The sequence below is a fragment of the Coenobita brevimanus genome, chromosome 109, assembly GCF_032717465.1.
Source record: "Coenobita brevimanus isolate Jiangsu-jjx chromosome 109, ASM3271746v2, whole genome shotgun sequence".
NCBI classification, from domain to species: domain Eukaryota; kingdom Metazoa; phylum Arthropoda; class Malacostraca; order Decapoda; family Coenobitidae; genus Coenobita; species Coenobita brevimanus.
The window spans coordinates 31,967,506-32,039,594 of NC_137062.1; the positions used below are offsets into that span (position 1 = coordinate 31,967,506).

The 72,089-nt window shown below is 45.1% G+C and overlaps 1 protein-coding gene across 1 annotated transcript; it reads left to right on the forward strand.

The window, feature by feature from the left end:
• The first annotated feature begins 14,046 nt into the window (after nucleotides 1–14,046).
• Nucleotides 14,047–15,030, forward strand: LOC145417116 (uncharacterized). The gene has a single exon (XM_080285900.1). It carries the CDS (start codon nucleotides 14,047–14,049, stop codon nucleotides 15,028–15,030), a length of 984 nt encoding a protein of 327 aa, XP_080142026.1.
• The last annotated feature ends 57,059 nt before the right edge of the window (nucleotides 15,031–72,089 follow it).

Sequence of the window (72,089 nt, forward strand, 5' to 3'; positions counted from 1 at the left end):
CATGATATCAGGATTCTTCCCCAAACTATCACTCAGGCTCATACTGCATGGGAGAGCTTCACTTGCAGTCTCGGGTGGAACAGCTAAAGTGCAGACTGGATTATAACTTTAGCATGTTGATGTGACATAGTTGCTTGCTCTTTCTACGATCTGGTGTGGCGATGACATAGTTGACATCACTGAGTTTCTTCTCCACGAAATAAGGACCACTAAACTTGGCTTGAAGAGGTTGTCCATGAACCGGTAGCAGAATCAAAACCTGATCTCCTGGCTGAAAGTGGCGTAACCTGGACTTCTTATCATACCAAGTCTTCATCTTCTCCTTAGCAGCTCCTAAATTCTCTCTCGCCAGCTGTAAAGCAGTGGACAGCCGTTCTTTGAACTTCATCACATACTCCAGCAGGTTGACGTCATCTTCCTCCGACAGCCAGCATTCCTTGAGTAACTTAAGGGGTCCTCTTACTTCATGGCCAAACAGTAGTTCAAAAGGTGAGAAGCCCAGTGATTCATTTGGAGATTCTCTTGCGGCAAACACAGCGAATGGAAGACCTTTATCCCAGTCTTTCTGATGTTCCAAACAGTATTTCTTGAGCATCGATTTGAGTGTTTGATGATATCTCTCCAACGCTCCTTGGGTCTGGGGATGGTAAGCTGAAGACGTGATCTGGGTGATGCCCAACTCTTTCAGAGACTGCTTGAAAACATTTGACATGAAATTACTTCCCCGGTCTGACTGTACCTCCTTGGGCAGACCAAACTTTGTGAAGAACCCTAGCATTTCCTTAACCACGTTCTTTGCTGAGATATTTCTAAGTGGAATGGCTTCAGGATAACGAGTAGCCATATCAATCAGGGTCAACACATAAGAAAATCCTGAAGAAGTCTTAGGAAGAGGGCCCACAATATCCACCAACACACGGGTGAATGGCGCCTCAAAAGGAGGAATGGGAACTAGAGGTGCAACCTTTTCGGTCTGATTACACTTCCCCACAACTTGACAGGTGTGACAAGACTTACAATACCAGGAAACATCCCTGAAGATACCTGGCCAGTAGAAGTGTTTCAAAATGCGTGCCGTCTTCCTCACTCCAAGGTGTCCTGCCAAACTGGAATCATGAGCCACTCTAATGATATCCTGCCTACAAACACGAGGGATGACAACTTGATGTACAACCTCCCATTCAAAGTCGACTGATACTGTTGGGGGTCTCCACTTCCTCATAAGTACTCCTGACTTTATATAATAACAAGTAGAAGCACCAGCTGACTCTTCCTCACTGCAAGCAGAGTTAGCTAGACCTTTCAACTCAGGGTCAGCAACCTGCAACTCAACCAACTCTTGACGAGACAAATTATCAACACTACGGGGTACTGCCTCATCTGGTGAGTGGTCCAAATTAGCAAGCAAAGTGTCAGCTAGGATAACATCATCATCATCATTATCCTCTAAATCACCAGTAACTTTAGACTTAGCCCTAGTGACAGCACATGTAGGGAACACATCAGGGACATCACAATCCTGGGTCGCAGCCACTGGCTCACTAGACAATTGAGGAGCTGGACACACTTGACTTCCACCAATATCATTTCCAAGTAAGAAAGTTACACCTGACATTGGAAGTGTCTCAACCAACCCAACCATAACGGAACCATTAACAAAACCAGACTCGAAATTCACTCTGCACAGAGGGACAGAGAAGTAATTATTCCCTACACCTTGTAAGATTATAGTTTCATCAGAGGAATTAACATTAGAGCCTAGAACACTGGTCAGCATAAGGGATTGGCAAGCACCTGTATCACGATATATTTTAACTGATTTCCTGTCATTACTGTCCAGAGGACTGACAAAACCATCAGACAGGAAATTAACACATGAATTCTTGAGAGCGTCACCCACGTTACTGCTCAAAAGAGGAGCTCCATCATGAGAATTTAAGTTACCCCTCAAAGCAGGTTCAGTTAACTCAGTTAAAGAATTATGGGAACTCTCAAGGGTGGACACTAGACCAATTGACTGAATATTTAAAGACTCCTTTTTGTTCACATCACGCTGTCTCCTGAAACATCTCTCCGTAGTATGACCAAGCTTACTACAATAAGTACATTTACTTTTCTGAAATCTAGAGGTGAAGCTGGTATTTACTTCCTGAGAAACATCATCTTTATTCTCTTTCCTGTTACCTGTACCCTGAGTAGAGGCAACGTACTTACTCTCAGCTTTCCTTTTTTCTCTAGAATATCTCTTGTGAGTGAGAACATATTCATCAGCTAAAACTGCAGCATCAGACAAATTATCTATTCTTCTCTCATCAAGATATAGGCTTACATCTTTATAAATACACCTCTTGAAGTCCTCCAGCAAAATCATCTGCTTAAATTTACCAAAATCAGAATCCACATTCTTAGAATTTAACCACTGCTCTAACAGATCTTCTTTGATTTTTGCATACTCAACATGGGATTGCTTATCATGCTTATAAGTTGTCCTAAATTTTACTCTATAAGCTTCAGGAACAAGCTCATAGGCCTTAAGAATCAAGCTCTTAACTACATCATAATTATCAGATTGATCCTGAGGCAAAGATGCATAAGTTACTTGAGCTTTACCGGTGAGAACAGTTTGAAGGAGTACTGGCCAATACTTTTTGGGCCAATTAAAACCTGTAGCTACCCTCTCAAACAACTGAAAATACTTTGTTAAATCAGATTCATTAAAAGGAGGGACAAGTTTAACATTTTTAGCCACATCAAAATCATCAGAGCTAGATGATCCGGTTCCACATTGTTTCATGCGATACTCATGGTCTGCCTGAATCCTGGCAAGTTCAACTTGTGCCTGTATCTGTGCCTCCTGCATCCGAGCCTGAGATTCAGCCTCCTTAGCACGTGCTTGAAATTCAGCTTCCTTCACACGAGCCTCCTGCAGGGCTAGCTGTAACTTAGCTAATTCAATCTGCGTTTGCTCATTTGGAGGAGTTACATTAAACAAGCTTTTATTAATCATGCCAACAATTTGATCTTTAGAATGATGAGAGTGAACTGCAATTCCCAATTGTTGAGCAACAAGCTTAAGTTCATTCTTTGTTCTGTTTTCTACATCACACACTGTTTGTACATTTGACAAAAAATCTTTGGCTTCATCAAGTGTAGTAATAGTAGACATCATGAATAAGTAACAGTCACAAAATATCAAGCAATATCCTTATGATAATATCCTGAATATCCTGACATGAGGTCGCCAAATTTATGTTACGGAACAGCGAAAGATAATGTACACTTTAAGTGAGAATACTAAAAATCACTACTGTCCCGTAAAGTTCCAGGTTCAAAACAAGAGTTAGATAAAATTACAAGTTAAAGTTTAATGCACAAACTAACAACAAAACATTCAGGACTCATAAGGATAATGTAATGGCAAAAAACAGGTTAAATATATGGTTAACTGCAATAGCCTCTATTAACACGAAATTAGCAAGAGTAAATTTACCTAAGTCAGCCCTGATAAAATGAAAATACACTGGGTAATGCTCAGTTAATGTAAGATAAATTATCACAGATACAAAATATATTAAAAATGATGGCTGACAACAAGAACCCCTACATAAATTACAAAAACCCTACAAGGCCTAAGAATTAAACTTATGCTACACAGTACAAGAAAAAATGCAACAACAGTTATACTCAAATTACACACAGCTGCTAGATGGTTGGAGACTTCCTGAGCACTCACAGGGGAGGACAGAGATGTGAACAAAATGAGGAGTAGATCTAAGTGGCAATTAATATAGAGACTGAGCTCATTATATAGGGGCCGGCAGAGCTTGATACAACTTGTAAGAAGGACGCGCAAATGAAGCCATAGGGGACAAAGAGTTGACAATCCCGCTCTGAACAACAGAAAGAACGACTTACTCTACTATAACGGTAGAAGGGGGGAACTGAGGCAGAACACGCTCGTGATCAAACATGCAGCATACTGTGCGTTAAAATTACACAAAGGATGATGAAATCATAGGCTATGTAACAATATATATATATATATATATATATATATATATATCCAAAGAAAATCAATTGACTAATATCTGCCTATTACTTGTAAATTCTGTACGTGATAAGAAGCACTGCATGTCAAATTGCCAATTTATCTTCAGTCTACCATGCTTACGTAACTCATTTATATTTTCCTCAGAATGATCACTTATTCAAGAGCTACATTCCATCCAATTGGCTGATTTGGAAATAATTGCAAGGGATAAAGGTGATGTATGCATTACAAATTTAATAATCCTTACCTGTTCCAGTCATTGCTTCATTATACCTGGTGATTCTTGTTCTAGCCTCTGACTGAATGGTTTGCCTTCTTTTTTGGCACTCTTTCACCCCTCTCTGACACGAAGGGAAGGAGGCATTAACATCTACACCGCGGGCTTGTTTACCAATGACTTGCGTGTCCTGCGGGGTTATTTGGGCTCCGACAGACTCTCAAAAAATATTTGCCAAAAATCAGTTATTAGTCCTAGAATAATAAAATTACATATGCTTATGGCACATACCTTCAGCTTTCTCCTGGAATGATTGTTGAGCCTTCGTCCGTTACCGTAGGACTTGTGGAGACCTCTGAAGTAGGGTTACTAAGTCTCCACTTTACACTTCCCGACAACCCGTAATATGATTACCACAGCCAGATACAAACACTATAAACACTATTCTACAATTTTCAAGTAGTTTGGGATCCATACTCAAAAAAAAAAAAAAACACTGTGAAAGCAATGGAAATTACGAGCGCATCTGATCGTCGCACTTGCGCTAGTTCGCTATAGGCACTCTGTCATTTATTATTCATAAAACCCCTCACACTTTATATTTCTATTACTATATATATCTGGAGTCTTTCTCCATAAGTTTCCTTCAGTCATATTAGTTTATTGTCACTGAAGTCATTCAATTTTTCAGTCAGTAAAATACGTAGAGAGCCACGGATTCACTTTCACTGTTATAACATAAATTATTTGTACTCATATTCTTATATTACTAATTACTTACATTACTATTTACATTTTCTATTCTATTTTCAATATTTACCCTGCTATTTTACTTACACTATGTTATTCACTGTCACTTTCAGTAAGATAAAACTATAATACACTGTTCAATCATATGAACTGAACATCCATTGCTTTCACCTGCTATTTACACATTATTTACACATTATTTCCAAATAATTCTGCTTCCACACTTGCACTGTTAGAACTGCTTCTGGCTGTGGTAATCGAAGAAGCAGGTAACACAGAGGGGAACCTGGCACTCAGCGCACTGCCAAGAGGTGCGTTTATGCTCAGGTGTGCGGCGTGTGGTATGCGCACATACCTGACACCTGCAAATCGCAGCCTTCCTTTTCCCTGTGGCAGGCATTAGCTCAAGTCTGTGCCGATCCATATACGCCCTCTGCTCAAGTCGGTCGGGAAGTGTTACTGGATGGCGCCTTGGAGTTGCTGCTTGCACCCTACCATATCTTTCCAGCAGCTGCTGGACACAAGTCCTGGCGAACAACCTCAGGGAGAAGGACTTGGGTGGCTTGACCTTCATCTTGTACAGGATGAAGGCGTTCAGCATCGTCATATCTATGAGATGCAGAAAAACTTTCCTGTACCACCTAGTATTCTTCCTGAGGCAGTCGATCTCACCAATCATCATGTTGGACTTGTCCACCAGCCGCATGTTGATAGTATAGTCCAACACAGCATCAGGTTTCATCACAGGTTCGCCTGTCCTACGGTCGACCTTCCCACTGTCTCTCATCTCCCCCTTATGTACGGTGGTGAGCATGTGCACGACTCTCTTGTCATGCCACCGTATTGCCAGCATCTTCTCACACTTGCGTAGGTGCACGTCTCCTCGCTGCGAGGTTCCCGCCTCTGGGAATTTGGGGAAGTTGGCACGATTACTTTTCACAGTGCCGCAGGAGCCAATGCCGTGCTCAGAAAGGTATTTGGCAAGTTTCGGTGCTGTATAGTAGTTGTCTGTATACAGCACATGATTCCCACCAAAATACTTTTCTAGGAGCACTTTCACTACACAGCCTGAGAAGCCAAGGGGGTGTGTTTTATCGAGATCGACAGTGCTGGCTGAATATATGACGAAGTCAAGGATGTACCCCGGCTTACAGTCGCACAGTACAAAGAACTTAATTCCAAAGCGATGGCGTTTGCTTGGAATGTACTGAACAAACCGAAGACGTCCTCTGAACAAAACCAAGGATTCATCAATGACAACCTTCTGAAATAGGTGGAAGAATGACATGAACTTATCCTTCATTCTGCTCAGAATCTCCCGGATCTTCCAGAGTGGGTCGGTTTGGGAAGGTACATCGTTGTCGGCAAAGTGCAGGTTTCCCATGATGTTCCGGAAGTGATCTCTGGCCATGTACTTATTGAAGGTGGGTGAGGGTAGTAAGGGGTCCATGGACCAGTATTCTTCCAACTCATGCTTCTTGGAGTGTGGCATGAAAAGCATGAGGGCAAAGAACACATACAGCTCCTGCACTCCCAGCATGGACCACTGTTGCATCTTGGCTGCACCTGTACCACTTGCAGCACGTTGTGATTCATACCTATTGGTCTCATCACATATGTGCTGCATGACTTCGTCATCTACGAAGGCCAAAAGGTAGTCGACACACTCAGCATTTTCGTCCATAGTGAAGGCAGGCTGAACTCCTGAGGAGCTCTCATCGAAAACAAGATTTTCGGGGACAAAATCTGACCCTTCCGTCCACGCGAAGGCGTCCAGGATTCCCTGTCGTGGCGGTGTAGGGCGGGTGGTGGTGGTGGTGGTGGTGGAGGTTGGCTGTGAGGGAGGTTTATCTCTGTCAAGGTCACTCTCACTGACCCTAGGTTGCCGTACAGCACTAGCAGCCCTTACCCTACTAGCTACACTACTTTTCACTCTCCTAGATTTACCTCTACCTCTACGGCCTGCCTTCACTGTTAATGCTGGTGGTGACTCCGACGACGAAGACTCCGGAGATAACTCAGCCGACGATGATGACGAGATGAGTAAAGCGGGGCTTGGGGAACGGGGAGGTGAATGCACTCGTGACTCATGGTGGGCTGGGTCACGTGGGGCATTGTTCTGGGGCTAACACGCCGCCTTTTCACTCCCTTCCCAAATTCTTGTCCTTCCTGCACTAAAGGCTCCTTTCCCTTGGAGCTAGACACTGATTCACTTATTGAAGCACTCGATGTCGCTGTTTCTGGCGCGATAACCTCACCCGGCTCATCACACGATTCACCCGAATCGTCATAGTCACTGTCCATCATTATCATGGACAATTCTGCCAGTTCACGTGCCACTGCAGAGTCACTAAGGCCTTTCCTGCTTGCCTCACCACTTTTCTTTGGAGTAGAGGTCACGGGGCCCTTTGCAATGGGTGCAGAAGCAGCAGGAATGGCGGGGCGCGAGTGCGACATGTTTTCTCTACAGCAGAGGACAAGGAACTAAATGCCGCAGCTTATCTGAGAAGGGAAGGGTTGACAATGACACTTTAGGTTGACTGCTGCTAACTTACAGGCTAATTTTTTATAGGTAGAAAATCTCGGCAATAAATAAAGAAATAGGTAGTTCCAGGTGAATGTAAATGTCAGTTAGGATTCTCCCTTCCTTTCTGATATATATTCTTATTACAGACATCGATTACAAGGCATAAATCAAAGGGGAAATTACCGTGGTAATGTAGCGAATGAATGCACGTGAGGTTTTGTCAGGTGATAATTAGCCAATTTCTGGAGTATAACACTATCACTTACCTGTTTTTTTTTTTTTTTTGTATATATTATTTGGTATAAATATAGGGCATAGGGCTTATTTCAATGGATGAAATCTGTGGAAAAATCAGGGGGAAATTTCCGTAGCGCAGCGCGGCGTGGGAGGTGAGAGGAGAGGGTAATGGAGGGCAGGTAGGGAGGGGAGTCACGAAGGGGGTAAAATCGCTAAAATGTCAACAATGGATGGGAGTACAGATGAGATTTGGAGTGCTGACTAGTGTTGAACATTGGCAGTACTGATAGATGATACAAGCCACCACTTGAGAGCCCAGGATAATTCAAAATAACACAGAATCACAAAAGTGACGCCCCGCGGTATGATCCATTGTGGCCGAGCGTCACAAAAGTGACGCCCCGCAGTTAAGGGGTTAAGGTGGTCTGCTTTGGAGTTCCAAGCCTCTTGTTTGGCTTTGAACGTGCACCCCACATCAGAGAAGTCCCCCTTCAGCACGTGTATGTTCTCAAGATACAACTGTGCCAGCTTATATGTGGAATCAGGGGTCCAATTTTGCTTTCTGGAACGTTTGCTTGTTACACTGTTGGAGTTCTCCATGCTTGGATGGTGGTGGTGGTGTTTGTTTACAGTGGCGGTATGCATAAAACCTTCTAAACCTCCTAAGAGCTGGAAACAGGTCCTAACTTCGCTAAGAGAAGGTTCCAAGTCGTAAGAGCATATCATAAAATGTCCTACCGAGTTAAGAGTACTCATAAATCTGCAGAACAGTAGGAGTCCAACCTACCCACTCCTGACTTGTTTACAATCTACTCCTAGTGATCATGGCGGAACAACAACAAAGGCGCCAGCGCACTTTCAAGGAAAGAAAAAATCCACTTGAATTATTTGACGACCGTGAACTTATAAGAAGATATAGGCTGGATCATGCTGGAATTCTGTTTGTGACTGACTTGATCAGAGATGCCATAACCAGCCCTACATCCAGAAACAAAGCCCTCTCTGCTGAGTTGAAAGTGATGTTGACATTAAGATACCTAGCAACAGGAAATATGCAACTTTGTAGTAGTGATGATTTTCGGCCTACTCAGCCAACTATCAGCAGAGCCACACAAACAGTACATGCATTATCAAGACCAAATATTGTGAGACAGTTTATCTGCTTCCCTATACATCCAAGATATATTCAAAGGAATCAGGCAGAGTTTATGGCTATTGCAGGTTTTCCTGGTGTGGTTGGAGTCATTGATGGGACCCACATCAGAATAATTTCTCCTAAAGACTATGAGCATGAGTATGTAAAGAGGAAAAATTTTCACAGCATCAATATACAAATAGCAATTGATGCACAGTACAATATCATTGATCTTGTGGCAAAATGGCCTGGAGCTACCCATGATGCCCGGATATTATGTGAGAGTGGTCTGCACATGCTCATGGAAAGAAATTTAGTACCTGTCAGATGCCATCTACTGGGAGACTCTGCCTATCCGTCCAAGCGATGGCTTCTGACACCATATCTGCAGCCTCAAACCAACGCTCAGGAGAGATACAACAGGTAACTTTCTTATTATTTATTGGTTTGCTTAGGGTGTTTGGTTAAGTTGCTAGGTTAGGCTTATCAATTTTTTTTACCGTGATCATATATATATATATATATATATATATATATATATATATAATATATATATAATATATATATATATACACACACACACACACACACACACACACACACACACACCACTCGCTGGTGCAGTGGTAACGTTCTCGCTTGCCAACTGGTGGACGGGAGTTCGCGCCTCGCTCAGGTTGCGAAAAGTTTCACTGACGAAGTCAGTGTGTGCGTGTGTGAAGGTCACAGCCTTGCCCTTAGATCGGACTATATGAGCTCTCAGCTCCCTTCCGGGAGGGTAAAAGCTGACGATCACGACCATCAAGTGATTCTGACCGACCCGGTGAATTACACACACATTATATATATATATATATATATATATATATATATCCTATGCAAACTCAGCACTAAGTAAAGCTGTTTCAAGTACATTTAGTTCCAAACCAAATTCCATCCACGTAAAAACCATGAAAATGTACAAAAATGTTAAGCTTTGTTTCAAGTTAATGCCCCACAATCATTACAGTAATAATGTCAGGTCAGAAAAGAAACAAAGTATCTAAATAGGTAAAGTTTCAGAAGCTGCCAACCAAACCACAGATCTATCAAAACCTAACCTAACATCCTAATTGACCTAACAAAACTGAGCAAAACAAGAAAACCAAATTTACCAAAGCAAACTTACCTCATAATTCATATTAGTAACGTGCACTAATACCATTCCTGTATTGCATATGCATTATTTATGTCAGTATATTTGGCAGTTGTATCTTGCAAAACTTCCTGGTAATTGCTGTCAGATTAGGTTTTCAACTACAGTTCATAATATGCCGAAAAAAGTAAATTATAGAGGAGAAATAGGGTATAGGGAAGAAAAGGAACCGTATCTTTTTTTTATCTGGAGGCTTTTGCTTGATCCATGGAGAGGTGCCTTCAAAAATGAACGATGAACGATGAGTGAGAAAAAAAAAAAAAAAAAGGCCAAAGCAAATTGCCTTGGCATTCTTTTTTTTTTTTTTTTTCCACATCGTGTTGCCTGTACTGAGTTTAGCAATTCAGTCATGATTTGACGGAGAGATTTGATAATATCAACATGAGGAAGCTTATTCTCTTGTCACTGTACTGTAGTATTTCATTCAGGTAAAGTCAGGTCACATTAGGATAGAATGAGGTGGCTGACTACCGTAGCACCAGTTTATGTGACAGTGATTTCATAATTTTGTGTCATTGCAACCACTTCTTTAAAGCTTAAGCCTGGCAATGTGCATATGAACACCAAAAATGTTAAGGTTATATACCGTACTGTATATTTCAGAGCTCACAAGCAGACATGGTCGGTTGTTGAGAGAGGTATAGGGCATCTGAAACGTCGATTTCATGTCCTCCATGGAGAAATCAGGCTTTGTCCTGGGAAAATTGGTTTTCCAACCGTTTTTTCTGGAGTTCAAGTAATTAAATTTCTGCCTTATGTTTTTCAAGTTTTTTTTTTTTTTTTTACGAAGTTCAAGTAATTCAATTTCTAATTTTAGTTTCTTCTTTGTTAGAGCCTCAACATCATCAAGAGGATGTTGATGCTGCACTGGTGTTGCTGGAGGCATGGGTGACTGTTGTGGTGGTGGTGCTGCAGCGACACGTGCCACTCTGCTGGTTGTGATGGTGGTAGGAGTGCTGCCTCTGCTGGTGGTGGTCGAGGCATGGGTGACTGTGGTGCTGCTGGTAATGGAGCCAAGAGAGTTCCATCCAATACTGAGTTTTCACTGTAACCAAGGAAAGTGCCATTAGTATTAAATATAATCTGTTCAGTAAATTATATATTACAGTGTATATTTTGCAAACGAAAAACAAAATAATTTTTGCACTGATGTAAACAGGAATGTATCCTAACTGTTGTGCACACCATACCTATGCAATGAATTGCACATGATAAAGTTATGTAAATTAAGTGTACGGTCATTTCATAGAAGCTCCTTCAAGAAACAATATACAATAGTTTCACAGTATATTACAATAAATATATTGTTTCCAGTTGCTGCCCATTACTTAAAAATATGAACTTCAATTTAAAACACCTATAATGGATTCACTGAAACAGTGTTCTCTATTGCTCCAAGGATGTCACATCAAGAAGCCATCCTTTTCAGAAAGAACAGTATGATTATTTTATATAACAAAACCATGATTCATACAGCTTAAAGTTGGAAAGTATCTTATTTATTTTCATCTAATATTAAAGCAAATGAGACCGTCATCTGACGTTTCATAGAATACTGTCGTCTGATATTAAAACAATCATTGTTATAAGATACACTGTATGACTGGGCAGTTGGTATTTACCTGTCTATTATGATAGTCTGCACCAACTCATAGGTTTATCTGAACCCCGTTCATGCCCTCCCACAGACTTGGTGCCTTCACCCAAAATGTCCCACACTGCTTGGGTTATCACATTGAACTCCTCTGTGGCTGGACCTCCACCTGTAAATATCCCATTCATTTGATAGTACAACAGATATACTCAGAAGTATTCTTTGTAGCTGACACAACTTGAACAGTAGCCTACGGTATATCCAAAAAAATCACAAATTATATCCAAGATTTAATGTTATTGGATCCCACTCGATAACATGTATAACATACTGTTATTGGTGGGAATGAAAGAACACCTAAGCTAGTTTGGATCAATGTGTGGCAAAATGGTCTTCAATGAGGTTCATGCAATACAAATGAGGGTAAGTTACCAAATTATAACTCATATATGACCCAAATTAATGCAATAAAGGTGTAAAATTGACAACAAAATGTAGGATAGCTCGCAATACGGCAAAGTGTACGACTATATAGACTAATAAAATTTGCACGGATTTGGTAAACGATAATCGTATCATATAAAAATATTTAAAAATACAATCATCATATTGATATAATTAACTTTTTAGGATCAAATACATGTCTTGGTGAGGTTAAGTCAGTATGGGAAAAAATGGTAACAGATTAACCTTGGCCCCTAATTAATCTTAAGGTTCATCATCATTGGTGCCAGTTTGCCTCAGTCTATGTGTAAAATTGATAACGATATGCAGTATAATTAACAGCTTCAGAACTGTGCCAAAATTAAAATGCTATGATAATGATACCAAGGCTGAAGTGTACCGAGAAAAATGGACCAGTGAAATATACTGTACAGTACATGCAGGGGAGCTTTCATTCATATTAGCCAATTAATGTTTTTTTTCAAAGGATTGAGAGTGTCATGACAATACTGCCTAATATAATAATGAACACAAAACAACTAAGTTACATAGCATTCTGCAATTTGGAATGGCACCATAAGCTGGGCTCCCAATACATTTTCATAATATTTAGCACATGCCACAACTGGAATTCATTATACAGCAACATTTCCAAACACTTTTCTCCCATAACACTTTTGTTACAAGTGAAATAATTTACAGTAGGTCTGGGTCTGGTTAGTACTTGGATGGGTGACCGCCTGGGAACACCAGATGCTGTTGGCATCCCTACGTGTCAAGTGGGGTTGGTGGAGGATTAGTGCCTCTCCCTGTAAAACAATTAACTCTAAGCCCTTGGTCACCCCGTTTGGGATACATGGCGTCTGGCAATGAATGAAAAATGAATGAGGTCTCCCCAACCCCAACATCCCTGTTAGAGCAGGGAATATACCATAACTAGAAAATGGGGAGGGGCCTAGCTAGGGTGGAACAAGCGTCCCCTGCTATAATCAGTTATGAAATTAGTAACTGTCACTGTTACATTACATGGTACACATTCCACAAAAAAGCTACAGTGCATGTTCTGCAGTTAACAAACAATGATACAGTATTTGCAGTGGACTATGAAGATGAATATAATATTTCTCTATTTCACCACGAGACATCAGTCCCTGCAATGCTGTTGGCATATTTCAGTAAAGCAAGAAGGATATAGTTCTAGATATGTACAAGAATGATCATAAATTTTTGCCCCCTCCATACTGAGTGAAATCCTAGCTGTGCTAATTTTGGTAAATTTTTAGAAGTAACCAACGTTTCCTTTTATTATTATTTTTATGGTTTCTAATGCAAAATACTCTGCTTTAATTAGTTTTGACCCTCATTTTGGGGGGAAAATCCCCTTTTTGGAATTTTGAGTAAGATTTCCAAAAGTGGGTTTATCCCCCAAAATCAAGATCAAGATTAATTAAAAACACACTATTCTGCATTAACCCAAACTAACCTAACCTAACCTAACCTAGGCCTGGTCAAATTTTACACGTTGCCCTCATCAGATTTTCGACTTTTCGTTAACATTTTCTAGTAGAACTGGTCATTCTAAGAATCTTTTCTTCTATGACATTTCTCTCGCAAATTGATAATAAACGAGTTACACGCGATATACTTCCACCAATCTCAATCACAGATGAGCGCGCGCTCTGTCCGCTCACCCACTCACATTTGAAAGTTTGTCCCGGAGGACCAAACTTTACACGTACTCCTCATGCGATTTTCAGCTTTTCTTTAACATTTTCAATTGTTTTTGTTAGTGATTTTCGACTTTTCTTTAACATTTTCAATTATTTTTGGTTAGTGTTACGATCTTTTCTTGAATCGTGTTCCCTTTCCCGCTCACATTTGAAAGTTAGTCCCGCCATGTCTTCCCTGTGTGGCAGTTGTGCTTTCAAGCCTTGGTTCTTCTTCAGGGACTTTCTGGAGCAAGAAGAGGCTAGCAACGATCTCCGTCGACACGCCGTACTACCATCAAGCATCGACTGTCCTCACTGCAAAGTTCCTTGCCACTATCGTCTAGACAGGAGAAATTGGGTGTGCCGTCAGTCTGTGAAGATTTCGAAGACGAAGTGCAGGAAGCAGTGCAACTTTACCATTGCAGACCGCAAGGGAACTTTCCTTGACCATACCAACATGAAGTCCTGGGAGATTCTGTGCTTCATCAATCACTGGCTGACGAAGGAGTGGAATCACGCTGGTGTGGTGAGGAACCTTGGGTGGTCGTCTCAGACATGGGTGGACTGGCGAAGCTTTTGCAGTGAGGTCACGGAGCACTGGTTTGACCAGCAGGAGCCGATCGGGGGCCAGGGCATCGAGGTCGAGATCAATGAGAGCCTCTTCGTTACCTCCAAGTACAACCGGGCAAGGAGCCTGAATCAAGTGTGGCTATTGGGGGGCATCGAGCGTGAATGCAAGAGGTCGTTTCTGGTGCCGTTGGTCGAGGAGGGACAGGACAGGAGCGCTAATACTTTACTCCCCCTTATAAAGAAGTTCATCCGTCCTGGCAGCCACATCTATAGTGACGGGTGGGCTGCTTATGCAAGGCTGAGTAAGGAGGGCTACACTCACTCCGTTATAAACCACAAGGAGAATTTTGTGGATCCAAAAGACAGCAGGATCCACACACAGAACATCGAACGCTTGTGGCTAGACATCAAACAGTGGACTCGTAGGCCTGGCATTAAGGGGGAGTATTTCAAGCAGTATCTGGCGTGGTATCTCTTCGTCCACAACGTCGAGGCTGACGACACTCTCATCCATCACTTCCTGCTTTCTGCGGCTCGCCTCTACCCCCATCAATCCAACAGAAGACCTGAGGGACACGACGAAGACGACGAATCTGCTTAAGGTAAGCTTCTAAGTTACGTTTGGTTAATTGGATAGGTGATATTATTTCGTACTTACACCCAACTCAGTGACAAAAAGTGGCTAACTCACCTTATACTTTACGCAATTATAAGCCTTTTTTCTTCTATGACACTCCCGTCTTAAATCAACTGTTGATGAATTATGCAATTTACATTGTTATTATTTTCTATGGGAGAGATTTTCCCTGCCGTGGTCGGACAGTTGTGTGTGTTCGTTGGTGCGTGTTATGTGTGTGGGTGGATAAAGCGCATGCGTAGCACATGAATCAGCCAATCACAAAGTAGAATTTCAAATGCCCCACGCTAGGGCCAGCAAGATTTGAAAGTCAGTTCGTCTCCAACCATGGACTGGGAAGCCTGCTAAATTTATTACTTCACTGCTATTTCACAGTTCTACCAGCAAGAAGATAAAGCTGTACCCTTTGTGCGATCGCATAGTATATTACCATCAACAGGAACAAAATACCGAAATCTAGGCAAAAGTCTCATTTTACGTGAGGATCAGAAAGTACTGTTGCCCGTCACCAGTTGCCGTTACAACTACACACGACTCTTCAGATGCAGACGAGGAACTGTAAACTGCTAGGTAAATGCATTATTTCTTATTTACACCCGGTTAGGTTAGGTTTGATGAGGTTTGGTTAATGTCATGGGGGGTCTGGGGGGCAAAGTCCCCCAGTTAAGAAGCACGGCCAGGGCTGGGGGGTCTGGGGGGCGAAGCCCCCCAGTTAGGAAACACGAAATCCCTAAGAAGCTTAAAATTATTTTCTTCCGAAGGATTTTTGTGTTTTTCATTTGATTTTGATAACAGTTACGGTAGGAAATCACTCGCTTTTGCGTTTTTCCCCCACCCAAAACCCCGGTTTCCCACAGGTTCCCCAGTATTCCTGGGGGAGGGGGAAGAACCGCAAAAAATTACATTTCAGGTGATAACAAACATCCAACCTGAGTGTTTTCTGTTGTTTTTCGTGTGATTTTTGTTGATTTGGACCGGTCCTTTGCACTAGAAGTCGCTAGTGGCGTTCAACAAAAACTAGCGACTTGCGATAGAAAATGGTCAAAATCGATCGAATCACACCAAAAACAACAGGAAACACTAAGGTTGGATGAAAAAATCGGATGAGGGCAACGTGTAAAAATTGACCGGCCTAACCTAGGGCCTGACATATACCAAATGCACACGCCTGCGCCAACCAATATGGCGCAACATTCATCAGTTACTGAGCGACAGCCTAACCTAAGCCACAATATGACTACCCCTACAAAATTTGCTCCCCCAACTCAAACTAGGCTTAAAAGGTAAGTCTTGGTTAGAATGGTTCAGGGACGTTATATAATGAAAATTGGTAACGTTGGTTACTTCTAAAGTTATACCCTAATTTTAAATGGGCGATACCCAATAACATCAACTATCAAGTGAGAACAGATAATAGAAAAATATTAAAAAGCACAGTTTAACTTCAGAAATCCATTTGTGGCATTTGTTAAAGTACCAATAATTGTATAAGACTAATACAGATTCCTTCTAAACTTAATAATTCAATGTTGACTCACCAGTTCCAGTCATCTGCCTCTTGAAATCTGCTATTTTTTCTTTTGCCTTTGACTGCCGCATGTACCACCTTTTTTCACACTCCCCTTTGGTTCTGATTGCATGAGGGTGTGAAGAGTTGATGCGGTTTGTAATCTCTTCCCAGGCCTGCTGCTTCATTATTGCCGTCAATTGTGGAAAAAATGACCCCTTAATTATTCGTTTCTTCTCACTAAGAAGAGACAGCAGATGAAGTGTTTCATCCTGTGTCCAGTTGGCCTTTCTTTGGCGCTTGGGTTTTGGGGTGGATGTTTGTTGTGGCTGAAATGACTCCATTGTTCTTTGTGTTGATTATTGCTTCTTTAAGCCTCATCAGTCTGTGATCGGCAAGAAATCTTTGTAGTGGAAAATATATAATGATTCTAAGTGATTTTATTACAAATTTAGCATTATTTTCACAAATAAATAAAATAATATGTCTTTAGAAAATAATATGCACATAAAAAAAACTTTTATTAAGTTATTTTGGTTGTTTTCTACCACACGTCTTTGCTATCTGTAGCGAAAGATTCACCTCTTAGCATCCTTTAAAGAGGAGGTCGTAACTCTCCAAACTCACAGTTAGGAGGACTCCTATCCACAATTATGTATCAGTCGTATGTCCAGCTCCCAGCAAGGATGTTGGTTGGGGATTAAAGAGTAACTTTAAGTGGAGGTCATAGATAGTTTTATGCATACCGCCCCAGGGTGGTGTGGAGAGGCAACATGTCCTCGTCCACAACACAAAGTGGTAAATTAATAATTCCTCAAAAATGACATTAATCTGTTTACTTTACTCTGAGAACATTTAAGAAAATATCGTAGTAATTTCTGATTTTTTGTAGCATCTTTTCTCTGTTGTTTTCTTAGATTTTTCTTCATTTTTCGAAACTCTCAAGTGCTACGCAGCGCCAACCGCTAACTCAGCAGCTTGTGACTTCCACCTAACAAAGTCTCAACTTAGTTATGATGAGGTGCTCCTTAAGTCTCACATTTATGACTTTCACCTAACTATGATGTAGTTTTTATAAGTACGGGCCCAGCCAGAGATTCCTGGACCTGTTTGGCCCCAGTCCTGAGGGCCACACTCCTGAACCTAGCCTGGAGACTACGGGCCCCTTCGCCACCTGCAGCCCTGGACGAGAGAGGACACCCCTGCGAGTCGTCCCATGCCCTCTCGGTACGCCCTCGCTTGGCAGTGCCCCTATTCCGGCGGAGTTGTCGCCGGCGTGTCTCCCCGTCGCCCCAACTATATGAGTGAATCATGTTAAGTGTGGTGTTGCCTCAGAATTAGTTAAGTGACTTATGCTAAGTGTGACGTTGCCCCAGAATTAGTGTAACAGTGATACAGTGACTTAATGTATGTTGAATATCGGGGCGAGTGAAATCACGGGTGGATGAGTAAGGACGAGTGCAGAAACTAAGTTCTGGTGAATCAGACTCACGAGTGACGCCCTTGCAGAAAACCAATAAGACTACTGTTAGGACTCCATATTATAATTACAAATCATAATAGATAGATAGATAAATAGATAGATAAATAGACAGATAGACAGCTCTATGTGAGCCTGTGAATGGGAAATGATCTTGCAAGTTACACTGAGGAAAAGCTGACGACAGATTACGAAGTAGCCAGTCAGGAGATGATGCAGTTAGTTGTCAGCAATTCACCAGGTGAACAAAGCCTTCTTGACCATACACACACATACACACATACTCACACACAGGCTTCTAGAACTTTCCAACCACAGGGAACACACGTGATACGACTCCTGTTTCACCAGAATTTAGGAAAGAGAGCTCAGAAGGAGAGAGGCCATAGAAGCGGCAGGTCGTAGGAAGAAAGGCTTAGCAACTTGAGAGAGAGAGAGAAAGAGAGATAGGGAGATAGCTAGCGGGACTCTACTTTATACTTCGCTCTGTGTGAGAGACTTGTTAATATTTCCAAGACAAATAAAAATAGTCCCATACTATTCTTTACCTCTCCTTGTCATTGAATGACAAATGGGAAAGATTATCTACTTACAAAGCTACTCAAGTATAGCAACCGCTCGTCCACAAGTCTAATATATATAACTCCACTACAAGTAACTACAAAGTCTCTTTTTATGACATTTGGTGAGCTACCTCCTGTCTCGCTACCCCGAGAAATCCTCTATAGTAAAATACACCAATGTCCTTTGTTACAGGAAACAGTAGAGAAAAGTGTTAATAATATTCTCCCGCTTGTATTACCGTAAACACAGTGGATTCCCTGTGTCCTCCACCCTCTCTTTAATCTCCTCCCAGCAGCTAGTGTGAACGTACACGAGGAATAGAATCAATTGTCAAAACCCCTTTGCAATAAAAAAAATACTAAGTTTGAATTAATAATACTTACTCCCTCCCAATATTACTATAACTGTTCTGATCCGCCGCGAGTCACTCCCCTCGCCCCCCCCCCCGTATGAGACGCACTCCCACGCGCACCTGTATTCCCTGTACACCTGTGCACTAGAATTACTGCGTTGGCATCAGTATCTGTTAAGCCAGTATCCTGTGAGATACTAATATCCTAGTTAAGGTTTTATTCTCTACCACATACTGTGCTGTAATATCTGCTGTTTTGTCCTGTGTCTGACTGTGGTAATATACGTGTGTAAAGGTTATTGCCTGGAGTTTTTGTGTCCTACCTTTCTTTATTGCACTAAGCCCCGGTCTCGAAAGAGGACCCCGCTACACGTTAGGTGTTCTAGGACCGAGAAGTCGGACATTTTCACCTAGCATTACACTATTCTTTTATTATTTTTAGTTTTTTATTACTAACAGATATTAACTTTAATTTGAATATGCACTTTTTATTTTGCTGTGTGTTTTACTTTGTCGTCCGGCGGCATATGACCCTGGCAGTTGCGTGTGTGTGTGTGTGGATATTCGCCCCGCACATGTAGGGGCACGGGCAAACAGAGAGCCCGTCAGGGAAAAGGCGGAATCAAGCTCTCGATTCAGAGCAAAGCGGGAACAGCAGGCTGAAGGACGAGGGGAAGCAGGAACAGCAGGTTGAAGGACGAGGGGAAGGGGGCAGGGGAAGTTGCGCCGCCAGATTTTAATTATTTGCAATCAATCAATCAATCAAGTAGTTGATTTGGAGGCCCCCTCAAAAAGGTTGGGGGGGCGAGCGCCTCTCGCTCCCCCCCCCCCCCCCGAAATTACGTCTCTTGGCTGGTATTAAAAAATAACAACGAGCTTTCTTGCAGTTTGTACATGGCAAATTAAGTTTAAAAAAGGTACGGTTATCCTTAAGGAGACACAGGACTGCCTCATAAAAAGTTACAGAATTTCTAATCAGCCTTTACAGTGACTCAGTCTCTTTACATAGGCGTACAGAAATGCGTTTTCATGTGCGAAAAGGATTCATCAGCAAATAAGGGGAAAATGTTTATAAAGGAGAGGTGAGGTAAGGTTAGAATGTTTGATTTGGTTTGCAACAATTTGGTTACATTAGCATTACATGTGTTAGGTTGAGTTAAAAGAAGGATGGGTTATGAATATTTTGGTTAGGTTTGGATAAATAGACACTGAGAAGGGTAATTTCATTCAGACATCACTTTTTAAAACGCATTTCACCATATTTAAAGAAATACAAAACACTCAAACTTAACATGGAATCAGAAAATCATTACAGAATCCCACAAAGAGCTAAGGGGAAAAATACAACAAAATTGGATCCGTCCGATCAGCGAAGTTAAGCAACGTTGGGTCTGGTTAGTACTTGGATGGGTGACCGCCTGGGAACACCAGATGCTGTTGGCATCCCTACGTGTCAAGTGGAGTTGGAGGAGGATTAGTGCCCCTCTCTGTAAAACAATTAACTCTAAGCCCTTGACCACCCCGTTTGGGATACATGGCGTCTGGCAATGGATGGATGGATGGTTGCCCAATGTCTCCTTAGGGATTGCCGAACTAAATGTTATTATTGATAATAAATAACTATACCTGTTATATGCTTTCCGTGCTTCAGTCCTTGGTTGATATGGGGTCAGCAGCCACCACTGACATGGGTATTCTGTATCTCCCAGCAGATGGCAACCATCGGGAACAATATTCCTCGCAAATATTGTTTTGAGGTCACTTTCATTCCATATACGTGAGTCATGGGTAGACCCTGGCCACTTTGCAACATCAATTATTGTATACTTTACATAAAAAACTAACTGTTAATACAATGAAACCTCTTCCTGTTAACGAATTCAGCTTCATACTCCCTTGGAGCAAGAATTCTTATGTGGGTTCCATCTATGATACCCCACTACTCCCGGGAAACCTACGATCTGCATGAAGTCTGCCTGGTTTTCACCTTCTGTAGTGCCATAATTTTAAGTATTACTGTAGCTAGTATTGTAAGTGTAATCTTAAGCTTAAATATGGTTGTAGGTATAACTCATGATTTAACTGTTAAGTTCTACATTTGTCTTAGTCGATATTCATAATGTGAACATGATCCTGATATTGATGGTACTAAGTCAAGTATTGATGTGAATATGATTAATGTTTATATATATGAACCAGCCGTTATTAACAAAGACGTATAACCGCGAAATTTTAGTAGGGATTAAAAATTGCGAATGTCATCCTTCGTATTTTGATCTAGAGATTAACCAGCCGAAGCTAATAGATTTCCCCTTTTGAACTATGCAGTGGTGACTGCGAGTTGACTGAAGTAAGAATATTGAAGATTGTCATATTATGTGATGCGCGAAATTCATGTTGCTGAGTCCTGTTTACTGTCACGTAGGCATGTAACCGACATGGGTAATAAAACTGTTCGAATTCTTAATTAATTTGGCTTCATTATGATCAAAGTTCCTGTACGCTTATTACAAAAATTTGGACATCGTATGTCACTTATCTACGTATGTCGAGTGCAAACGTATCTCTCATATGCCTTGAAGATTTAGTAGAGTCAGTAGTATTACAAAGCAATCAGTTAAAGTTTTAGCCGATTCTCGCATACTGTCTTGATGCTAATAAGAGGCGAGAAGCCGCGCCAAACAATAGTGATGGGCGATCCTCGATTTTTTCTGTAATCGATTATTTCGATTACTTTTGTGGTCAGTAATCGATCACTTTTCGATTACTTTTACCTTAAAATAGATATTATATGGGTATATTCGTAAAGTAGAGTATAAGGTAAAATGTTATGGCTTCACTGTAGCCTCTCTTTCTCTCTCTCTCTCAAAGCAGTAAGTTAAAGAAAAAGATCCGGGAAAAGTGAAAATATTATTAATACCTGAAAATTTAATTAACCAGTATTCAGATCTGCTGCGCCACCCGCCGCACAGTCACACGACTCACACTGCCACACAGCTGACAGCTGTTCAGTGCCCACACGCCACTGTCTACACAGTACACAGTAGTACACAGAAACTGCACGTACGAGATTGTTATTGTATTAGATTTGTCGTCTCCAATGTCTGAGGCCCCGGCTTTTTATTCTGCTCGTACATACATACACGCCATTAAATTTCAGCTACCTCTCTTTTTCATAATCATTATGAATTAATGCGTTTAGTATAAATCAGATTAATATGTATTGGATAAAATCCATTGAACTGCACGTGTCTATGAAATATATTTGCTGTGTAATTGATGCTGGGAGTAATCGTTTGGTACTCGATTACTGGGAACGATAATCGATTAGTTAAAATTTTTACCTTGTAATCGATGTAATCGATTACAAATAATTGATTACGCCCACCACTAGAGGCGGGGTCGTGACCCCATCATTTTGTTAGCTCTTCTGATAATCAGCTTCAATGGCGGTTGGGAGTCTGGCGCCGCGGCCAACGCCAACCAGTCCAATATATCATGTACACTGATCACGTTAACTTGGAGTGAACAAGCTGCTGACTGACCTTTAACCATTTACTTACTACTCAAGATGAGCAAAGTAAAGACGTGGGCACAGTATAGAAAAAAGTACTGTAAAATATAGGAAAGTGAGCCACTCTTGAAAAACTGGATTACGAGTGTCCATGGTGATAATTTTAAGGCAGCATGCAAGTACTGCAAAACTGTTATGACAGCTCACCACGCAGATCTTGTGACACACGCAAAAACTACAAAGCATATTAATAATGCCAAACCATTCTCTACTGCAAGAACTCTTTTTGAAACTGGTGTGACTAAGGTGAAAACTGATAACTCTATAAAAATCTATCTATCTATCTATATACCTAGGCTGCTTCCCCCAAGGAAAGGGAGGTAGCCGAGACAGGACGACTCACTCTCCATTTACTCATCCATTCAAACACATTCATTCGCATCTTAGCCCCAAAGGGGAGAACGGACAGATCCTCACCGCACCACACCGCACAAGGGTCAACTGGGCAATGCAATCAGTGACATCCGCAGCAGGGCCCGACAGCAGAACTGGTTTACCCCTACCACATCATAACAGACCCATCCCCTTACCCGCACCTGACCTGACTAGCTGATCAGACCAAATGCGGGAGAATATCCCCTCAGGGCTGCGTCATCACTTATTCATTCACAATTTCTCTCCATTTATTTCTGTCACGCACAGCCACTCTTCCTTGCTCAACAGACATCCCTCTCGCATCCAGCGCTCTCTTCACACTGTCCATCCATCCTATTCGTGGTCTTCCTCTCAGCCTTACACCTCTCACATCAGATCTAGTTATCTTTTTCACCAATCGCTCATTATCCATTCTCTCCATATGCCCAAAGCATTGCAACACCCTCTGCTCAACTCTACCAGCCATCTCCCGAACAACTCCAGTTCTCCTTCGCACTTCATCATTTCGCACCCGATCCATACGCGTCACTCCACACATACTCCTCAGACATCTCATCTCCATTATATTCAAACTTTTCCTCTCTGCTACACCCATATTCCATGTTTCAGACCCATATAATGCAGTCGGTACCACAACACCCTCATACAGCCTTCTCTTTACATCCATTCTAAGCGAACGACATTTAAACACTTTTTTCATTCCTCCCAGCACCTTTCCTACTTCATTTATTCTAAACTTCACTTCTGCATCTATTCTTCCATCCACAGCAACATGTGACCCTAGATATTTAAAACAATCTACCTCCTCAAGCAACTCACCATTCAAAACTATATTCATCCCCCTACCATCTATCAACCTCGTACACTTCATCACTTTACTCTTATTCTCATTTACTTTCAATTTCCTCCTTTCACACACCCTTCCAAACTCCTCTACCAACTCTCTCAATCTCTCCTCTGAATCAGTCACCAGTGCAGTATCATCTGCAAACAGCAGCTGCTTCAGATTCCACTCTCCTCCATCAACATTTACCAGACTCAGGCCACCTAAAACTCTTGCATTCACCTCCCTTACAACACCATCCATGTAAATATTAAACAACCAAGGCGACATCACACATCCCTGTCGCAGCCCCACTCTCACGGGAAACCAATCACTCACAGCATTTCCCACTCTTACACACGCTCTACTATTTACATAAAAACTTTTCACCCCTTTTAGTAACCTACCATCAAGTCCATACAATTTTAAAACAGTCCACAAAGCCTCCCTATCAATTCTATCATACGCTTTCTCTAAATCCATAAATGCCCAAAACACATCCTTGCCTTTCACTAAATACTTTTCACACACTTGTCTCACAGCAAACACCTGATCAACGCATCCCCTCCCTCTCCTAAAGCCACACTGCTCATCACTAATTACTCCCTCTGTACCCTCTCTAACTCTCATAATTAACACTCTACCATACACCTTACCTACAACACTCAACAGACTTATACCCCTAAAGCTAGTACATTCATACTTATCACCCTTGCCTTTATACAACGGGACCACACAAGCACTTGCCCAGTCAATTGGCACCATACCTTTCTCAAAGCACACATTCAACAATCTTACTAACCAGTCAACAATAGTCACTCCACCACCCTTCAGGCATTCCACAGCACACCCATCCATACCTGCAGCTTTCCCTGCTTTCATCTCCTTTACTGCCTTCTCCACTTCCTCCTTCGTGATCAAAGAATCATTCAACTCTCCCAACACATTTATACCTTGCACCCTTCCATCCGCCACAATCTCAGCCACCCTTTCCTCCTCTATAAAAATGGCTGAAGTTAAAATTGCTGCACAAATTGCTTATCACTCCAGCATTAGGACAGTTGATTATTTGGGAGAAATAGTAAGAGCCATTTCAGAGAAGAATATACACATACACCGTACCAAATGTACCAAAATTATTAACAATGTACGTGAACCGTCAATGCTACAGGAACTGTGTGAAGACATTGGGGATAACCCATATTCACTGTTAATTGATGAAGCAACAGATGTTACCACAGACAGGCAGCTTTGTGTTGTGGTAAGATATTATAGTAATAAAGAAAAGTAAATAATGACCTCATTTCCGGGTCTCATTAACTTGCAATCTGGCACGGCTGAGGTGATAACTGTGTCGCTGGTGAACTTCTTGGAGACAAGAGTTAAACTAAGCGTGCAAAAATGCATTGTTGTTGCTACAAATGGATGTAATGTTATGACTGGTGATAAAAACTCGGTCATATCACAATTGAAAAGTATGAATGAGCACATTATATACATTTAGTGCATCTGTCATTCATGCAGCTGTTTGCTTCTCATGCTATGAAAATTTTGCCAATACACCTGGAATTCATGGTGGCAGAAACGTACAAGTACTTCTGCCGCAGTACAACTCGGCAACAGAAATACAAAAGCTTGTATGGAACCATAAATGTTGGAGAAGAATCCCTCAAAATTTTACAGATGTCAGACACCAGGTGGATGGCCATAGCTCCGTGTGTGACGCGGATCCTTCACCAGTCTCATTAGCATAAATTGTTTTTTTATTATTTATTAGTATGAAGGTAAAATGTCATTAATGTGACATTACTTAATAATATTTATATCCTGGCACTGTTTGCCTTGCTTTCGTGTATTTCAGCTTTCGAGGGATGAGGATAAGAACTATACAGCTGATATATATAAAATGTATGCAGATCCCGTAAATATGCTGTATTTAGAGTTTCTTCAACCAATTGTCACAGAAGTCAACAGGGTGAACAAGCTGTTTCAGTGCAATGAATGTGACATTAGCAAGGTACATAATGACCTCATGGCACTTTACCGCTCTCTCCTAGAGACAGCGATGAGGCTGTTGGTGGTTCACCTGGGAATCACTTATTAATTTCAAGGTATGTTACAGTATCTAATTCCATTTTAAAAAATAGAAATACAGAATGGGGGGATATTAATATAATACCATTAATACCATGATATATTTATAATTTTATGTCAAATATAGGTCCAAGAAGTAAATATTAGGAAAGTACTGTGTATTTTTTATGGAATTATGAGGGGTTAATATGGATTGGTAGTACATGTTCATATTTTATCAATTGCTGCTCCACTTCCCTCTTATTTACTGCCTTTTTTCCATACTCTTGCAACCTTTATACCCTCCTTATATGGAGTACTTCCTCCTGTCCAATGCTCCTCCTTTTCCTCCATTGCACTTGAACCTTGACTTGAACCTTGAGTGGTGGTCAGAAAGTCCACTCCCCAACCTCAGTATGCTCTTGCATCCATTACACACCTCATTCTGCCATCCACACACACATAATCAATCACTGGCTTCCATTCATTCAGTTCACCACCCACCCTAAAGAGGGTATTGGCTATCACCAACCCCCTCCCAGCACTTATGTCCACTAGGGCACTGCCATTCTCATCCACCTTACAAGCATACGTCACTCGCCAACCAATTCAACCAAGCTTCACACTCGCTACTTTTTCATTCATATTTCCAATCAAAAACACTCATTCCTTTCAGACTTTTTCATGCATACTTACACAGTTGCCCAGAACTCTTCTTTCACTCAACCTGCACGATCTTGCGTTGGCACATACACACACAATCTTCCATGTTTGTAATCCTACTTTCAATCTTACCCACACAATCCATGAGCCAACTGGTCCATACCCTCTTATATTCTCCTTTCACCTCTTGCACACAGCAATAAATACTTCCTATTTTGCCTTCTCAATATCACCTACTCCCAAGCATATACCCCATCCATACTCCCACTCTCTCACACTCTCATCTCTCCATTTAGTCGCAGATAAATATATGTATCCATTTTTGCACCCTCAAGCACCGACAAGCTCTCAAGTAACCTTTGATGGAACAGCTATATTATAAAGAGTCTGTGAAATTTAGGTAAAGCAGGGTATCATAGAGAGGAGGGTATCATAGGGGAATAAGCATTTTTTTTTTTACTGTAATTGCATTATAAAACAAAGTTGTGTTTTGAAGTGTCTTGGCAAACTTAATCCTTGTGAAAGTAAGACTTCCTAAGTGGTATTGCATACTATTTCTGCAGGTATAATATCAGTACTGAATTGCATTGATAGCATAAGAGGATTTTGCCTGGTAATATATATATAAAAAAAAAAAAAACATAATTAAACAGTGGCTTCAAAGTAAAAGCCAGTGTTGACAATATAATAACTTTCCTGATCATAATTTGCCCTCTTATTTCTGACACATAGAACAAACAATCATCTAAGTAGTTTCTGGTGCACAGTAAATCTTTTAAACCACTTGTATAACTGTTACCTGATATATTCAACAGGCGAACAAGGAAGATTCTTCATTGCAGGTTTGTTTGCCAGCGCTGCGGAGTGAAATGCCCGTAAGGTATTAGCGATTGTATCCGGAACTAATACCTCCTACCATTGAAAAAATAATAAATCTCTTTCTTTAATGCTGAATACTGCAACATAACAGTAAGAGGGATCTTAGCTCACCTTCCTTAGTAACTTCCTTTTGCATATTACACTTTCACAATCTGTTCCGGGCTAATTATATGCCTTCAATGTTGGCATCAGTAATATAAATGAAGATATCATGGTGTAACGTGCAGTATAAATTATTCAGGAAAATGGGTTAAAAACCTACCGGCGACCCATTGTCACTCTTGGGTAAGGTTTCCTAGTGGCGAGAGTCGGTAACTTCTGATGTAACTGTAAGGTTTCCTCAAAAGGCTAACATTATCTGAATCATACCAACTGAATCTGGTTCGATATTGTATTTAGACTGCTTTAACGAGCTGTATACAAGCCACTATGTCTGAGAGTGGCGAGTCAGATCCTCACGGCAATGCAGACACTGGGGAGTCTGTATGTCCTGTCTGTGGGCGAGAGTTTAGAACGAAAAAGGGCCTGGGTGAGCACTATCGCAGTGCTCATCCAAACTGCTACTTCGCTGACAGGGAGCCGATGAAAACAAAGGCCAGAAGGACCGAAGCTGAGGCCTGGCTCCTAGCCTCCAAGGAGGTAAAGGTCCGTCAGGAGAATCCAGCAACAGCGAGAAACATCAGTCAGCTGCTGTTGGACTCCTTTCCGAACAGGTCTCTCGAGGCGATTAAATCCCGAAGGAAGTCCGCCGCTCACCGGGACCTCGTGGAGTAGATTGCCTCAGGTCGCTCCCAGCAACAGCAGGGAGGCCTTGCCTGTGCGGAGGGTGAGGGGGGAGACATTGTAGTGACACCAGAAGGTGGAGAAGGTGAAATCGGCCAGGAGAGGAGGCCAGATCTTGGCCGAGACACAGGGCATCGAGAAGGAGTTCAGGAGTCTAACTGGAGGGAGAAGATTATGGCAGCGGTCTCCTCCCTGTGTGCTGAATTGTCCATCGAAGAGAGGGATGACCCGGGTAAGTTGGTTCGTCTGATGCAGGAAGAGCTCCCCTGCAGGGGGGGCTCCGGTGATAGCGAATGGTGATCGAAGGAGAAGACCAGGGCATGGTCCCCCCCTGGGGCCATAGACGAGTGCAGAGGCAACTCTTTGCTCAAACCCAGGGGAGGTGGAGGAAGGACAGGGGCCGGCTCATCTGGGACATTCTCGATGGAAAGCTGACAGTAGACGATTTGTTGTCCGACGAGGAGAAGACCGCTTTCTGGACAGAGCTGTATTGCAATCCATCCCACACCAGTCCATCCTCCGAGATGGGACTTGCTGGCTCCCATCTCCGTCGAAGAAGTGGAGGGGGTTCTCAGGAAGGCGAGGGTAAGTAGATGCTTTAAATCTATCCCAGGCACTTACGGCAAGTCAGAATGAAGAGAGAAACCTGTTTTGTACACAGGAAAAATCATCCAGTATAGTACCAATGTAATGCTGAGTAGAATTTGGCTCGACTTCTCGTTCCAAATCAACTCAACACTGAGCGGGGTCCTCTTTCGAGACCGGAGCTAATGCAATGAAGAGAGGCAGGACATAAAAACTTTCGGCAACACCATACACGTATATTATTTCAGTTAGACACAAGACATTTCAGTAGACATTACATCACAATATACAGCAATACAAAACCTTATCTAAAATATTGTGTATCTCGCAGGATACTAGCTTCCTAGATATTAATGACATTACAACAAATCTTAGTACTAGGAGTACAGTAAATACCCGTGCGCGCGGAGCGCGTGAGGGGAGAGAGGGGGGGGGGTTTGTGATTTACCAGGAAGGAGAGGGGGAGGTAGGGAGACATGGAGAGTGACTTAGAACGGCGAGGGAGAAGTTATGATAATATTTAATGAGGCCCGATATTAACAAGGGAGTTTAGGTGTTTTATATTGGCAAGAATTCCTTGATAATTAACTCTGGTTCTTATTTGGACTTTAAGAGCGGGGGTGAGGAGTGGGGAGGGTTTTCAGGGATAGCGTGCGGAACAGGGGAGTACAGTTATCACTCGCGGTCCTCGTAGTTTTAGTAACACTAGATTTCCGTCAGCACAACTTATATATTACACATCTCCCGGGTAGGTTATGTAGACTTGCACTTCCCAACGCGTAACAAAGTCGGAACCCTCGTAAATTCTATTCCACTGTATTACCCAGAGTTTAACTAATAGCACTTTAATAATGTATTATCCTTTCTTTGGGCTCTAGAGAGAAGTCTTTAGTAAACTCGGGATGACACTTGCACGTATCTTCACTTGGGGTCTCTACCCATATTCTCGCCCGTTAATGTAGCATTATGTCCTGGGTTACCCCAATGGAAATTACATTAAATCACTGCACTAGTCTTATTCTAAGAGAAAAGGAGTCACACTTAACCTACTTCACAATTGCAGGATCCTCGTATCTCTCGTGGAGAGAAACACGGTTACCTCAGTGATGATCCGGTCGGACTGAGGGCGTCGCCAGGGTAGGGCGAGCCGGGAGGGCACGGGGCGACTCACTAGGGCGTCCTCTCACGTCCGGGGGCTTCCGGACTGGGCTCCGGACTGGGGCCGAAGAGGGCTAGGAACCTCTGAGTAAGGTCCCGGCGTCGCGGGGGCGTGGTGAGGTCTCGCCCGGGTGTCCTGGGGCGGGCCGGAAGAGGCGACGGACTGCGGTCTCCTATGGGCAGGGGCGCCGGCAGGAAAGGACTGTGGCAGCGGCTGTCACGGGGGCCCGACAGGTGGGTCTTCTCAAGGGCCTCGCGCAGGGAACAGAGGCCGGGGGAGACAGGGAGGTCTTTCCTCCTCACTATACCCTGGGAGCGACCATCGATCGTCTCCACCGGGGTGCTGAGGGAGCGACCGTTGATCGTCTCTACCCGAGCTTTCAGGGAGCGACCATTGATCGTCTCTACCTGATTCTGTTGTGAGCGACCATAGATCGTCTCTGTCTTTTTTCTATGGGAGCGACCATTGATCGTCTCTACCAGTGTGCTGAGGGAGCGACCGTTGATCGTCTCTACCTTAGCTTTCAGGGAGCGACCATTGATCGTCTCTACCTGATTTTGTTGTGAGCGACCATAGATCGTCTCTGTCTTTTTTCTATGGGAGCGACCATTGATCGTCTCTACCAGTGTGCTGAGGGAGCGACCGTTGATCGTCTCTACCTTAGCTTTCAGGGAGCGACCATTGATCGTCTCTACCTGATTTTGTTGTGAGCGACCATAGATCGTCTCTGTCTTTTTTTTATGGGAGCGACCATTGATCGTCTCTACCTTGTTGTGGAGGGAGCGACCGTTGATCGTTTCTACCTTGCCACTATTAGAGCGACCATAGATCGTCTCTACCTTAGGGGTGCTGTCTGGATTACAGCTTCTGACTCCACCCCTAGCTAACTCGGTGATTCCGCCACACGAAGGTAGTGTCTTTTGCCTACGGTGGCGGCGGCGCGGTGGTTGCGTCTCACAAGGGCGCACGGCCCGGGCTGACGTACGCCGCTGTTGCCCGGAGTGGTGGTGGCTGGCGGCGGCTACCCCGGGGAGTCCGAGTGGGGGTCCGAGTGGGGGTGTCGGCATTTTTGAGGGCAGACTCCACTGCTCCTGGTCCGCCTTGATGTCGGGGAGACTGCGGTATTCTCCGGAATATTCCGGAGAATCGATGCGGTCAAAACCACGCATTTCACCACCGTGTTCTTGAAAAAAGTCACGTCCCTGTGGCTGGAGGTGGAACGCTAGAGTGTTGGAGGTGGTGGAGATGGGCTGGAGGTGGCGGAGTGTGTGCTGCCAGGCGGTAGTATAATAATTCTCCTCTTGTGTTTGGTCATAGGTGAGGAAGAGGGCGGAGGGGGTGGTGGTGTGCTTGAGGATACTTAACAGGTGGTGGGGTCCGTGGAGCCGGTGGTTCTTGGCAAAGGAAGGGGCCCATACAGCTCGCTTAATCCTCATGTTGTTTGGTGTGGTTGTCGGCGTGGTTGGAGGTGGAATGCCGGACAGAGTGGGCGAAGGCCGGGTTTTGTGTGGTAGTAATGCGGCGTTAAGTCTCTGGGGAGTACAGATAGGAGGGATTTGGGCCCGATGTAGCTGGACAGTGTGAAGTCGCGGGGAGGTGGGGGGTGTAGGGGTGTGGGAATATCGGGCGGGTGGGCGTGAGAGGCGGCCCGAGCGGGTAGTGGTGGTGGTGAGGGTAGGTGTGGGTGGGGAAGCAGGCGTGCGGGGTGGGCGGGGTCGGTTAGCGCGGGCCGTCGCGCGCGTTGGGGACGCGGAAGAAGGTGAGAGCGTCGGAGTGGGCGTGTGTGGGTGTGGAGGGGAGAGGGCGGTGGTAGTGGGTTGTCCTGCGGGGGTGGCGGGGTGGGCGGGGCACGTGGGCTTGGGTGGAAAGGGTGAGGCGGCGGAGGGAAGGGGTGAGGGTGAGCGAGGCGTGGCGGGTGAGATGTCAGGTGTGGTGCAGGGGGTGGTGGAGGCGGTGGAGGCTGAGGTGGTAGGGGAGGTGGAGGGGGATGACGAGGAGGAACCATCGCACTCGTATGTGGAAGTGACAGGCGGTGCGGGAGCAGGGGGGGGTTGGGGTTGTGAGGTCGGTAGTGGTGGTGAGGTGATGGCGGTGGGTGGCGCGGGGTGGGAGGGGGAAGGCAGTAGACGGGGGAAGGTGGTTTTAGGAAGTAGGTTGGGGGGGTGGGAAGGTTAGAACTAAGGGCAGGAATAGGGGAAGGTAGAACAGAAGAGATAGTGAGAGGGGGGGAAAAGGAAAGATAACGTTCTCCCCTGTCGTAGACTGGGGGAGAGGTGAGGTGGCCCCCGCCATTACGGTGGGATGCGGGGGCAGGGGGGCGCTTTTTGTTTTTCCCTTTTTGTTTTTTCTTCCCCTGGGGCTTAGGGGAATTTGCGTAAGGTGGGGAGGTTTGTAAGCGTCCTTGTGTCATTTGGCTGCACTGGGCAGCTTCTAGCTGCTCACGGATGTCGTGGATCGGACATCCGTGGTAGCACGGAGAAAATTCCCACGGGTTGATGGTGATGAGGTCAACGGGGAATTGATTTATTTCGCCGATGCGTTGAGGGGTGGCATGGACGGCTAAAAGGCGCCTCATTAAACTGATATCTTTATCCATGTCTCCTGTTGGATCATGGATAGTGAAGTGTTGTCTTACAACACTTGGGAGTACTCTGAGCAGAGTATTAAATGTGTGTTGATCCCGGGTTTCTTCATCTGCCTCCGGGTAGGCAGCAGTAACCAGGCGTCTTGCCTGTAACAGGGTATTATCTAAATCCCCGTCATAAGTAAAGCTATCCAATTTGGATAGAGCCACCACTTTCCCTAATGATGGGGTGATGGCTTGGACTGCGAACTTGGTAAAGTTCTGCCAGGTGAGTTCTGGGACAATTTTTGGCGCAATGTTAGCTGCGGCTTTACCCAGTAGTGGAACTGTGACTGCAATTTTTTGTTGGTCATTATCGATGCCAATATCCAATAAGGGTTTAACTATTGCAAGATATGTATGTATGTCATACTGGTCAGGGTCAAACTTGGGTAACTGGACGTGCGGTTTAGTTGCCATTTTTCCAAATATTTCCTATTTACCTCTCTTCTACGCTCGGATCTAGAACCACCGCTGGCCACCAGTGTAATGCTGAGTAGAATTTGGCTCGACTTCTCATTCCAAATCAACTCAACACTGAGCGGGGTCCTCTTTCGAGACCGGAGCTAGTGCAATGAAGAGAGGCAGGACATAAAAACTTTCGGCAACACCATACACGTATATTATTTCAGTTAGACACAAGACATTTCAGTAGACATTACATCACAATATAGAGCAATACAAAACCTTATCTAAAATATTGTGTATCTCGCAGGATACTAGCTTCCTAGATATTAATGACATTACAACAAATCTTAGTACTAGGAGTACAGTAAATACCCGTGCGCGCGGAGCGCGTGAGGGGAGAGAGGGGGGGGGTTTGTGATTTACCAGGAAGGAGAGGGGGAGGTAGGGAGACACGGAGAGTGACTTAGAACGGCGAGGGAGAAGTTATGATAATATTTAATGAGGCCCGATATTAACAAGGGAGTTTAGGTGTTTTCTATTGGCAAGAATTCTTTGATAATTAACTCTGGTTCTTATTTGGACTTTAAGAGCGGGGGTGAGGAGTGGGGAGGGTTTTCAGGGATAGCGTGCGGAACAGGGGAGTACAGTTATCACTCGCGGTCCTCGTAGTTTTAGTAACACTAGATTTCCGTCAGCACAACTTATATATTACACATCTCCCGGGTAGGTTATGTAGACTCGCACTTCCCAACGCGTAACAAAGTCGGAACCCTCGTAAATTCTATTCCACTGTATTACCCAGAGTTTAACTAATAGCACTTTAATAATGTATTATCCTTTCTTTGGGCTCTAGAGAGAAGTCTTTAGTAAACTCGGGATGACACTCGCACGTATCTTCACTTGGGGTCTCTACCCATATTCTCGCCCGTTAATGTAGCATTATGTCCTGGGTTACCCCAATGGAAATTACATTAAATCACTGCACTAGTCTTATTCTAAGAGAAAAGGAGTCACACTTAACCTACTTCACAATTGCAGGATCCTCGTATCTCTCGTGGAGAGAAACACGGTTACCTCAGTGATGATCCGGTCGGACTGAGGGCGTCGCCAGGGTAGGGCGAGCTGGGAGGGCACGGGGCGACTCACTAGGGCGTCCTCTCACGTCCGGGGGCTTCTGGACTGGGCTCCGGACTGGGGCCGAAGAGGGCTAGGAACCTCTGGGTCAGGTCCCGGCGTCGCGGGGGCGTGGTGAGGTCTCGCCCGGGTGTCCTGGGGCGGGCCGGAAGAGGCGACGGACTGCGGTCTCCTATGGGCAGGGGCGCCGGCAGGAAAGGACTGCGGCAGCGGCTGTCACGGGGGCCCAACAGGTGGGTCTTCTCAAGGGCCTCGCGCAGGGAACAGAGGCCGGGGGAGACAGGGAGGTCTTTCCTCCTCACTATACCCTGGGAGCGACCATCGATCGTCTCCACCGGGGTGCTGAGGGAGCGACCGTTGATCGTCTCTACCCGAGCTTTCAGGGAGCGACCATTGATCGTCTCTACCTGATTTTGTTGTGAGCGACCATAGATCGTCTCTGTCTTTTTTCTATGGCAGCGACCATTGATCGTCTCTACCAGTGTGCTGAGGGAGCGACCGTTGATCGTCTCTACCTTAGCTTTCAGGGAGCGACCATTGATCGTCTCTACCTGATTTTGTTGTGAGCGACCATAGATCGTCTCTGTCTTTTTTCTATGGGAGCGACCATTGATCGTCTCTACCAGTGTGCTGAGGGAGCGACCATTGATCGTCTCTACCAGTGTGCTGAGGGAGCGACCATTGATCGTCTCTACCTTAGCTTTCAGGGAGCGACCATTGATCGTCTCTACCTGATTTTGTTGTGAGCGACCATAGATCGTCTCTGCCTTTTTTTTATGGGAGCAACCATTGATCGTCTCTACCTTGTTGTGGAGGGAGCGACCATTGATCGTCTCTACCTTGCCACTATTAGAGCGACCATAGATCGTCTCTACCATAGGGGCGCTGTCTGGATTACAGTTTCTGACTCCACCCCTAGCTAACTCGGTGATTCCGCCACACGAAGGTAGTGTCTTTTGCCTACGGTGGCGGCGGCGCGGTGGTTGCGTCTCACAAGGGCGCACGGCCCGGGCTGACGTACGCCGCTGTTGCCCGGAGTGGTGGTGGCTGGCGGCGGCTACCCCGGGGAGTCCGAGTGGGGGTCCGAGTGGGGGTGTCGGCATTTTTGAGGGCAGACTCCACTGCTCCTGGTCCGCCTTGATGTCGGGGAGACTGCGGTATTCTCCGGAATATTCCGGAGAATCGATGCGGTCAAAACCACGCATTTCAACCAATATGCCGGGAATCGATCCCGGGACTCTTCAGGCCCACAGTTGGGGGCTGAGGGATATTAGTTACAAGATTGTGACAATGTGAAATAACTTTTACCTGGTCATGGTGTAATGGTATGCTGCCTGGCTCTCACCTGTGAGTCCTGGGTTCGATTCCCGGCATATTGGTAATATACTGGATGGATGGATGGAAAACCTAACCCTAACTGGCAGCTCAATCAAGGGTGAAAGAAAACGGGTGCTTAAAAGAGAACGTGAAGCTGAGATAAAACGTAAGCTTCAGAGAACGTGAGAACGTAAGCCTTAAAATGAACGTAAGCAAACGAGGGAGGATAAGCCGAAGAGAACTGAAGTTTAAAAAGAGAACCTGAGCCTATGAGAGTATATGAGTTAAGAGACAGACAGACAAATGGGGAAGTAAAGGAGCGTTGTGGTGTTGATGTGGATGTGGAGTTACGTGGAGAGACAGACAGACAAATGGGGAAGTAAAGGAGCGTTGTGGTGTTGATGTGGATGTGGAGATACGTGGAAAGACAGACAAATGAGGAAGTACAGGGGCTTTGTGGTGTTGATGTGGATGTGGAGTTACATGGTGAGACAGACAAATGTGGAAGTAAAGGAGCGTTGCGGTTTAAATACTCCATATTTTTTTTTTTGTTCAAGTAAGATAGATCGCAGGATGTGACATAAAACAGTATTATTGGAATACAGTTATCATTACAGCCTTAGTTCATGCCTAAAGAGGTGGAGAAGCAGTACTAGAAGATTTATAATAAGCTAAGGTCACTAAATTATTTAAAAAATAAAATAAACCAATCACTTTTCATCGTTACTCGCCCGATTCCGATACGATACCAAACATCGGATAATTTTTCCTTTCCAATACAGATACTGATGTTAATCGACTTTTGCTGGCTGATCTGGAGCACTACCTAAAGACACTAAATGCCGAACATTACTTAGCTGCTCCTGATCTGTAGTGATTTATTTTGCATGTTACAAATTATCTTGCATGTTGTCATATCGTTTTACTATTGCCTAACACTGTACCAGAAACGTTCATGATGATAGTGACATATTATAGGCAAAATAAATCGCTACGGAAGTGGTGTTACGGGATATATGAGAGACCCAGTAAAGGAGGGCACGCAACAATGACCAGAGAGAGAGAGAGAGAGAGATGAGATTTTAAAAGTCTTTCCCTGCAGCGACAGAATGTAGATTGGGAATTTGCATAGATGATGCTGGTGAGATTGTGAATTACTTTGAAACCAGAGTGCAGAATGGCAGTGTGGGAAGAGGGGGAGGTTGTTGTGGGGAGACGTGTGTGTGTGTGTGTGTGTATGGTGGTGTGTAGGGATCGGGGTGGAGGGGTGTGTTTGAGTGTGTGTGAGTGTGAATGTGGATGGTTGGAGGGGTGTGCTTGTGTGTATGTGTGGGTGGGTGAAGGTGTGTCTGTATGTGGGCAGCTGAGTGTGTGTGTGTGTGTGTGTGTGTGTGTGTGTGTGTGTGTGTGTGTGTGTGTTTAAATTTCTTACCATCCCAAAGAGACTGCATGACAACATAAATGCTCGCGTGTCCATAGGTGGGAGCAAACCCGAACCTTCAACGTGGACTTGGGAGTGACGCAAGGCTGTGCTGGCTCCTGTCATTTTCAGCATCTATCTCACTACAGCCACCCTTATAAGTCACCAGCAAATGAACCCTGATGATGCAATGAAATAGTAGTTCCGTCTTGATGGTAACTTATTTAATTTCAGACGTCATCAAACACAAAGCCCTAAACAGCCCATTTCCTGGAGCTGCAATACACTAATGAATGTACTCTCCTTGGACATATCCCAGAAGCCCTACCACAGTCTCTCACCATCATTTCCAACATATACCATGCAGTGGGACCCCGAACAAATGTCAATAAAACAGAAATAATATCCCAGAGAAACAACGCAGCAGAGCCTCTTGCATTTCAGATAATTGGCGAATATGTAAAACAGGTGGAGAATTTTACCCACCTTGGAAGTGTGCTCACAGATAAACGTAACATTGATGCAGAAGTCCTTGCACGAATCAGCCACGCTTCAGTCTCTCTTGGGCGTCTCAGATCCAGAGTCTTTGAGAACGCCAACTTGAAAATAGAGATTTGGGTATCTGTATATATGGCTGTATGCCTCTCCACCCTCTTATATGGTACTGAATCCTGGACTACTTACCAGCGTCATATCAAACAGCTTGAGTCTTTGCACACCCGATGCATACAGCTCATCCTAGGACTCACATGGGAGGATAAAGTCCCTCACTCACAAATTATCCAATGGGCAAAGTCAACCAGCATAGAAACCATACTGGAGGGAAATCAGCTGAGATGGGTCAGACACGTGTTCCACATGCCTGAGCACCGCCTTCCGGCCAACTCCCTGCAGCAAGTCACAACCCAGGGGGACAGAAGAAGATATTTAAAGATCATATACGGACAACCCTGAAGAAATGCAACATCATACCAAAAGATCTTGATACCAATGCCTCTGACAGTAAACAGTGGCCAGCCCTTTGCAATGAAGGAACCATTCATCTCGAAGAAACTCGGAACCTGGCCAGAGAAGAGCATAAACAACAGAGGCACAACCAAAGCAGTATTCTCCAAGCAAACCCAGACTTGACATGCTGACTGTGTGGTAAGGTTTGCGGATCCAGGATTGGTCTGCACAGTCACACACGTTGCCACCAAAGATAATGAGAGTATACTCGTAGTAGGCGTTGTCGTCTTTGGGAGAAGGACGGCTTTAAGTGTGTGTGTGTGTGTGTGTGTGTGTGTGTGTGTGTGTGTGTGTGTGTGTGTGTGTGTGTGTGTGTTCCCTCTCCCTCCCCCTCTCTCTCTCTTTGTCTCTGCCTCCGTCTGTCTGTTTCTCTGTCTGTGTCTGTGTCTCTGTCTGTCTGTCTGTCTGTCTCTGTCTCTCTCTCTCTCTCTCTCTCTCTCTCTCTCTCTCTCTCTCTCTCCAACATATAGTTCTCCTCAGTATCAGTCTTTTATTACACACACACACACACACACACTTCCCCGGTCTCTCTCTCTCTCTCTCTCTCTCTCTCTCCCCCCCCCCAATGATGCGTAAGGCAGCCGGGAAGCGAAACGGAAAATAAACACTCATGTTTCACTGCAAATCGACATTTTCTCATTTCGTTTCGACGTTCCGGGTATTTGGTCGTATCCTGTATTTCCAATTTTACTGCTCACGGATTAAGTGGAGAGGGAGGCCTTCACGTGGTGGCACTGATATAGCCAGGCGGCTCCACTGCCTGGTTGTACACACGTCCCTCATCTTCCTCCTATCCCCCGAAGGGATGATGGTGGTTCTTTTTATCCAACCCCGCCCCGCAGGGACTCTGGGACGGGTATTATTTTCACTCGGTTTGTCTGTTCTTTTGTTTGTCTGTCTGTCTGTCAACACCTTTCCGCAAAAACCACTGCTGCGATTTTGACTAAAATTACAGGGATGATGGGCCATGACCTGATCACCTGATCAAATTTTTGGCCAAATTGGGCCACGGCCCAGGCTGTAAGCCCCCAAAATGTAAAAAACAAAATTGTTTTTTTCGCTGTAACTCCTTTCAAATTCTTCATATGAACATGAAACCAAAACTTAAAGGCGCATCTTTCAAGTCTGCATCCTATAACATGCCTCATTACTTCGGGGGGGGGGGGCGGACACCCCTCCACTTACGGGTAGGGAGGTCAGTGTCAGGTGGGTCTGGCCTAAAATTTCAAATGGGCATAAAATCGTCAAATTTCTCTCGATTTATTCCAGATTTGATATGTGACATCTTTGACTAAATATCCTGTTGTGTTTATACGTCAGCACTAAAATGACTGCTGGGGACGGGTTTGCTGTGCCTTGGCACCGCTTCCTGTTTAGTGTATTTCTTGTAGCACAGTGGCAGGATAATACAGTACTACTCAAGATCTTTCCCACAGAACTTCTTCGTGACGAGCAGTTACGCTCCTATAGTCTGTTCACATTAACTAGGAGCAAAATTAGTCACGAGGAAGTGCTATGGCAAGGACGTACAGCCGTAACATTTTCTTCCGCCGCTGAGCTACGTGAAATAGGCCACAAGAGGACGGAATTCTGGGCCAAGTTTTAGGGAAAGGACTGTATAGATAGTCCCCACCCTCATCTTGAATTAACAGGTCTTGGTTACTGCTGATGTCTGCTTGTTTACCCTGCTAAATATACAGGCAGAGAAGCAGCAGCAGAGGAGGGGGAGGAGGGGAAAAGGCAGAGAATAGAAGGGGAGGATGAATGTGGAGTAGGTAGAAGGGGAGGAGTCAGAAGGGAGAGGATGGATATGAAGGAAGGAAGGAGGAGGAGGAGGAGGAACTGGGAGAAGAGGAGGAGGAAGAGAGAGGGTGAGAGGGAGAGGGAGGATATGGAAATAGGAGGGAGGGAGAAAAAAAAGGGGAGGATGAGAAGAATGAAGATTGGGTAATATGGGTTTGGGTGGAAGAATAAAGGGTGTGGGGAGGAAGAATAGGATTAAGAAGAAGAAGAACAGGAAGGAGTAAGAGAAGGGGAAGGAGGAAGAGGAGGAGAAAGAAGAAGAGGAAGGAGCAAGAGAAGGGAGAGGAGAAGGAGGAAGAGGTATAAAGATGGAGAGAAGAGGGAGGAGGAGGAGGAACAGGGAGAAAGGAGCTGATTCGACTTTGAAGGGTGTAGGTAGAAGAAGGAAGAGGAAGGGAATAGAGGGAGAAGAGGAAGAGGAGGACAAGGACTAGGAGGAGGAGGAGGAAGTGTAAAAGGGATTAACTGATTGATTGAAAATAATTAAAATTTGGCGGCGTAACTGCCAGGGTCATATGCCGCCGGACAACAAGCCAAAAGACGCGGGAAATAAATAGCGTATATTCAAAATGAAGTTAATAACTATTATTAGAAATAAAACACTGAAAATAATAAAATAACAGTTAAAAGAAAAAATCAATTACTTATAAAAGTGGAAGGAGGCCCGCCTCTTGAAGAAAACTAAAACATCAGTAAAATCGCTATGGGCTCCACCAAGCATCGAGGAGAGACAGTCGACACCATCTGCCCCTCTATGCCTATGGAGGAAACTCTGACGCAGGCCCCCCAAACTCGGGCACTCGACCAGCAAGTGATGGACAGTAAGGGGAGCAAGGCAATCATCACAGTACGGTTGAGTCTCGCCACTCATCAGGAACCCATGTGTAAGCCGAGAGTGCCCAATGCGAAGCCTAGCAAGAGCTACCTCCAATCGCCGAGGCATGGAAGGGAGAACCCTTGGCACAACCACTCACTGAAAGACCTCTTTCAGCTTATTATGAGCAACACCATCCCAGCGTCTCTGCCAACACACATGCATTCTGTACCGCAAGTAAGGTGTTAGATCAGATGCAGGAAGCGGATATTCTGTTGGGGGCTGTTGAGAAGCCGCATCCTTGGCCAATCCTTCCGCCTTCTCATTGCCCACCACACCAACATGTGCGGGAACCCAACAAAAATCTGCTCTCTTGCCCCAACGACTAATGAAGAACAGCCACTCCAAAATAGCTAAAACTATAGGATGGAAAGAGTTAAAAGAGTCCAGAGCCAAAAGCGCCTCTTGAGAATCGTTAAAAATAGTAAAATAATTGTCAGGGTGAACAAACACCAACTTCAAGGCTAAAATGATGGCTGACAACTCTGCAGTAAAAACTGAGGCAACCAAAGGAAGACTACCTCCACGGCTAAAACTGGGAAATACCACTCCAAAACCAACACCAGAGGCGGATTTAGAGCCATCAGTATACACAGGCACAGAACCACTATGACTAGAAGAATGTTCTAAAAATAACTGTAAGCAACACTGAGGAGCGACAGAATCCTTTGAGCCTGCAAAAGACCTACAGAAAGTTACCTTGGGCAATATGGATGGTCCAACCCTCGGGATCCGAACAGGACTGACAGGTACTACTGACAAACCAAACTCTTCTATAATATCCCGAACCTTATAGATAAATGGACCAGGCATGTGAGGGTGTCTACTGTAACACAAAAAACAAGACTGTTTCGTCACACACTCACAGACAAGTGAGTCTGGAAGGTGATGAATCCGAAGCCAGCACTATGCTGCAACAGACTGACACAGTAGATCTAAGGGAGGCACACCAGCTTCCACCAACAAGCTGGAAATTGGAGATGACCGAAAAGCCCCAGTTGCAAGGCGAAGTCCAGCGTGATAGACAGCATCTAGAGTTTGCAGTCTGGACTCTGTGGCAGAGGAATATACCTCACAGCCATATGACAGCTTGGAGATCACAAAAACCTGAAACAAATGCAAGAGCGTCCTCTGATCAGCACCCCAAGAGGTATGGGACAGAACCCTCAATAGACTGAGAGCCTTCATACATGATGTTTTAAGATTTGCCAAGTGCAAAACCTATGTCAAACAACAGTCAAATGTCAGGCCCAAGAATTTCGTCTCTGTCACACAACGCAGTCTCCTGCCACAAAGCTGGAGGTCAGGGTCCGGGTGTACCCCTCTCATCCTACAGAAGTGCATAGCCACAGTCTTAGAAGGGGAAAACCGAAAACCCTTGGAAGTGGCCCAGGCACAAATCTTGTCCAAGGCAATCTGCATACACCACTCAGTAGCAGACATGCAGGAACCAGAAAACCATATAGCTAAGTCATCCACATAAAGGGATGAGGATACCCTAGCAGGCAAAGTGTCAACGATACCACTGATGGCCACTGCAAACAGGGAAACACTTAAGACACTCCCCTGTGGGACACCTTCCTCCTGACACAGTGGCACAGAGAGGGTAGAACCCACATGAACCCGAAATACACGATCAGTCAAGAAGTCTCCAAGCAACACAGGCAGGCAACCACTTAAACCAAAGGCATGAAGTTGTTGGAGGATGCCATGGCGCCAGGCAGTGTCATAAGCCTTCTCAAGGTCAAAGAACACAGCCACAAGATGTTGCTTAGAGGCAAAAGCTTCACAGATCGATGCCTCAAGCCTGATAAGATTGTCTGAAGTGCACCGTAACTTACGGAAACCACTCTGCGACGAAGAGAGAAAACAACCCTTCTCCAGAATCCACATAAGCCTGACATTGACAATCCTCTTGAACAGCTTGCACACACATGATGTTAAAGTGAAAGAGCGATAGTTGGTGACCTGGGAATGGTCTTTACCAGGCTTGGGAAAGGGGAGGACAATACCCAACTTCCAATTCCTGGGAATAGAGCCCTCACTCCAAACCCTGTTAAAAAGGTCCAATAAAAACTGAAGTGAATCAGTTGGCAGATGACGAAGCAAAGCGTATGGTATGTCGTCAGGCCCAGGAGCAGTGTCACTACACTCTGAGAGGGCATCACACAGCTCACGGAGGCTGAAGTCTAAATTATACGTCTCTCCGCCACGAGAACGAAAGTCAAGACCCAGTCTCTCCTGATTCCTATGAAAGGTAGCAAACAGTTGAGAAGAATCCTTTGTGGAGACAGTGTAAAACTGATCTGCAAAAGCAGAGGCTACTGCATCTGGTGCAGACACAAGTTCTTCGTGAAGTCGCAACACCAGTGGGGAGGGGGACGAGAACCTACCAGAAATCTTGCGCACCTTTTTCCACACCATAGACATTGGAGTCGAGGATATAACTGTAGAAACATACGACCTCCATAAGCTACGGCGAGCATTCTTCATGACCTATCTATAGTGAGCACGTGCATTGCAAAACTGTATCTTTAGAAAAACAACATTACGATTGACAAAATACTGACGGGCAGCTGCTTTGTAAGCTCCCTTTGCTATGGAGCAGTCATCATTCCACCATGGCACAGGTCTCCGAGAAAAATCACCAGAAGTCCATGGGATGGAATGAATCCCTGGTGAGAAAATGGTCTTAGTAAAATAACGTTCGGCATTATCGATAGTTAAAATACAGTAACCCTGTTGGCAAACACACTTAGTTCCTCAGAGAGAGGCCAATCAGCCCTGTCCAGACACCAGCGTGGCATAAGGGCTGCAGCAACAGAGCAAGTAGGCTGGACCACTACAGGGTAATGGTCACTACCATGTAGATCATCCAAAACCTCCCAAGAAAAATCAAGGGCACAGTCAGAGGAGGAAATGGTAAGGTCAATGACAGAATACGTGCCAGTCTGAACATGAAAATGGGTCGGCCTTCCATCATTTAGGACAACCAAATCAAAACCCCCAGCCAAAGAGGCAAAGAGATCACCCAGGGAATTTGAAAGTGAGTCACCCCACAAAGGATGGCAGCCATTAAGGTCACCAAGGAGTAGGAAAGGGGGTGAAAGTTGGCTGATAAGGGTTTGTAGATCAGCACGCATAACTGGAATGGAAGGTGGAAGGTACAGGCAACAGATGGTATAGCACCTCCCAACGTGCATCTGTACTGCTAGAACTTGAAAGGGGGACTGTATCTCAAAGGCAATAAATGGGACATCAGAAGAGCACAAAACTGCACATCCACCGCTGTGACCACCAGGAGGAGATGCGTGGAAGACCTCATACCCCCTAGTAGAAGGGAACTGTCTGTCCCCCATCATTGTCTTCTGAAGACTGACACATACCGGGATCAAACAGAGAGTAATAACTGCAATTCCTCCCAGTTTGCCATGACACCTTTACAATTCCATTGTAGTATACTGGGTGGGAATGCCATAGTGCCCATAGTGAAGGAAGAATCAGGATGAGGGGCGAGACAACCTTGCCCCCCCAGCGGGTTTAGACTGATGCTTATGAGAGCCCTTTGGAGAAGCCTGCCCAGCACCAGAAACCCACTCCCTCTGTTTAACATCCGAAGGCAAACGTGAGGATGAGGAAGTAATTTTTACTCCACTCTTTCTTGGAGTGGGCATACCAGTTTGGAAGGCAGCCTTGAGGCTGCCTTTAGAGATGTCAGATAGCCAATGCCCTCAGTAGAAGCCCTAGAAGTGGAAGTAGAGTCCACATGTCTTGAGTCACTTGAGGAGGCCATCCTGTGCTTCAGATCCGAAGCACTAATGAATTGTCCAACGTCCCCAGGTGGGGACTGGACCAGAGCTGAACCATCATCTACAGCTGTCACCTGGCTAGATCCCTCAGCCTGCTGGACAGAGGGACCAGGAGAGGTGTCGACTGAAGGGTCAACAACAGAGACCTTAGGTGGCCGGTCTTCATGTTTGGAGGACTCTGATGAACAACGGTGACAATTGCCAGATACAGATGGAGCCTCGGGCATACTGGCTTTGACGGGAGAAGACGACGAGTCAATGTGGACATCTGCCACCACCACAGAAGTATGTATGTCATCAGCCACCGCAGTGAGGGTGGAAACAGTCGGGGTAGCGGTCAGGCAAACTTCACTCTCACCATCAACACCAACCATGGGGACAGCATCCTGCAGATCACGAGTTGAAGGAGTGGGTACTGATATACACTGAGGCTGCCTCAGAGATACAGGGCGGCGCACAGACACTCCAGCAAGGACAGCTGCATAAGTATCTCTGGGCTGGAAAGAGCGAGTCTGGGCAATCTTTTTAGCTTCAGCAAACGAAACACTCTCAGTTGTTTAAATTGACAAAATCTTTTCTAGACAGTAGCGGAGGCAGTTTTTAGAATTTACAACATGCGGACCCCCACGGTGATAGCATTTAAGGGGGCCTGGACAGTCATTGGTATGACTTGGTCTGCCACAGGAGACACATACAGCAGGAAGGCCAGCCTGTGCATGACGGCAAAAGCAGCTAACATGGCCATAACCTTGACAGTGGAAACAACGCTTTGGGGTTGGCACATACGGCTTCACTGGAATAGATAGCCAAACGAGTTTCACCGATGCAGGCAAAGTTAATCTATTAAAGGTCAGGAACAAGGTCGGAGTAGGGGTCAGGACACCATCTATTTTCTTCCGCAGACACTCAACTTTGACAACACCAGATGACTGCAGTTCCTCCAACAACCGTGCCTCTGAATATCGGAGTAGGTCATGAGAAAATATGACGCCCTTACAACTGTTGAAAGAAGCATGTGGTACACAGCAAATACCAGAACCCGAGACAGTCTTTAGAGCCATGAGACTGGAGCTCTCTTCAGGGAAGGACACCTCAACCAGAATGCTTCCATCTCTCTGCATCGAGATTTTTGGTTCCCTCCCACACGTAGACACTATGGCTCGATGCAGGTCAAAAATATCAATGTCCAGCACTGAATTCCCCTCAGAGGATTTCATTACCAGACATTTGGTGTATATCACAGGCTCAGACTCATCTAGGCCTTGCCTCAGAGCCCCACCAACCCAACTTGACCGCCTCCCAGTCCCATCTGATCGCCGGGGCAGAGGAGGATAATTGCCACGGATCTGGAAAGGCTCCAGAGTGGCAGTACATGAGGTAGAGTCCGAAGAATGGCCGGGGACAGATGCCGTGTCGTCAACAAGAGGTTTGTTTTTAGAAATCTCCATGTACCAGTAAAAGAATTTCATTCTCCCTCCCCCCCACCCACCACAGAGCCCAACAGGGGAAGGCCATATGTCAGGGACAGAACCACTGGCGACCCCAGGGGTAGCAGAGGAGTATACGCAGGTAACCACTGGGGGACCCGGACAAGGGTGACTCCAGGACAATAGGAGCCACCAGGCCCCCCAGTGCCCACTTGACCCTAGCCAACACGTGACCAGCCGATTGACCTGGTCGGGCCCAACCAGGCCGCCCGTCTAGCCAGAATAAGGGACCAAAGAGATGTATTGCTAGCTGAAGGTAAAAGGAAGAGGATTAGGAGAAGTAAGAGGAGGAGTGTCAGGACTCCATATTATAATCACAAATCATAATAAATAGATAGATAAATAGATAGATAGACAGAGCTCCAGGCAAGCCTGGGAAAGGGGAATGATCTTGCAAGTTAACTGATGAAATGTTGACAATACACAGGAAGTAGCAAGTCAAGGGATGATATAGGTAGTGTGTCAGTGAGACAGCATACGAACAAAGCCTAGTGACCATACACATACATACACACATACTCAAACACAGGTTTCTAGAACTTTCCAACCACAGTGTAACACACGTGACACGACCCCTGCTTCACCAGAATTTAGGAAGCAGAGCTCAGAAGGAGACAGACCATAGAACCGACAGGTAGTAGGGAGAAGGGCTTAGCAACATGGAAGAGAGAGAGAGAGAGAAAAAAAAAAGAGTGAGACAGGGAGGTAGCTAGCGGGACTCTACTTATACTTCACTCATGTGTGTGAGACTTTGTTAATATTTCCAAGACAAATAAAAACAGTCCCATACTATTCTTTACCTCTCCTGTCATTGCACAAGAAAAAAGGAAACAAAGATTATCTACTTACAAAACTACTCAAGACAACCGCTCGTTTACAAGTATAATATATGTATAACTGAACTACAAAACTCCACTACAAGTTTCAACAAAGTTATTATGAGATATGGTGGCAGCGGTGGGATGAACCTCGTCTACGAATCTACAGTGAATCCTACAAAATATCAAGATTAAAAACAAAAAATACCTCTCACAACCAACAACTCACAACCAGCTCCTGACAATATTCTCTCCAACCAGCTCCCTCCGTCTCCCCGATCATCATGCTGATGTAGAGGTGAAGAGGTCACAGGACGCCTTGCCAGTAGTTTAACAAGGTATTGATACAAACAATCTTGCAATTTCTACGACGAACCAATGAACTACAACCATCTACAATCAACTACAAGTAACAACTTTACGATGTGTCTGTATAATCTTCTACACACTCCTACAAGTAGCGGCAGTCTTCATCCCACAACGAGTAAATCACAAGAGAAATGGATTGAGAAAACATCGAGAAAGAAAAACAAAACAAACAAACGAAGAGTGAGACACGACTCACAACTCACAACCATCAGACCTTACCCTCCTGTCTCTGCTACGTCCACCCAACCTACACCGCTGACACAGGAGTGAAGAGGTCAAGACGACGAAGCAAATACCAAGTCCATATTCATAACCCATCTTTCTCACTCATCTTCACTCAAGTTACTCATCGCTACTCATTTACTCACCACAGCTACCAGTGTGAGAAGTCGACGTCACCATAAATGTGCTGAGACGACGCCAAGCCGTGTTTCTGACACCCCACTACACGTCAATCAACCCGTGAAGAACAATGCTATCACCACAAGCAACACCACTCACACCATTTCCACCACGGTAAAAATTAGTGAGTTACATAGTTACTTCATTTATACAATACACAGTGATAGACAAAAAACTTCTCCACAAACATATAAAACGTGCTGTATAGTTACAGCTTAAATACATATACCTACTTCAGTTATCTTCATAATTCAGTCATTCAATAATTGCACCAACAATAAATATTCTACACTGTATATATTCATTCTCTTATTATAGCATTTATTTACTACCAACGAGTGTTACCATTTATACCTACATAAAATACGTGTTTCATACATACAGCTATACATTATTACATCTACAGAGTATATTATACCATCACAGTTACTCAGTGAGCGATTAAAAGAACTGTATAAAACATTTATTAATTAAAGCTACCTAGTGGAAACAGATAAATTAAGTTATAAGGAAAACCAGAAAAAAAAAAGAAAAAAAAAAGGCCAACACAGATGATGTTAGCAAGAATGAACATCTTCAACACAATCGTGAAGACAAAGATTTCCACACAGTGCTGACACATATATTGCCCACGATAGGTACAAGTGAACAACAAGTCAGTGTATATAGTTAATGCTGTATATAGTGGATATATATATATTTTCTTATATATAAAATAACAAAATATGGGACTATATAATATCATTTTCAGTAATATCTGTGCAATATAAACTAAACCTTAAAAAAGGGTCCCAAGGAAATTAGCCAGCAATTATGCAACCTCGAGCAACACCGAAAAAACGTAGACAAACGAAGAAAAACAAACTACAGAAAATCAATACATAAAAAAAAAAGAAAGAAAGAAAAATAAATAGAGTAAGATCACATAACACACAAATGAAAATAAGTGTAAGTGTTACTACAAATGCCAAAATACCACATAAACTCCTTCTATAAGTGAAACAAAAAGCAAATTGTTGTCTCCACAAGCTAGTGGCATGGCACATCATATCATCGACCACAGCATGACCGGATTCAATGTCAGGACTACAATTATTACAATTATGTAACGACAAACGATATGTAACAATTATGTAATGACAAACGATTGCATTATGTTACACTTGCTACAAATATGTAACTACAAACAATATGTAACAATTATGTAACAGTTGCATTAACAAGATGTAACTTTATGTAACTTTAACTACAATTATAAGGCCAACACAATTATGTAACAGTTACATTAACAAAATGTAACTACAATTGTAAGGCCAACACAATTATGCATTACCATAATATTATGTAACAATTCATAAAATCTTACAATTATGTATTACTACAATGTTACTACAATGTAACAATTACAATACAATTATGTAACAATTCACAATGTTACAATTATGTATTACCACAATGTTACTACAATATTATAAGTCATACAATTATACCACAATTCTGTATTACCAGAATCATCTTACAAGTTAGGTGAAATATTAGACATTACTAAAGGGATAACTCAATATGTAATGTAATAACCTAGCAGTATTACCATTGCACAATTATATGCGTATGTCTGTTATACATACACATCTTACAAAATGTCATACAACAACCATTGCATTTATTCAAATATGTATACAACTTGTTTAAAATGTAATATTACTAGATCATTGCAATTTACTATGAATATTGTATGTGTACAATATTATAATCAATATTATGTACTAATAGATTAGCATATGTCAATGATGATTGCTGTCGGAGGACCTTCAGCGGCGCGGCCGAGCAAAGTCAGGACTCCATATTATAATTACAAATCATAATAAATAGATACATAAATAGACAGATAGACAGAGCTCCAGGCAAGCCTGGGAAAGGGAAATGATCTTGCAAGTTAACTGATGAATTGTTGACAATACACAGGAAGTAGCAAGTCAGGGGATGATATAGGTAGTGTGTCAGCGAGATAGCATACGAACAAAGCCTAGTGACCATACACACACATACACACATACTCACACACAGGTTTCTATAATTTTCGAACCACAGTGTAACACACGTGACACGACCCCTGCTTCACCAGAAGCAGAGCTCAGAAGGAGACAGGCCATAGAACCGACAGGTAGTAGGGAGAAGGGCTTAGCAACATGGAAGAGAGAGAGAGACAGGGAGGTAGCTAGTGGGACTCTACTTATACTTCACTCGTGTGTGTGAGACTTTGTTAATATTTCCAAGACAAATAAAAATAGTCCCATACTATTCTTTACCTCTCCTGTCATTGCACAAGAAAAAAGGAAACGAAGATTATCTACTTACAAAACTACTCAAGGATAACAACCGCTCGTCTACAAGTATAATATATGTATAACTGAACTACAAAACTCCACTACAAGTTTCTACAAAGGTATTATGAGAGGAGGAGGGGATGAGAGGGAGAAAGATAAAGGAAAGAGGACGAGGGGGAGTAAAAGGAAGAGAACTAGGAAGAGGAGGAGAAGAAATTGTAGAGGAAAAGAAGAGAAGAAGGAAGAAAGGTGATGAAAGGAGGAGAGAAAGGAGACGAAAGAAGAAGAAAAAATCGAGGTGTAAAGAAAAGAAGGTACAAAAACGACAAAACCTGAAGACGCAGAAGAAAACAGAGATCAGATAAACCCCTTCACCAATATTTAATTCTTAATCTTTTTCTTAAGATGTTTTAACATTAGAATGCCCAGGCTTTCAATTCACCGTGCATGCCCGGCCGGAGTCATTTTGACTTCTTACCAGTGTTTCGTCTTTCATGCTGTTCACTAACAATGAATACTCATATTTCAATCATAATTGACTTCTTATGTTTACAGTGTGTTAGTTGGCTGTAATCTGTTGTGCAGTACATATAATACTGATATATATCAAACAATGGATGTAAAAATTAAAGCTAAACATACTGGCTCATAGACCTTTTATTTTTGCGAATTGCAGGCAATATCAGTGTAACAAACTGAAACAGGACATTGCAAGAAAAATACTTCAAAATTATTTGAGACTAACTACAATGAACAAAAACTCAGGCTTTCTACTCGTAATGTAACAAACAGAAAAAGGGAATTGAAAAAAAAAAAAAAGAAAAAAAAATACATCAAAATTATTTGAGACTAAATGCAATGAACAAAAACTCACATTTTTCTGCTCATTATTGCATTTTTTACAAGTGCGTTGAACCTCAGATGTGCAAGTTCCCCAAAAAGTTTTTTGTAATGATAACAGATACCGACAGTTCGGTTCTTCTTACAGAGTATCTTCACTTGGCAGTACTTATTTTTGTTCTGTTTGTTGCTGTGTGTCCTTTCCTTGAGCTTCGCTGTTAGTGGCCTTTTTTGACCGCATATATGGCTCAGCTAGCTCTTCTGCCAGATTTTGGAGGAATATTCATCTGGAAATATTCTCCTAAGTGATTTCTTTGTAAAGGATCCACGCATTTATAGCGGCTAGATCCAAAGTATTTTGGAACGAGTGTACAGGCCACCGTCTTGTGCCTGTTCTGACAGTGTACTTTCTGGCCATTTGATCTACGATGTCCACTCCATACCTCGTTTCATTATAGCAACTGGCTGTTTCTGGCGTTTTCTTCGCATCATCACCTACACCAGCATCTGGATGGAGGTGCTAAGATGTACGACGTTTTTCTTAGCTTTGCCTTGGTATACAGTTAGTGTAATGAGAGTGTAATGTACAGAGATAGCGACAAAGCCGCTTTGTTGTGTTATATTCTGGTTCATTTTACTTTAGATGTGCAACATGACGATATAATACTTTTGGATTTTCTTACAAATAATGAGGTACAAATGAAATCATTCACACTACTAGTAACTCTAATGATTTCACAATGAACCCCAGAGCAATTGAACAACTTCAAGTAAATTTATATTAAAACAACACTTTAAATCAATATATCAAAAGGGAGTCAAAATGACTCCCCTGGGCATCGGTGGAAATGTTTTAAAAACCAACTAAAAATGTAACAGAAGCAAATCCTGCTACATGTGTTTGTGTACAGCCACTGAAATCATTAAAAGTCACCGAAGAACATCGGTCAAATGAAAGAAACACAAAGGCGAAAGTCGTTAAAAGAGCTTGAAGGAGTCAGAATGACTCCTTCGGGCATTCTAGTGTTAAGGACCCCCTCCAGTTCAGGAGAGACTTCATCAACTCCCTAACACCTCTTCCTTAGCGACTTATTTTTTGGCATCGAACTAGAAGGGTTAGATACAGCTTTCATTAACTCCCTAACACTTCTTCCTTAGCGAGTTAGTTTTTTGGCATGGAACTGCAGGGGTTAGATACAGCTTTCGTTTACCCTTCCATTAACTCCCTAACACCTCTTCCATAACGACTTCTTTTTTTTTTTAGTAGTAGTAGTAGTACGGTAGTAATAGTAGTAGTAGTAATAGTAGTGGTGGTGTTGGTGATATTATTCTTATTATTATTATTATTATTATTATTATTATTGTTATTTTCTTGATGATGATGATGACGATTATTACTGTTATTATTATTATTATTATTATTATTATTATGATGATGATGATGATGATGATGATTAGTAGTAGTAGTAGTAGTAGTAGCAGGAGGAGGAGGAGGAGGAGGAGAAGGAGGAGGAGGAGGAAAAACGAAACGAAGGAAAATAAATCAGAATTAACTTTATTTTTCCTTCCTCCCTCCCTCCGCCCTTTTCTTTCCTCCCTACCCTCTCACCCTGTCTTACTAGTTGTCTTCGGGTCCGAGTCGGGAGTGAGCTGTCTACTGCACGTCCCCTTGAGGATGGTGTGCCACAAGGGAGCATACTAAGTGTTACCCTTTTCGCAGTGGCAATTAACAGCGTTATTTCTGTGCTCCCTGATGGTGTTCGTGGCTCTCTCTATGTTGACGATTTATCAATCTCTGTCACTGCCTCACGGATGTCAATGGCAGAAAGGAGGATGCAGATGGCTCTCAACCGTGTCTCTAGATGGGCTGATGAACGAGGTTTTCGATTTTCCTTCAAGAAGACCGTTGCCATGCATTTTTGTCGCATTCGTGGAGTCCACCCTGACCCAAACCTTTTTTTAGATGGGCGTCGTATCTCGTGTTTAAAGGAAACCCGGTTTTTAGGGCTGATTTTTGACAGCCGGTTGACTTGGGTCCCTCACTTGAGGTACGTAAAAGCTGAGTGTCTCAGAGCATTGGGTCTCTTGAAAGTTTTAGCGCACACATACTGGGGAGCTGATCGCAAGACCCTCCTCCTCTTGCATCAGTCTCTGATTTTATCCAAACTTCATTATGGATGTGAAGTTTATTCCTCTGCCTCAGAAGCCCGGCTTCGTATTTTAGATTCCATACATCATGCTGGTGTTCGTCTCGCCACTGGGGCATTCCGATCTTCCCCAATTTCGAGTTTGTTGGCTGATGCTGGTGTCCTTCCTCTAGACTTGCTCCGCTCTTCCCTTTTGATGAGATGTTGGTATCGCTTATCTCGTCTCCCAGACTCCGTGCCCTTTCTCAAGGCCTCTCAAGATTCTCGGTCACCTATTTTTGCCACTCGGCCATCCTTTCCAAAGCCCTTTGGTTTCAGGGTGCAGTCGATTATGCCTAGCTTCTCTGTTCCTTCTGTGCCGATCACTCCCCACCGTGTCCCGAGGGTGGGCTACTGGCTTCTCCCCAGGGTGACATTTTGTCGTTTCTTCTCATCCAGTAAGGCCTCCCTTCCTTCTCAGGTTTTATTTTCTCTGTTTTTAGAGCATGCCTCTTCTCATGGGGACTCCATACCAGTTTATACTGATGGATCTAAGTCTGATGCGGGTGTGGGCTTTGGTGTGGTGTTTCCCACCTTCTGTCGAGGTGGGAGCCTCCCTGTGACTGCTTCTGTTTTTACGGCTGAGCTGACTGCTATTTTATTTGCCCTTCAGATTCTCTTCACTCTCCCCCACACTGCTTTTACTGTTTTTAGTGACTCACGAAGTGCCTCTTTCTGCAATGGAGTCTTTTAATCCCTCTCATCCTTTGGTTTTATCCATTTTAGAGTGGCTTTTCCTTTTAGGGCGTCGTGGACGTCGTGTAGATTTCTGTTGGGTTCCAGCTCATGTAGGAGTGGCAGGGAATGAACGAGCTGATCAGCTGGCCAAGGCGGCAGCGGCTCGTCCCCCTCTTGCACAGTCCCCTCTGTATCGTCTGCCTGCTGCAGATATGCGCTCCTTTATTGCCTTCAGGGTTTGGTGCTGTTGGCAGGAGCATTGGGATGCTGTGGGTGCCAATAAGTTGCGCTCGATTTGCCAGAAGGTGGGCTCATTCAGTTACCAGGGCTTCCCTCGTCAATGGGAGACTGCTTTGTGCCGCCTCCGCATTGGCCACACCCGTTTCTCTCACGGTTTTTTAATGGAGAGGGCTCCTCCTCCATTCTGTGATGACTGTCTGGTTCCCTTGACTGTTCGGCACCTGTTGGTGGAGTGTCCTAGTCTTGAGGATTTGCGGCGTCGGTTCCTCTCTGACCACCAAACGGATGGAGGTGTGTATCATCTTTCCTCAGTGCTTGGGGAGGATGCCTGTGCCTTGGGAGGGGCAACCCTCTCCTTTGTGAAGGAGGCAGGACTTCTTAAAGATATTTAGAATTTCTCCTTTTTTATTAGTTTATCCTCTATTTTTAGTTTTTTGCTTTTTACTTCTTTGTTATACGGCGGCATATGACCCTGGCAGTTGCGCCGCCATGATTATCATGATTATTATGAAAAAAAAAAAAAAAAAATATAGACATGGCTGCTCAACGCTGTCTGAATCTATAAGGTCCACAGTCAAAATTTGAATGGACAAAACTGGGGACTCTCCAGGAGTTTCAGAGGGAACCTGTGTGTCAAGCCTTATAGCCAGAGCTACTGTTATGGCCAGCTGCTTCTGTCTCCTCTCCTCTGACTCAAGTGGTCTCTAGGATCCGTTGGCTCTTATAATTATTGTGTCTGCCCCGGTGGTTTATAGTATTCTCTTGAATTTGCAGGGTGCGAGGTGCAACTGTCTCATTGAACACAGGGCAGTGCCATGTTTGATTCTTTGTGTTTATTAATAAAAAGTTCAGTGCATCATAGCACTGAATATGGACGCAGGCCTTGCCCCAACAAGGAACGATCATCTTTGTTTTTGTTATTGGGCAGAGCAGCGAATACTGCATAGCTGAGGTGGTTACTTTCGTATTGTTGGAATCCGCCACTAGTCTTCTGATCTATGCTGCTGTGCGGTCTGGGTTGGTTGGTCCACGCCTCTCCAAGTCTTGTAGCACATCTGCCACTGTGAGAACTTTGGCGAACTCCACATTCAACCCAAAAGTGTGACATCTCGACGTCATCACAGTAAGGTTGTTATTGCCAACATCCTTGGAGACGCAATGGGGAGTGAGGTTGATGGATTGTGTGCCTCGAGGCTTGACCTCCATCCTCGGCAATGAAATAAAAGTCCCGTTGATTGCTATTGTCAGATTCGATAGTATATTGCTTGTCTTTTTGTAGGGCAGAGTGAAGCACAGTAGTATCCTGTAGGAGGGATCTCGCATTTTATTGAAGTCCTCCATCTCGATGATGAATTTGAACTCTGAGTGTAATTGGTCTTGTATAAGACAATGTATCAGGAAGGACTCCTTCTTGGTTGAAACACACTGCACGAAATCTACACTTGCCACAGGAGGCAGGGTTAGGAGAGATGGTGTGTCAGTCAGCCTGATTTAATTAGTGTGCCGTGAGACCAATGACAGGCACCATAATTCAGCACCAAGATACATCTTGTCACCCTGGTCTTGACTGGGGACCAAATTTGCTGTGGTGGTTTGTGGTATTATGGTGGGGAGTGTCTATGTGGGAGTTGATCTGATGGTGATTGTTTGTGTGGTGCCTGATTTGGTGACAAGTGCTTGTGTAGGTACTGATATGGTGGCGGATCGCTATGTGGTGAATCTGGTGGTGGATGTTTGTATGGCAACTGATTGGGTGATGGGTGACGGTGTAGTTGCGCACGTATTGAAAAGTGTTTGTGCGATAGATGTTTGTCTGGTGACAGATGGGGTGTACTATAGACATGGCTGCTCAACGCTGTCTGAATCTATAAGGTCCACAGTCAAAATTTGAATGGACAAAACTGGGGACTCTCCAGGAGTTTCAGAGGGAACCTGTGTGTCAAGCCTTATAGCCAGAGCTTCTGTTATGGCCAGCTGCTTCTGTCTCCTCTCCTCTGACTCAAGTGGTCTCTAGGATCCGTTGGCTCTTATAATTATTGTGTCTGCCCCGGTGGTTTATAGTATTCTCTTGAATTTGCAGGGTGCGAGGTGCAACTGTCTCATTGAACACAGGGCAGTGCCATGTTTGATTCTTTGTGTTTATTAATAAAAAGTTCAGTGCATCATAGCACTGAATATGGACGCAGGCCTTGCCCCAACAAGGAACGATCATCTTTGTTTTTGTTATTGGGCAGAGCAGCGAATACTGCATAGCTGAGGTGGTTACTTTCGTATTGTTGGAATCCGCCACTAGTCTTCTGATCTATGCTGCTGTGCGGTCTGGGTTGGTTGGTCCACGCCTCTCCAAGTCTTGTAGCACATCTGCCACTGTGAGAACTTTGGCGAACTCCACATTCAACCCAAAAGTGTGACATCTCGACGTCATCACAGTAAGGTTGTTATTGCCAACATCCTTGGAGACGCAATGGGGAGTGAGGTTGATGGATTGTGTGCCTCGAGGCTTGACCTCCATCCTCGGCAATGAAATAAAAGTCCCGTTGATTGCTATTGTCAGATTCGATAGTATATTGCTTGTCTTTTTGTAGGGCAGAGTGAAGCACAGTAGTATCCTGTAGGAGGGATCTCGCATTTTATTGAAGTCCTCCATCTCGATGATGAATTTGAACTCCGAGTGTAATTGGTCTTGTATAAGACAATGTATCAGGAAGGACTCCTTCTTGGTTGAAACACACTGCACGAAATCTACACTTGCCACAGGAGGCAGGGTTAGGAGAGATGGTGTGTCAGTCAGCCTGATTTAATTAGTGTGCCGTGAGACCAATGACAGGCACCATAATTCAGCACCAAGATACATCTTGTCACCCTGGTCTTGACTGGGGACCAAATTTGCTGTGGTGGTTTGTGGTATTATGGTGGGGAGTGTCTATGTGGGAGTTGATCTGATGGTGATTGTTTGTGTGGTGCCTGATTTGGTGACAAGTGCTTGTGTAGGTACTGATATGGTGGCGGATCGCTATGTGGTGAATCTGGTGGTGGATGTTTGTATGGCAACTGATTGGGTGATGGGTGACGGTGTAGTTGCGCATGTATTGAAAAGTGTTTGTGCGATAGATGTTTGTCTGGTGACAGATGGGGTGTACTATAGACATGGCTGCTCAACGCTGTCTGAATCTATAAGGTCCACAGTCAAAATTTGAATGGACAAAACTGGGGACTCTCCAGGAGTTTCAGAGGGAACCTGTGTGTCAAGCCTTATAGCCAGAGCTACTGTTATGGCCAGCTGCTTCTGTCTCCTCTCCTCTGACTCAAGTGGTCTCTAGGATCCGTTGGCTCTTATAATTATTGTGTCTGCCCCGGTGGTTTATAGTATTCTCTTGAATTTGCAGGGTGCGAGGTGCAACTGTCTCATTGAACACAGGGCAGTGCCATGTTTGATTCTTTGTGTTTATTAATAAAAAGTTCAGTGCATCATAGCACTGAATATGGACGCAGCCCTTGCCCCAACAAGGAACGATCATCTTTGTTTTTGTTATTGGGCAGAGCAGCGAATACTGCATAGCTGAGGTGGTTACTTTCGTCTTGTTGGAATCCGCCACTAGTCTACTGATCTATGCTGCTGTGCAGTCTGGGTTGGTTGGTCCACGCCTCTCCAAGTCTTGTAGCACATCTGCCACTGTGAGAACTTTGGCGAACTCCACATTCAACCCAAAAGTGTGACATCTCGACGTCATCACAGTAAGGTTGTTATTGCCAACATCCTTGGAGACGCAATGGGGAGTGAGGTTGATGGATTGTGTGCCTCGAGGCTTGACCTCCATCCTCGGCAATGAAATAAAAGTCCCGTTGATTGCTATTGTCAGATTCGATAGTATATTGCTTGTCTTTTTGTAGGGCAGAGTGAAGCACAGTAGTATCCTGTAGGAGGGATCTCGCATTTTATTGAAGTCCTCCATCTCGATGGTGAATTTGAACTCCGAGTGTAATTGGTCTTGTATAAGACAATGTATCAGGAAGGACTCCTTCTTGGTTGAAACACACTGCACGAAATCTACACTGGCCACAGGAGGCAGGGTTAGGAGAGATGGTGTGTCAGTCAGGCTGATTTAATTAGTGTGCCGTGAGACCAATGACAGGCACCATAATTCAGCACCAAGATACATCTTGTCACCCTGGTCTTGACTGGGGACCAAATTTGCTGTGGTGGTTTGTGGTATTATGGTGGGGAGTGTCTATGTGGGAGTTGATATGATGGTGAGTGTTTGTGTGGTGCCTGATTTGGTGACAAGTGTTTGTGTTGGTACTGATATGGTGGCGGATCGCTATGTGGTGAATCTGGTGGTGGATGTTTGTATGGCAACTGATTGGGTGGTGGGTGACGCTGTAGTTGCGCATGTATTGAAAAGTGTTTGTGCGATAGATGTTTGTCTGGTGACAGATGGGGTGTACTATAGACATGGCTGCTCAACGCTGTCTGAATCTATAAGGTCCACAGTCAAAATTTGCCTGGACAAAACTGGGGACTCTCCAGGAGTTTCAGAGGGAACCTGTGTGTCAGGCCTTAAAGCCAGAGCTACTGTTATTGCCAGCTGCTTCTGTCTCCTCTCCTCTGACTCAAGTGGTCTCTAGGATCCGTTGGCTCTTATAATTATTGTGTCTGCCCCGGTGGTTTATAGTATTCTCTTGAATTTGCAGGGTGCGAGGTGCAACTGTCTCATTGAACACAGGGCAGTGCCATGTTTGATTCTTTGTGTTTATTAATAAAAAGTTCAGTGCATCATAGCACTGAATATGGACGCAGGCCTTGCCCCAACAAGGAACGATCATCTTTGTTTTTGTTATTGGGCAGAGCAGCGAATACTGCATAGCTGAGGTGGTTACTTTCGTATTGTTGGAATCCGCCACTAGTAGCACATCTGCCACTGTGAGAACTTTGGCGAACTCCACATTCAACCCAAAAGTGTGACATCTCGACGTCATCACAGTAAGGTTGTTATTGCCAACATCCTTGGAGACGCAATGGGGAGTGAGGTTGATGGATTGTGTGCCTCGAGGCTTGACCTCCATCCTCGGCAATGAAATAAAAGTCCCGTTGATTGCTATTGTCAGATTCGATACTATATTGCTTGTCTTTTTGTAGGGCAGAGTGAAGCACAGTAGTATCCCGTAGGAGGGATCTCGCACTTTATTGAAGTCCTCCATCCCGATGGTGAATTTGAACTCCGAGTGTAATTGGTCTTGTACCCCGCTGAGGGTGGTCACCTTGACGTGGTGGCGGGGCTTGAAGCGTGGCTGGCAGTGCCACCTACTTTGGAGGCATGCCTACCTTTGTAGGGTTCGGCATTTGTCAGTGTCGTGGACCAAGCACCCCCTTCATCACTGGTAGAGGAGGCCTACTGGTGATGTCAGTCCCTGCCCATTTTCCATCTAGGGCGGGACTGTTGCCTCCCCACGTGTTTGCCGTGCGTGGCGTCCCGTAATGCTGGGAGACGGGTGTCCTGGAGGTTGAGTGATGCTGCATGGTGCGCCCTGCAGCTAGCAATACACCTCTTTGGTCCCTTATTCTTGCTAGACGGGTGGCCTGGTTGGGCCCGACCAGGTCAATCGGCTGGTCACTGGCTAGCCATCCAGGCTAGTCACCTAGTGGCTTTAGGATCAAGCGGGCACTGGGGGACCTTGTGGCTCCTATCGTCCTGGAGTCACCCTTGTCAGGGTCCCTTGGTGGTTACCTGCGCATACTTTCCCACTACCTCTGGGGTCGCCAGTGGTGCTTTCCCTGGGATATGGCCTCCCCTTGCTGGGCTCCATGGTGGGTGGAGGGGTGGGGGAATGAAGGTAGTTTTTGTCTCATATGGCCTCTTATTAAATTTCATCAGCTGACGACCCTGGTTCTGTCCCTGACCATCCTTTAGAATCTCCCTTCTGTGCGCCTCGTGTGCCTCTGGCTGGTGAGACCCATATTGCCACGCTGGAACCATACCTACCTGATTCCAGTGGTTTACGGTCAACGGCCACTACAAAGAAGAGCCGGACACACACAACAACATATAGTGGACATGCCCGTGAGGTCCTGCCGGGTGTCTTTGAGAGGGTTGATTTTACAAGGTACTACACCATTCGTACTTTGGATGGTCAACCTATTGGGAATTTGGATATTTTTACTGTTCATCGGCGCATTATGTCAATCTGTGGGAGGGAGCCGAAGATTTCACCTCAGGGGGATGGTAGCCTACTAGTGGAGGTTACATCCCCTGAAGAGGGTTCCCGGCTGGCTGCCCAGTGTAAGGACCCGGATGCGCTGTTTTCTTGTGTCCCTCATGCTTTTTTCAATCAGTGTCGAGGTGTTGTTTTCTCCAAAGACTTATATCGCTACAGTGAAGAGAAGCTACTTGAAGAACTACAGGTCCACAGGGTTGTCAAAGTGGAGAGGTTTCGAAAGAAGGTTGATGGCGTACTTACCCCAACTCCATCCTTGTTGCTGACGTTCGACTGTACTGTTCTCCCTTCATCCATCAAGGTGGCTTGGTTGTCCCTTAGGGTCAAATTCTTTGTACCAAACCCACGACGCTGCTACCACTGTCAGATGTACGGGCATGTTGGGCGAGTCTGTCGTCGTTTGCAACAGGGCCTCCCAGTGGTGTGTGTCAGTTGTGGAGAATCCACTCATGCAGGACAGGACTGTCCTGGACCTGTTTGTTGTTTGCACTGTGGTGAGGCACATCCTGCTTCATCTAAAGACTGTGCCCGGTTTTGCTTGGAGAAGGAGATCCTCCTCATCCGTAATCGTGATAAAATAAGCTTTTCTGAGGCCAGGAGTAGAGCCATGTCATCTGTTTTCCGTAACGGAATGTCTTATGCGTCAGTTTTGTCCGGTCATAGCCGTCCTCATCGTCCTGTCCAGCAGCAGACTCGAGTTCCTCCTGTTGTGTCAGCTCCTATGCCTTCATCTGTTGATCCCATGCCAGTGCAACAATCTCCCGCACTTGAGACGGTTGCCGCTACAGTTCAAGACTCGACCTCTACATCTATGGTATTCCCTAGTAGTCATGGTGCACATTCTTCATTTGCTAAACGTCATCGTGGTTCCTCAGAGTCTTTGAATCTGGAAGATCCTCCAAGCAAGGTGTCGGTCGTGGAGTCCACATCCTCTGTAGTTAGTCCATCTGTGCAACAGCCCTCAGACCCTGCTTCTGGGTCTTCGGGGGCTTCTGGGGTGTCAGGTCAGTCTGGCACCTCTTCCTCCGGGGTATCGGATGTTCCTCCTCCGGTTACCTCTGAGGATCCTGTCCTGCCCCCTCCACGTTTGGAGGCCAGGACCCCAGTCCCTCCTGCTCGACCTCTTGGTTCACTGGGGGCCCTGGGCAGGGTTCGGAGTAGCTCTTCCTCTCCTGCTGGGCAGCGACGGGTGTCTGTGAAGTCTCCCAACACTTCGCAGACCCCAGGCCCTCGTTCTAGCCATCCTGCTGCCCGTGGCAAGCCCTTTAGTGGGCGTATCCGCATTCCCAAGAAGATTGTCTCCCAGGGTCGCTCAGTGGTTTCCACTAAGTGACCCTTTCTTTTGTGTATATAGTTCCTCCATTTTTAAATTTTTAGTATTTTTTTATGGTTTTCTGTTTGTCCCTCTCCCCTGCCCCTTTTTATTTCAATAGTCTTAATGGCTAATATTATTCAGTGGAACTGCCGTGGTTTGCGAGCCAACTGGGAGGAACTCCGTTGGCTTCTGGCTGAGTATTCACCTGTGTGTGTTTGCCTACAAGAGACAATGGTTGGTGATGTTGCACCTCCCAGTCCACCTGGTTACCAGGTTTTTTATTCAGATCCTCTTCCTGGACAGGGTCATGGTGGGGGTGTGGCTATTCTAGTACGCAGTGACATACCTTTCACTGCTGTGAGTCTTAACACTCCACTGCAGGCTGTTGCTCTCCAGATTTTTCTTCCCCGTCGTTATACTGTGTGCTATTTGTACCTCCCTCCTAGTGCCACTATTGAGAGGGTTGATCTTGAAAATCTTATTCGTGCACTTCCCTCACCCTATTTCTTGCTGGCCGACATGAACAGTCATCATCCCCTGTGGGGTGGCTCCACAGCTGATACTAGAGGTACTATGTTAGCCTCCATTGTGGAGGATGTGGACCTGTACATTTTAAATTCTGGTGAAGCTACTTCCATAGTCAAACGGGTATTTTTACTTCTATTGATTTGTCTCTGTGCTCTGCAGGGGTAGCCCTGAATTTTACATGGGCTGTGTTACCGGACTTACATGGCAGTGACCACTTCCCTATTTTATTAAGATCGACACAGAGTGAGCCTCGGCGTCGTATTCCCCGCTGGCGCTTGGATAGGGCGGTCTGGCCGGTTTTTGAGGAGCTGTGTTCCCCGAACCGATGTGTGGAGGATTTTGTCAGCACTGATGCCGCTGTTGAGTATTTCACAGACTTACTACACTCGGCGGCACTGCAGAGTATTCCGAGAACAGCTGGTCACTTTCCTTGCCGTCCAGTTCCCTGGTGGACTGATGAGTGTGCTTTTGCTGTTCGGGCTAAACGTGCTGCTTTCTCCCGACTTCGTCGTCACCGAGGTGACCCTGGTTACTTAGCAGCATATAGGAGGGCCCGAGCTCATGCCCGGCGGGTTATGAAGGAGGCTAGGAGGAAGTCTTGGGCATCATTTGTTTCTTCAATTTCTTGACAGACTCCTCTCACAAAAGTGTGGAAACGGGTGAGGAAGATTTCAGGGAAATTTCCCGTTCCCTCTCCTCCTGTTTTATCTCATGCAGGTGTGGTGGTGGCTCATTCTTCATCTATTGCCGAGATATTTGCAGCTCATTTTGCTAATGTCTCTAGGAAGGATACCTCATCCCCATCGGCACGCCGACGACGACACCTGGAATCTTTGGGCATTAGTGTTACATCTACTGTGGAGGAGTCGTATAATGTTGCTTTTTCTACTTCTGAACTTCAGACGGCATTGTCGCAGTGTCGCGACTCGTCTCCAGGCTTGGATGATGTCCCATATGCCTTCTTACACCACTTGCCTGATGCAGGCCTTCATTTTCTGTTGTCACTGTATAACAGAATTTGGTGCAATGGTGGGTTTCCGACCTCATGGGGTGTTGCTGTGGTTCTCCCCATCCCTAAGCCGGGTAAGGATCACTTGCAGGCCACTAATTATTGTCCTATCTCGCTGACATCTTGCCTTTGTAAGGTCCTCGAAAAGATGGTGAATAGTCGGCTCGTGTGGTACTTAGAGAAGGGTGGTTACTTGTCTCCAGTCCAGTATGGGTTTCGGAAGATGCGGTCGACCACAGATGCTCTCCTTTCTTTAGAATCTTCCATCTGCCAGGCTTTTGCAACTAACCAGCATCATATCACAGTGTTCTTTGATTTGGAGAAGGCGTACGACACTTCCTGGCGTCATGGTATATTGCAATCTCTTTATGAGTTTGGTCTCCATGGGCAACTCCCCACTTTTATCCGGGAGTTTTTATCTAATCGTTTTATTCGGGTCCGAGTCGGGAGTGAGCTGTCTACTGCTCGTCCCCTTGAGGATGGTGTGCCACAAGGGAGCATACTAAGCGTTACCCTTTTCGCAGTGGCAATTAACAGCGTTATTTCTGTGCTCCCTGATGGTGTTCGTGGCTCTCTTTATGTTGACGATTTATCAATCTCTGTCATTGCCTCACGGATGTCAATGGCAGAAAGGAGAATGCAGATGGCTCTTAACCGTGTCTCTAGATGGGCTGATGAACGAGGTTTTCGATTTTCCTTCAAGAAGACCGTTGCCATGCATTTTTGCCGCGTTCGTGGAGTCCACCCTGACCCAAACCTTTTTTTAGATGGGCGTCGTATTTCGTTTTTAAAGGAAACCCGGTTTTTAGGGCTGATTTTTGACAGCCGGTTGGCCTGGGTCCCTCACTTGAGGTACGTAAAAGCTGAGTGTCTCAGAGCATTGGGTCTCTTGAAAGTTTTAGCGCACACATACTAGGGAGCTGATCGCAAGACCCTCCTCCTCTTGCATCAGTCTCTGATTTTATCCAAACTTCATTATGGATGTGAAGTTTATTCCTCTGCCTCAGAAGCCCAGCTTCGTATTTTAGATTCCATACATCATGCTGGTGTTCGTCTCGCCACTGGGGCATTCCGATCTTCCCCGATTTCGAGTTTGTTGGCTGATGCTGGTGTCCTTCCTTTAGACTTGCTCTGCTCTTCCCTTTTGATGAGATGTTGGTATCGCTTATCTCGTCTCCCAGACTCTGTTCCCTTTGTCAGGGTCTCTCAAGATTCTCGGTCACCTATTTTTGCCACTCGGCCATCCTTTCCAAAGCCCTTTGGTTTCAGGGTGCAGTCAATTATGTCTAGCTTCTCTGTTCCTTCTGTGCCGATCACTCCCCACCGTGTCCCGAGGGTGGGCTACTGGCTTCTCCCCAGGGTGACATTTTGTCGTTTCTTCTCATCCAGTAAGGCCTCCCTTCCTTCTCAGGTTTTATTTTCTCTGTTTTTAGAGCATGCCTCTTCTCATGGGGACTCCATACCAGTTTATACTGATGGATCTAAGTCTGATGCGGGTGTGGGCTTTGGTGTGGTGTTTCCCACCTTCTGTCGAGGTGGGAGCCTCCCTGTGACTGCTTCTGTTTTTACGGCTGAGCTGACTGCTATTTTATTTGCCCTTCAGATTCTCTTCACTCTCCCCCACACTGCTTTTACTGTTTTTAGTGACTCACGAAGTGCTCTTTCTGCAATGGAGTCTTTTAATCCCTCTCATCCTTTGGTTTTATCCATTTTAGAGTGGCTTTTCCTTTTAGGGCGTCGTGGACGTCGTGTAGATTTCTGTTGGGTTCCAGATCATGTAGGAGTGGCAGGGAATGAACGAGCTGATCAGCTGGCCAAGGCGGCAGCGGCTCGTCCCCCTCTTGCACAGTCCCCTTTGTATCGTCTGCCTGCTGCAGATATGCGCTCCTTTATTGCCTTCAGGGTTTGGTGCTGTTGGCAGGAGCATTGGGATGCTGTGGGTGCCAATAAGTTGCACTCGATTTGCCAGAAGGTGGGCTCATTCAGTTACCAGGACTTCCCTCGTCAATGGGAGACCGCTTTGTGCCGCCTCCGCATTGGTCACAGCCGTTTCTCTCACGGTTTTTTAATGGAGAGGGCTCCTCCTCCATTCTGTGATGACTGTCTGGTTCCCTTGACTGTTCGGCACCTGTTGGTGGAGTGTCCTAGTCTTGAGGATTTGCGGCGTCGGTTCCTCTCTGACCACCAAACGGATGGTGGTGTGTATCATCTTTCCTCCGTGCTTGGGGAGGATGCCTGTGTCTTGGGAGGGGCAACTCTCTCCTTTGTGAAGGAGGCAGGACTTCTTAAGGATATTTAGAATTTCTCCTTTTTTATTGTGTGGTTTATTCTCTGTTTTTTGTTTTCTGCTTTTTACTTCTTTGCTATACGGCGGCATATGACCCTGGCAGTTGCGCCGCCATGATTATTAGAAAAAAAAAAAAAAAAAATTGGTCTTGTATAAGACAATGTATCAGGAAGGACTCCTTCTCGGTTGAAACACACTGCGCGAAATCTACACTGGCCACAGGAGGCAGGGTTAGGAGAGATGGTGTGTCAGTCAGGCTGATTTAATTAGTGTGCCGTGAGACCAATGACAGGCACCATAATTCAGCACCAAGATACATCTTGTCACCCTGGTCTTGACTGGGGACCAAATTTGCTGTGGTGGTTTGTGGTATTATGGTGGGGAGTGTCTATGTGGGAGTTGATCTGATGGTGAGTGTTTGTGTGGTGCCTGATTTGGTGACAAGTGTTTGTGTTGGTACTGATATGGTGGCGGATCGCTATGTGGTGAATCTGGTGGTGGATGTTTGTATGGCAACTGATTGGGTGGTGGGTGACGCTGTAGTTGCGCATGTATTGAAAAGTGTTTGTACGATAGATGTTTGTCTGGTGACAGATGGGGTGTACTATAGACATGGCTGCTCAACGCTGTCTGAATCTATAAGGTCCACAGTCAAAATTTGCCTGGACAAAACTGGGGACTCTCCGGGAGTTTCAGAGGGAACCTGTGTGTCAGGCCTTATAGCCAGAGCTACTGTTATTGCCAGCTGCTTCTGTCTCCTCTCCTCTGACTCAAGTGGTCTCTAGGATCCGTTGGCTCTTATAATTATTGTGTCTGCCCCGGTGGTTTATAGTATTCTTTTGAATTTGCAGGGTGCGAGGTGCAACTGTCTCATTGAACACAGGGCAGTGCCATGTTTGATTCTTTGTGTTTATTAATAAAAAGTTCAGTGCATCATAGCACTGAATATGGATGCTGGCCTTGCCCCACCAAGGAACGATCATCCTTGTTTTGGTTATTGGGCAGAGCAGCGAATACTGCATAACTGAGGTGGTTACTTCCGTATTGTTGTAATCCACCACTTGTCTTCTGATCTATGCTGCTGTGCGGTCTGGGTTGGTTGGTCCACGCCTCTCCAAGTCTTGTAGCACATCTGCCACTGTGAGCACTTTGGCTAACTCCACATTCAACCCAAAAGTGTGACATCTCGACGTCATCACAGTAAGGTTGATATTGCCAACATCCTTGGAGACGCAATGGGGAGTGAGGTTGACGGATTGTGTGCCTCGAGGCTTGACCTCCATCCTCGGCAATGAAATAAAAGTCCCGTTGATTGCTATTGTCAGATTCGATAGTATATAGCTTGTCTTTTTGTAGGGCAGAGTGAAGCGCAGTAGTATCCTGTAGGAGGGATCTTGCACTTTATTAAAGTCCCCCATCTCGATGGTGAATTTGAACTCCGAGTGTAATTGGTCTTGTATAAGACAATGTATCAGGAAGGACTCCTTCTTGGTTGAAACACAGTGCGCGAAATCTTCACTGGCCACAGGAGGCAGGGTTAGGAGAGATGGTGTGTCGGTCAGGCTGATTTAATTAGTGTGCCGTGAGACCAGTGACAGGCACCATAATTCAGCACCAAGATACATCTTGTCACCCTGGTAACTGAATTAGATATTCTTTAAGTGCTATGTATTACATCCATTGCATATGTAAGTGTTGTAGTATATTTTTTCTTTCCCTAAAACTATATACTCGTATTGTGATCATGCATGGTTAACTTCTTTACTGACACATATCCTTGAGTCGCTTCTCATTATCATTTTCTCCTGGAACTCCATAACAACCCATTATGTCTTCCTCAGGACAAGGGCCTACTCTTCCATTCATATCCCCCATCACGATCACTTTATAGCTCCTGGGCATTTCTTCCACTACTTCACCCAGCTCACCTCAAAACCTGTCTTTTTCTCACTCCTGTCCTAACACTGTGCATACACTACAATGACTGCCACTTTCACCTTCTCAGTCTTGAACCTGATATACATACACCTTGAGCTGACACATTTGTAGTCTCTCATTCCACGCAGCCACCTCATTCATCAACAATGGAACTTCTTCCTTATATCATCGTCTCCCATTCATTCCCGATCTTACACATTTCTCACCCTCCCACTTCTCCACTTCGCACCCTTTCATCTTCGTTTCACACGATACCATCACAGCATATCTCGTACTCTTGAACACATTCACCATTTCCACCCTCCTGCTGTCATCATTCACACCTCTCACATTCCAGATGGCCACGAGACTCTGCCCATTTGGTTGGGGCCCTGGGAAGGTATTGAGCCCTCAGAGGCTCTCTAAAACGACTGCCATGATTAAGTGATATTGGATAGGGGAATCTGGGGGACATGGTTACCACCCAGCATAGTAAATGGTTTCCTGGGTGCAGGAAACCATTTGTCTTGTCACCCATTGTCGAGCTCATATGGGATCACTCTAGATCGAGTGAGTCTTCCTTTTCCTCCTAACCCTGAGTCACTCTTTTCATAGGACGATGGGTCGAACCATCATGACTGGCACCCTCATCCCCTGTGGTGGTGGTGGCAGCTGCTGTGGCAGATGCAGCAACAGAGAATGAACTTCTTGGTGTCGTGTGCCCAGTTCGAGCACTATCCATAATGTCCCTTAATGGGATGACAAGCTGCTTTGTGCCCAACTTCATCTTGTCCTGGTCTTGACTGGGGACCAAATTGTTGTGGTGGTTTGTGTTATTGTGGTGTACAGTGTCTTTGTGGGAGTTGATCTGGTGGTGAGTATTTCTGTGGTGACTGATTTGATGACAAGTGTATGTGTTGCTACTAATTTGGTGGCGGGTCGCTGTGTGGTAAATCTGGTGGTGGATGTCTGTATGGCAACTAATTGGGTGGTGGGTGACTGTGTGGTTGCGCATGTATTGAAAAGTGTTTGTGTGATAGATGTTTGTCTGGTGACAGATGGGGTGTCCTATAGACATCGCTGCTCAACGCTGTCTGAATCTGTAAGGTCCACAGACAAAATTTGCCTGGACAAAACTGGGGACTCTCCAGGAGTTTCAGAGGGAACCTGTGTGTCAGGCCTTATAGCCAGAGCTACTGTTATTGCCAGCTGCTTCTGTCTCTTCTCCTCTGACTCAAGTGGTTTCCAGGATCCGTTGGCTCTTATAATTATTGTGTCTGCCCCGGTGGTTTATAGTATTCTCTTGAATTTGCAGGGTGTGAGGTGCAACTGTCTCATTGAACACAGGGCAGTGCCATGTTTGATTCTTTGTGTTTATTAATAAAAAGTTCAGTGCATCATAGCACTGAATATGGACGCAGGCCTTGCCCCAACAAGGAACGATCATCCTTGTTTTGGTTATTGGGCAGAGCAGCGAATACTGCATAGCTGAGGTGGTTACTTCCGTATTGTTGTAATCCGCCACTTGTCTTCTGATCTATGCTGCTGTGCGGTCTGGGTTGGTTGGTCCACGCCTCTCCAAGTCTTGTAGCACATCTGCCACTGTGAGCACTTTGGCTAACTCCACATTCAACCCAAAAGTGTGACATCTCGACGTCATCACAGTAAGGTTGATATTGCCAACATCCTTGGAGATGCAATGGGGAGTGAGGTTGATGGATTGTGTGCCTCGAGGCTTGACCTCCATCCTCGGCAATGAAATAAAAGTTCCGTTGATTGCTATAGTCAGATTCGATAGGATATAGCTTGTCTTTTTGTAGGGCACAGTGAAGCGCAGTAGTATCCTGTAGGAGGGATCTCGCACTTTCTTGAAGTCTTCCATCTTGATGGCGAATTTGAACTCGTAGTGTAATTGGTCTTGTATAAGACAATGTATCAGGAAGGACTCCTTCTTGGTTCGAACACACTGCACCAAATCTTCACTGGCCACAGGAGGCAGGGTTAGGAGAGATGGTGGGTCCGTTAGGTTGATTTAATGAGTGTGACATGAGACCAGTAACAGGAATCATAATTCAGCGGTTTACTGGTTAACCTAACTCTACACTTATGATTAACATTTGCAAGCTGAGAATCCCTATGCAATCTCAGGCAGATCACATTTTAACACCCACCATGGGTATGAACACTCATGTGGATTATGTGCATTCTCCGGGAATCCTCAGATAGGCCCACAGCTCGAGACACCACAAGGTAATTCAAACACAGCCTCGAGTTGTCCCTGCGGGGTTCTCAAACTTCCCCCTTAACATACAGTATATATGTATGTGCAGGGCCTGGACATAATGTGTCCTGTGGGGCCAATGGGCGAGATGTCAGATCTGCACCCACATTACCACTGCCCTGTCACTCAACTGACTCTGAGATTATGGGTGTGGATTCAAATGGCACAGGAAGGACATTTCCCTGATTGGTGGTACGTTGACACACCTTGCAGGAACGTACAAAGCTATCTATTTCCTCTCCCATTCCTGGCCAGAAAAAGTAAGCACGGATACGGGCCTGGGTTTTCCTTTTGCCCAGGTGACCTCCTGAGGCTGAACGATGACCCCATTCTAACACTGCTTGGTGATACTTAGCAGGAACGACAAACTGCAGTCGAACCTCGCCCTGGGGTGTTCGTGACTCACGGAACAGCCGTCCTTGTTTTCGAAGGAACTTAGCTCGACCTCCCCGTGAATACTTAATTGCTCTACCCTTTTGCTTCTTCCGCACGGCAGCAAGTGTCGGGTCAGAATGTTGTTCTTGATCAACATCTTGGCTACAAATCAGATCTTGTGGCAATGTAATGGTCACAGGGGTGACACAATTTGGAGCCTCAGCGATGGCTTGTGTTACTGCAGCCGAAGTCTGAGTAGTGTCATCTATGGTGCAACTATATTTGGCACCTGGAACGTTGCCTATAATAAGGTCAAACAAAGGTTCTGGCATGACAACTGCGACTGTCGTACCAGTGTAAAATGGAGATGCCACCTGGATACGTGCCTCAGGGAACAATCTCACTGATCCATCAATGAGCTGAGCTTTGATCTGTCGACCTGTGTACTCCTCAGGCTGAATTAGACTGCCTGACAGAGCAACCTGAGGACCCATTGTCTCTCGGGACCTTCACAGGAATGCCTCCCACAAACTCTGGCTGAACAAGGAAGGCACTGTCACCTGTGGGAGGGCCTGTGGAGGAAGCAGCCAGCCACTGATGAGGCTGCTGAATAAATGATGCGGCAAACATGGTGCCCTGAGTATTTGATACCTGAGGGATCATACTCACGGTCTGGGGAGATGGAGCGTTGACCTCCTGTGGCAGAGTGTTCACTGTTGCTGGGGGACTAGAGAACTGTGGGGAAGTACCCGTACTGCTAGGGACAACACCGTCGTACTGTTGTTGAGGAACGAAGGCTGCGTTCTCCTCCTGCCTCCGATACACTGGGGCTGGTGCTGTAAAGGATTGTCCCGATCTTCGATTGCGTGGCTGATACTGCTGCTGCATAGGGTACTTGTCGTATTGCTTCCACTCAGGTTTCTGGGTATTTTGCCCCTGGTCCTTATTCTGCAGTTTGTTTGGACCTTGGCCATTATCCTGAGAACGCCCTTGTTGCTGGGGTTAAGTCTGAGACGGTTTCCCAGATTTGTCAGCTTTCCTGTTCCAGGTGTGTTGCTTATGAATTTGATACCCGTTCTCGGTGAAGAATGCATCAACCTTCTCCTCCATTTGGCTGGCATCCCTTACCTGGCAGATCTTAAGCTGAGCAATAAACTCAGCAGGCCACGACTTTTCTAGCTGCGTGCACAGCATAAGGTCAATTATCCCCTTGCGCATGGAAGGAGTTTCATCTTTCTCCATCCACTCATCTAAGTAAGCAGTAAGCCGATCAATAAACTGAACAGCAGTCTCCTTTTCTTGTAAATGCGCCCTCATAAACTGACTCTTGGCGTCATCAACTGACTCTTGGCGTCATCAACTGTGAGACCATACGCTTTGACGAGTGCGGCCTTCATCATCTCATACGTGAGATTGTCTCCACGAATTCTGTGGAGATTATCGAGAGCAGGGCCCTTAAACAAGCTAAGAAACTGGAGCCGCTTAGCTGCCTCATCCAGCTGGTACAGCTGAGCTATGTCTTCGAAACGAGCTATGAATGGCTCAATTCACTTGCCTTCCTTGTATGGAGGAAGCTTGATGTGTGGGGTCGCCAGAACATGTGCAGGGAGAGCGCTCGTGGAGCCTGGGTTAGCTGCACCAGATGTGAAAGAAGCCAAGGAGTCTCGCTTGAGCCTCAGCATCTCAAGTTCATGTCTCTCACGTGCCTCGCGCTTGGCACGTTCGTGTTCTTGCTCTCTCTCTTGTTGTTCTAGCTCTTATTCAAGTTCTTTCTCTCGTTGTTCTCGCTCATATTCGCGTTGTTGTTGCTCGTATTCGCGTTGTTTTTCGCGTTGTTCACGCTCATGTTTACGTTCTCTCTCGCGTTCCTCGCATTGTATTCGCTCGTGTTCGCGTTCTCTCTTGCATTCCTCACGCTGAATTTGACGCTCTTCACGAGCATCATCCCCGCTGAAGGGGGTCACCTTGACGTGGTGGCGGGGCTTGAAGCGTGGCTGGCAGTGCCACCTACTTTGGAGGCATGCCTACCTTTGTAGGGTTCGGCATTTGTCAGTGTCGTGGACCAAGCACCCCCTACATCACTGGTAGAGGAGGCCTACTGGTGATGTTAGTCCCTGCCCATTTGCCATCTAGGGCGGGACTGTTGCCTCCCCACGTGTTTGCCGTGCGTGGCGTCCCGTAATGCTGGGAGACGGGAGTCCTGGAGGTTGAGTGATGCTGCATGGTGCGCCCTGCAGCTAGCAATACACCTCTTTGGTCCCTTATTCTGGCAAGACGGGTGGCCTGGTTGGGCCTGACCAGGTCAATCGGCTGGTCATGCGTTGGCTAGGGTCAAGTGGGCACTGGGGGGCCTGGTGGCTCCTACCGTCCTGGAGTCACCCTTGTTCGGGTTCCCCGGTGGTTACCCGCGTATACTTCCCTGCTACCTCTGGGGTCGCCAGTGGCATTGTCCCTGGCATAAGACCTCCCCTTGTTGGGCTCCGTGGTGGGTGGAGGAGTGGGGGAATGAAGTTATTAAATTTTAATGGCAACTAAAAC

What these genes read in the sequence shown, in the direction of transcription:
- LOC145417116 (XM_080285900.1), top strand. Translation starts at nt 14,047, where the DNA reads ATGTCTTCCCTGTGTGGCAGTTGTGCTTTCAAGCCTTGGTTCTTCTTC.